The 71,615-nt window shown below is 47.7% G+C and overlaps 1 protein-coding gene and 1 pseudogene across 1 annotated transcript; both read left to right on the top strand.

The window, feature by feature from the left end:
* The first annotated feature begins 9,109 nt into the window (after positions 1-9,109).
* On the top strand, positions 9,110-10,172 carry LOC139042154 (olfactory receptor 6E1-like; annotated as a pseudogene).
* Positions 10,173-22,650: 12,478 nt separating this feature from the next.
* On the top strand, positions 22,651-53,821 carry NLRP12 (NLR family pyrin domain containing 12). Its single transcript, XM_014833328.3, has 10 exons — positions 22,651-23,071; positions 26,022-26,102; positions 30,962-32,663; positions 39,310-39,480; positions 41,906-42,076; positions 43,834-44,004; positions 44,777-44,947; positions 49,811-49,981; positions 51,995-52,165; positions 52,815-53,821. Exons 1-10 carry the CDS (start codon positions 22,783-22,785, stop codon positions 52,900-52,902), a joined length of 3,186 nt encoding a protein of 1,061 aa, XP_014688814.3. The 5' UTR covers positions 22,651-22,782; the 3' UTR covers positions 52,903-53,821.
* The last annotated feature ends 17,794 nt before the right edge of the window (positions 53,822-71,615 follow it).

Below are 71,615 nucleotides of genomic sequence, written 5' to 3'. Positions count from 1 at the left end.
AGGATAAACACTATGTCCTGGGGCTTTGTGGGGGAAAAAGAGGAAGATTAGAAACAGATGTTAGCTCAAGGTCAATCTTCCTCACCAAAAAACCACACTTAAAAAAAAATAAATAAACAAAATCCTTTAAAAAATAATAATTTGTTCTACTTTATTCAAAAGGAACAACAATTTCTTTAAGAAACATCCAATGCGCCCCCCTCCCCGCCTCACACACACGTGCATCAGCCCCTGGGCGGTTTCTCATCCAAGTTGGTTTTTTCCTCTCCACCTGTGCTGTAAATCTGCATCTCCATCCCTATGCTTCTTCCTGGATCTTTTAGCCCAATCTTCTTTCTCCGTCTGCTTGGTGCTTTCAATGGACACCCTCACGGTCTCTCCCACACTCCCACCTGGCTTTTTCTTCCCTCGAGGCAAACTTTTATACACAGCTGTGCAGTCCCGCACACAGCCGCTTTCTTCCTCCCCCATCAGGCTCTCTGTCTCATTTTGCGTTCTCTCTTTCTAGCCAGACCCTCTTTCTCCCACCACCTCTCCCCACTCCACCCTTGTTCCCCATCCCACTGCCACTTCTTTCCCTGTGCGTCCTTCGTCCTCGTACTAACTCTTTCTCCCCCCTCAATACTTTCCTTCTTCCCTTGCAGGCTTACTCTCTTCCCTATACTCCACACTTCCTCCTTGTGGACGCGTTATCCACTTACCCTCTTGGCCACTTTCTCTGCCCGCCCCCAGAACTCTCTCTGTCCTCCCCATCTTAGATATTGCCGCACTTGATGGCACATCTTCGTGTGCCGATTCCCAGTCCTTCCTCACAACCTGACCTTCCCTCTCCAGCTCTGGCTTCCCGTCCCCTCTGCCTCCATCTCTCCCCACTCGCGCAAGTCCCATTTTTCCCTCTAGCTGGGCTCTACACCCTGGCCCTGCCCTTTCCCAGCACAGTCCCTCTGAAACTGGGTCAGGAACTTGCAACCTTCAGACCTTTACTCTGCTTCAGACTCTGTACTGCATCCTAGGGAAAGTGGCTTCTCCAGGGAGACTGGGCACCGTCAGATGGATTTTCTATTGTCTATGGATTTTCTATTACATGCCATGGGGCATGTCTTAACTGGTGCTTAGGGCATGTATGATATGAACATTAATAAGACTTGACTTCACAGGGGCTGGCCTGGTGGGGCAGCAGTTAAGTTCACACATTTTGCTTCGGCGGCCTGGGGCTCACCGGTTCGGATCCCAGGCATGGACCTACGCACTGCTCATCAAGCCATGCTGTGGCAGGCATCCCACACATAAAGTAGAGGAAGATGGGCACAGATGTTAGCTCAGGGCCAGTCTTCCTCAGCAAAAAGAGGAGGATTAGTGGCAGACGTTACCTCAAGGCTAATCTTCCTCAAAAAAAAAAAAAAACACTTGACTTCACAGACAAGTCTTCCATAGGACTCCTTCTTCACTGTGCTTCTCCAGACACTGGACTGTAAATTCCCTCCCCTAAATCTCCTCATCCAGCTAAGAAGTGCAATAAACAAACAGCACGGCAGTTAAGTTCTCAGAGCACCTCTGACAACACACATACCTTCCTTTCAAGACTCTCATCAGATCCCATTGTGATGGAGGGTTTCTACTCATTTTAACCAAAGCTAATTCGTATTTTTAAGGTTTATATTAAAGGATTATCTTTTTTTAAATGTGAAGTCATGACACCCGTACAAATTCAAAAAGAAAATCTGTCGAAGATTTTATTTAACTTATTAATGAGGGAACTAGTAAAGTGCCATCATCAGTTCCAAGGAGTCTTTATCTATATCCACATCTATAAACGAATTTACAAATACATGCAAAACTGGTCTAACCACAGGAAAATAATCCCTTGCATTCTACCAACACAATTCATTTGCATTGATATGGGTAAAAATTACTCACGTTATTATTAGTTGCCTACGACGTAACAGAACTGTAAATAGCTCAAAGATAATGAAGGTTCCAGACATCTGTATGGTCAGACAACCGAAAAGGATGTGCTGGTTTTCCACTTAAGACACCCAGTCATATTTTTGGTCCATTTCAAAGTCTTTAATAATTTTTTCTTATGCTTATGATTTTGATTCCTTATCAGATACCATGTAGTGAGTTCTAAATGGGAGGTGAAGAAAGGAATATGGACAAATGTGATCCATGATGACTCACCAACCATGACCACATTCCAATCCGCAAGGTGGAGGAAGTAGAAAAAAAGGGAAGAGGAGTCTATCCCTTTAAGGGCTTGACCTGGAAGTAGTCATGTCACTGATGCCTTCATCCAATTAGCTAGAACCTGATCATGTGGCCATACTTATCTGCAAAGGGTGCTGGGAAATGTAGTCTTTATTCTGGTCAGCCATGTATCCACCTACTATAGAATGTTCTGGAAGAGGAGAATAGCTAGAGAAGGACAACCCACAGTCTCTGTCAAATATCGGTAAGAGTCAGTTCCCCAAAATGATGATTGATTGAGACGTTTTTAGGAAAAGAAGATGTGGCTTGACATATTTACGTATAACCACTAGAGTGGATATTTAATCAATGGTAATCATTCTGGTGATTATTACAGGACTAACACTTGGAGAGGAATAGATAATAACCAACTCTCCAAGTCCAGTGACTTTTTTTTTCTTTTTTTTTGCTGAGGAAGACTGGCCCTGAGCTAACATCCATGCCCATCTTCTTCCACTTTATATGTGAGATGCCTACCACAGCATGGCTTGACAAGTGGTGCCATGCCCTCACCTGGGATCTGAACTGGCGAACCCCAGCTGCTGAAACAGAATGTGAGAACTTAACTGCTGTGCCACCGGGCTGGCCCCCAAGTCTAGTGATTTTTTTTTTACTTTTGTCACTACTGAAAAGCAAGTAAGAGAATAGAAAATGAAGTGAATGGAGACTGGTCACATTTTTTTTTTCCTGCTTTTTCTCCCCAAATCCCCCCAGTACATAGCTGAGTAGTTTTTAGTTGTGGGTCCTTCTAGTTGTGGCACGTGGGACGCCGCCTCAGCATGGCCTGATGAGCGGTGCCATGTCCGTATCCAGGATCCGAACCTGTGAAACCCTGGGCCGCCAAACAGAGCACGTGAACTTAACCACTCGGCCACGGGGCCGGCCCCAATCACATTCTACTCTTGGGGAAAAGTAAACAAGAAACAAAAAGGAAATGGGCCCCGAAACTCTCACCCCCAAACAAGTTCTCTTGAGAAGAGTTTGAGGGAAGTTGAGTTAACCAGTCCCTTAAGGATGATTAGAAGTTTTCAAAGTTTTCTGGGTCCCTGTGGACTGACCCATCTCCCACTGGGAACCCAAGGGCAGGAGGTGTTGGGGGAGTAGAGAGGGGAAAGGATTCCCACCTTCCCATTTGGGGCGGACGTAATGTCTGGAATAACAGTGACCTCTGGCATGAGGAGAGCTGTTTTCTCCAAGGGTCTCAAAGACTTGTCCTCATCATTTTCTGTCTCTTTGTTTGCTCAGAGTCTCTCTTGAGTCTCCGACTTTCTCTCTTTCTGTCTTTCTTTCCCTGTTCTGTCTTCATCTTATTTTTCTCGCTGCCTTTCTCTCTCCTTCCCTGTCTGCTTCTTTCCCTTTGTCTCTAGCTCTCTGACTCTTTCTTGCTTTGTCTCTCTTCGTCTGCCTGTCCTCCCCACTCTGTACCTCTGCTCTCCCCCTGGTTCTTTCTTTCCATGTCTGTCTGTCTCTCTTCCTCCCAGTGCCTCTCCTCGTCTCTGTCACCCCTGTTGCTTTTGTTGATTACCTTCTCCTTTGTCTCTGTTTCATGCCATATGCCTCTCTGGGAAAAATCGAGAGTCAGAACCCTGACCTTCGGTGATGAAGAAGACCGTGTAAGTTCCAGGTAGAATGACTGCCATTACCCATTGCACGGGCACCACTCACGTCACCGTCTAGGACGGACAGAGCGGGAGGAGACGGCTGAAGAGGCAGAAGAAGGGGCCGAGTTTGGGGAGACCTCCCTGATGCTAATGGGACCGGAATGGGACTCGGGGTGGATGGATAGTGATTCCTTCCTTGTGCAGTTTTGAGGCCATGAGATTCCCTCAGCGGCCTGGCCTGAAGAGTCGGGAGAGGGCAGCCTGGTCACCTGCAGAGACGAGGTGGCATCTAAACCCCAGATCAGGTTCGGATGATGAATCTTTAGCTGGATAGAACCCGTGGAAGTGACACATGCTAACAGACGGAGGAGACACGATTCTTTTAATAACTCTCATGTTTGCATCACATGTTATAAGTATGAAATATTTTCATATCCATATTTGAGTCTCACAGAAAATCGATGGAAAAGGCAAGGCGGGTATTATCCCATTTTAGAGAGGGAAAAACAGACTCAGAAAGGTGAACCTACTTGCTCCCAACCACACACATGACAAATGGCAGAGCCAAGTTTCCAATTCAGCTTTGTCTAACCCTCCAGTTAAGAAGGATCCCTCAATTAACATTAACCAGGATGTCTCAATTACAATGTCATTGAATCACTGAGTCACCATTCATTCACATTCTCATTCACTCCCTATTCAGAGAACTCATCATCATTTACTTATGAACTGCAGCCCGCCAGACTCTGTGCTTAGTACTAGAGGCATCAAGACAACTCAGAGACGCCCTTAACCTGATGGGACAATCAGGCTTGACGGGATATATCTACATATCTATATCTATATTTATATCTACCTACCCATACATACACACACATACTTTTTTTTATTGTGGTAGAAAAACAACATAAAATTTACCATCTTAACCATTTTTTAGAGTACAGTTCAACAGTGTTAGGTACCTTCACACTGTTGTGTAACCAATCTCCAGAACTGTTTCATCTTTTTTTTTTTTTAAAGATTTTATTTTTTTCCTTTTTCTCCCAAAGCCCCCCAGTACATAGTTGTATATTCTTCGTTGTGGGTTCTTCCAGTTGTGGCATGTGGGACGCTGCCTCAGCGCGGTCTGATGAGCAGTGCCATGTCCGCGCCCAGGATTCGAACCAACGAAACACTGGGCCGCCTGCAGCGGAGCGCGCGAACTTAACCGCTCGGCCACGGGGCCAACCCCAGAACTGTTTCATCTTGTAAACTGAAACTTTGTCCCATCACACAGTAACTCACTTTTCTCCCCTCCCCCAACCCTTGATAACTGCCATTCTCCCTTCTATTTCTATGAATTTGACTATTTTAGATGCTTCATGTAAGTGAATCATTAAATATTTGTCTTTCTGTGACTGGCTTGTTTCACTCAGCATAATGTCCTCGTCCATGTTGTAGCATGTGACAGGATTTCCTTCCTTTTTAGAGTTGAATAATATTCCATTGTATGTAGACACCACATTTTGTTTATCTCTTCGTCCATCGATGGACACTTGGGTTGCTTCACAGGCGTACACTTTTAATACAAAGCGACATGAGATGACAGAAGAGTGTTCTGGGTACAGAACACAGAAGACAGGAACAATAATTCAATCTGAGAGAATTCAAGACAGACAACATTTTTTTGTTATCATAAGAAAAACAGTGCAAACAAAAAAACATACAAAACAGTCTGGGAAATATCCAGCATTTGTACTCGCTCCGGTCCCAAATCTTGGTCTCGTCACACTGACCTCTTTCCAGGGCTCCAGCTGCCCCTTGCCCCAGGACCCTCCTGCTCACAGTGTCTCACACTAGACTCTTTGTCATTGTCTCGATCTTGCTCCCTTCCTTTTCCCTGTCTTCATCGGGACCCCACCCAAAGGCAAGGACAGAAGGACAAACGTAAACTGGATTCCTCCCGATCCCTCATCCCCCCGACACGATCCTTGTGATTTGATTTCTGGGTACCTCTCACACCTGTATCCTCCTCTTCTTAATTTCTACCATTCATCACGTGTCGTCAGACTCCTCAAAGCCTGACCCCGTCTCTCAGCCTCCGTCCCTCTAGTTCCTTTCCCTCACTGGCCACCAATAATGTTCCAAAAGCTTATCTAATTCTGTCCTTTCCCTGAAGTCAAGACTTCTCCAGCTCAGTCCCCACAGTTACCTTTCTGAGCACCAGGATGACATGGAACACTTTGCTATCCCATCAACATCTGATGCCATTCGTGGCCTCTGGATCTTTGCGCAGGCTCTTCTCTCTGCTTGGAGAGCTCCCCTCTCTGTGAGGTATGCATTAATCCCCTAATAGAGATCATTTGCTCTCTTTTGAGGGACAGCTGTGCTTTGGACATTTTTCTCTTCCAGCGCACCCTTTGCCATTTTTCACATGCTTGCCTTTCTCTTCTACTTGACTATGAGTATGTTTTTCATTTTTTTTTTTGAGGAAGCTTGGCCCTGAGCATTATAACATCTTCCACCAATCCTCCTCTTTTTGCTGAGGAAGACTGGCCCTGAGCTCAGATCCGTGCCCATCTTCCTCTACTTTATATGTGGGACGCCTGCCGCAGCGTGGCTTGGCAAGTGGCACGTCGGTCCGCATCTGGGATCCAAACCAGCGAACCCTGGGCAGCAGAAGCAGAGTGCACGAACTTAACTGCTGCACCACCAGGCCGGCCCCTGTTTTTCATTTCTGTGCCTTCAGGATCTCTCCTACCAGAGAGATGCTCAATACTGATTGATGACTTTAATCAACAAATGCTAAACCATGCGCCATATGGAATGTGGATCTCAAATGCATGGCTAACAGTTCCTAAGTAGAAAGAGTGGTCCCAGCAGAAGGACAGTAAAGGCTTGGAATCACTTGTTCCGTCAGCTCTTGTATGGAAGTGAACGGGGGAGTTCTGGGAGCTGAGAAACTGGGGAAGAAAACACTCCCCTGGCGGGGAGGTGGGGAAGCTTGGAATTCAGATACTGTTGGTGACTCATACTAGCTTTACAACTTTTGTGAACGCAGGCAAATCGCTTTGCCTCTCAACCTATTTTCTCATCTGTAAAATGGGTAACAAGAGAGCCTACCTCACAGAATAGTAATGAAGTTTATAGCATGGAATGTACACAGAGAACTTGACTGAGTGGCTGTCCCCTAGCACACTAAATAATTAGCAGTGGTTTCACTACTCTTGCTATTGTTACAGTGGGGACTTTTCTCTCCTCCCTTAAGTCACTCAGAGCATCCAACCTTCAGTCCTGCGAGGGGTGTGTAGAGTTCCCCGCCTCCCCACTGTCTCCACTTGTTCAGGTTATGGCAGAGAATATGGGCTCTCACTCGCCATTGGCCAGCCTCAGCTGGTCCTCTATTGCTTTCTGGATTAAGTCCAGGATCTTTAGCTTGGTGATCAAGGATAGTGCCCACCAAGTCTTTTGTCTTCTTTCCTGTCCCCCTCCCACTAGTCTACTTCAATTATGCCCAAGTAGGTGATGCCTGAGTTGACATTTCTTGGCAGAGAAGTGGTGGAAACGAACTGTGTTTTAGACAGAGGGAAGTGCATGTGCAACATGAGGGAGGGTAGAGGGCTCAGGCGGGGTGGGTCGGCAATGAGTTTGTAGACGTCAGCTGGAGGCCCACCATGAAGGGCCTTGAATGCCAAGCTGAGGAGCTGGGACTTTATCCTGAGGGCAATGGGGAGCCATGGGAGAGTCCTGAGAGGAGAAGAAGTAGTGTCATCTCTGAGTGCTAGACGGATCTCTCTGAAGCTGAAACGGAAGATGGAATGGAGGGCACAAGAATGGCCACCGAATGACCAGGGCCTGGATAACGGTCTAGAACCACCACGTCTATCCAATATGGTAGCCGTGAGCCCCGCATGGCTATCGAGCACTTGAAATGTGGATGGTCTGCAATGAGATGTGCTGAAAGTGTGAAATACTCACCAGATTGAAGACTTAGTCCAAATAAAAGAACGTAAAGCAACTCATGTATAACTTTCATATTGATTACATGTTGAAATGACAATGTTTCGGATATACTGGGTTAGATAAAATGTTACTTTATGTTACTTTAGTATCACTTGTATCACTAGTATCACTTCCTTTTATGTCTTTTCATGAGATTACTAGAAAATTTGAAATCCCATATGTGGCTCGCATTTGTGGCTCACATTATATTTCTAGTTGGGTGATGATGACCTAGAGGAATGAGTATGGCATTTCAGACGAGGACAAGGGCGGCATTCGCTACCCATGTTCTGCAGAGCGAATTGACGTGGTAGAATAGACCACAGTAGCTCTGAATTTTCAAGAGTTCTTCTCCAGCTGGCAAACACCTCATCCGTCTCTCCTCTCTCCAAATCCTTCTGTCTGGTTTCCTCTGGGAGAGGGGTTGTGACTAGAGAGACATGGCGGGGCTGGTCGTACTCTGCCTTTTTTTTTTCTTTGAGGAAGATTAGCTCTGAGCGAACGTCCACCACCAATCCTCCCTCCTCCTTTTTCCTGAAGAAGATTGGCCCTGAGCTAACATCCATGCCCATTCTCTTCTATTTCATATGTGGGATGCCTGCCACAACATGGCTTGATAAGCAGTACATAGGTCGGCAACCAGGAGGGATCCAAACCCACCAAGCCTAGGCCATGGAAGCAGAGGAGCATGGGGAACTTAACCGCCACACCACTGGGCTGGCCCCCGTATTCTGCTTTTTGATCTGGGTGCTGGCTGCAGTTGGATGTTCTATTTGAGGAAATGGTACAGTAATGACATATGCACTTCTCCAAATGGGTACGATACTACCATTCAAAGATATAAGCAAACAGATAAATAAACAGTTGTACAAAGCAAAACCAAAATTCTCTATATTATCCCTTCTGGTCCCAAACTGTATGAACTCAGTCTGTATGAAGTAAAGCCCTGCGAGGAACAGGTCTCAGGGCAAAGCATTTACTCAGCAAATAGAGTTCCAAAGGGACAAGAGGCAAACTCTTCTGATGAAAGGAAATGATGCTTTTTCCCGTATTTACAGATAATAGGTAGCATCGGGGATGGTGTGCATTATGTGCCAAGCCCTGTTCTAGGCTGTCACTCATTTCATCTTCACAACCACCTATGGGGCGGGCACACATATTGTCCCCGCAGTATTGATGGAGCCACTGAGACCCGGAGAAGCTAAGAGACAGAGGCAGGATCAGGCGCAGGCGGCCTCCTCGGGCCGCGTCTCTAACCACCAGGCTCTCCTGCCTCACAGATGGGCGCCCCCGGGCCGGGCCGCGCAGCCAACCGCACCGAGGCGCTGGCCTTGGTGCTCCCGGGGGTCACCGACGTGCGCGCGCTGCGGCTGCTGCTCTTCGCCGCGCTCCTCCCCACTTAGTCGCGACCCTCCTCCCGGGGGACCTGCTCATCGTCACCTTGCCGGTGGCCGACCGCCGCCTCGCCGCCCCCGTGTACTACTTCCTGCGGCACTTCGCGCTGCTGGAGCTGGGCTTCCCCTCCGCCGTCCACCGCAGATGCCGGCCCACCTCCTCAAGGGACGCGGGACCATCCCCCGGGCCGGATGCTCCGCGCAGACGGGGCTCTCCTTCCTCCTGGGCCCGGCGGAGCCCCTGCTGCTGCGGTGACGGCCGCCCACCGCTCCCTGGCCGTCCGCCGCCCGCTGCGGCCCCCAGCCCTCGTGAGCACGCGCGTGTGCCCGCGCTCGAGCTGGCCTGCGGGGGGGCCGCCTGCTCTTCCTCACCGGGCCCGGCGTCTGGGTGCTCTCCGTCCCCTTCTGCGGCCCCGACGTCCTCCATCACTTCTTCCGCGACAGCGCGCCCTTGCTGGCGCTGGCCTGCGCCCACACCGGCCTCCTGCAGCCCGTGCGCTTCCTGGTGGCCGTGCGCACCCCGGCCAGCGCCGTGCTGGTGACCGGCCCGTCCCACGGCTGCTTGGTCGCCACCGCCCTGCACCTGCCTTCCTCGGGGGGTCGCAGCAAGGCCTTCTCCGCCTGCTCCTCCCACATCCTGGTGGTGTCCCTCACCTACGGGAGCTGCGCCGTCATGTACCTGAGCCCCACGCAGACCGGGCGGCTGCAGCTCAAGAAAGGACTTGCCTTCCTCAACACCACCGTGTGGCCCCTGCTGAACCCCTTCATCTCCTGCCTCGGGAATGAGCTGGTCCAGAAAGCTGGCCGGGGTGTGCTGTCCAAGGGGAGAGGGTGTTCTTCTGAGAAGCCCAGGGCAGAAGCTTTCCTGAGAGCTGCTTATCTGCTTCTTTTTAATTTTTTCAATGAATGCAATTATTTCCCGCTTGAGGAGGGAGGAAAAAAATGCTAGTTCCAAAGCTGATTGTGAGGGGCTGGCCTTTTGGCCAAGTGGTTAAGTTCCTGGGTTCTCCTTTGCTGGCTCAGGGTTTCCATGGTTTGGATCCTGGGTGCAGACCTGGCACCGCTCATCCAGCCACGTTGAGGCGGTGTCCCACATGCCCCAATGAGGAGGATCCACAACTAAAATATACAACTACGTACTGGGGGGCTTTGGGGAGAAGAAGGGGAAACAAGTTAAAAGCCGATTGTGGTTACGGTAGTGCATTCTAGGAAAATGGAATACGGAATGAACTGCTTTCTCCTTAGGAAACACAGCCTCTGGCAGTAACGGTGGACACCGCTGATCGCTCTGCTTTTCCAGTCTCCGTGTTAGCAATACAGCACCTTGAATTTATCTGGGCCGTGATGGCCAGTCGGAGACAACATTTCCCATCCTCCCTTGCAACTACCTTGGTCAGGTGACTAAGTTTTGGAGGATGGGGTATGAGGGAATGATCTGTGTGATTTATGGATCTTGGTTTTGTAAGAAACCTGCTTGCTCTCCATATTTATTTCTTCCATCTTCCTGCTGCCTGGGGTTTGGTGACGACTGTGGCGGCCACCTCAGGACAAGGTGTGGATGCCATCTGTAGAGGACAGGAGAGACATCCCGTCAGCCTGGGTCCCTGGGTGAGTTCGGGGAACAGAGCCACCTGCTGGCCTTGCGTCACCACAGACCTCTTTTGTGAGAGAGAAACACAGGTGTGTCTCGTCCAGCCACTGTGATTTGGGGGATCTTTGTCACACCTGCTGAGCACAGCTTTTCCCACTATTACAGCTGCAAGAGGAAATTCCCAGAGCATGGCCTGGAGGGGCGAAGTCAAGACAAAGGGTCAGAACTGCGGTGCAAGGTGTCCCCTCTGGGTGGAGAGGGTGTCCCAGTGCAAATGGGCTGGTTCCAGAGACAGCAGTTGTTTGGGGATCCCTGAAACTTGGGGAGGGGAGATGGGGGATCTCCATCCTCTCCATTGCCAGAGCCCCTGTCCCAACTCCAGCCTGTCCCTGGTTCTCCTGGAATGAGCCTGATTTTGTTAGCCTACAGGTTTGCTGCTGATGGTCATAGGCTAATTGGGCAAGGGCAACATATAATTCCATTCCATGCTAAATTCTGTGAAGGACAAGTCTGGGGTTCTAGGAGAGCTTGAAACAGGGCAACATGACCTGGTCTGAGATGTTAAGAACTTAACAAAATTTTTTTCTTTTGAGGAAGATTAGCCCTGAGCGAAGTACTGCCAATCTTCCTCTTTTTGCTGAGGAAGACTGGCCCTGAGCTAACATCTGGGCCCATCTTCCTCTATTTTATACGTGGGATGCCTACCACAGCATGGTGTGCCAAGCGGTGCCATGTCCGCACCCGGGATCCGAACTGTGAACCCTGGGCCGCCGAAGCGTAACGTGCGCACTTAACCGCTGCGCCACCCGGCCGACCGGAACTTAACAAATTTTAATGCCATACACTTGGCCCTCACACTATTATGTTTTTATGTTATATTATATCAAGTGACTGAGTCTTCCTCGTTGGTGAGGACAGAAACGGTGGGAGCGTGGAGGGCTAGGATGTATGTGGCTATCCCTAAAACCCAATGGGGGAGGGGCCAGCCAGGCTGGGAGCTTCCTGCCAGGGTCTGCGGTCAGAGAGAGTGAGGACACAGCGATGGAGGAAGTTTCACAATTCCTGTGCGCAGGTCCCAGTGAGGGCATGACTGTGACCATGCGACAGTGGGGCCCTGGGCAGTGGGAGTGGTGACTGGCTGTCGTTGGCAACTTTGGGATGCTATATAGTGGTCTGCTGGTGACTTCACTCTTTTTTCATTTTTTATTATTTTTTTGAGGTTGATTAGCCCTGAGCTAACATCTGTCATCAATCCTCCTCTTTTTGCTGAGGAAGACTGGCCCTGAGCTGACATTGGTGCCCCTCTTCCTCTGCTTTATATGTGCGATGCCTGCCACAGCATGGCTTGACATAGGTCCATGCCTGGGATCCGAACCAGTGAACCCCAGGTCACCAAAGCAGAGCATGCAAACTTAACCACTACGCCACTGGGCTGGCCCCTGGTGACTTCACTTCTTTGGGCCTCAGTTTACCCCTCTTTCAAGGGTGGGTCAGTAAGTGTCCTTCCAGCTGATAAGGGCATAAAAACTTGAACTTGGAGTCCGACAGACCTGAATTTGAAAGTCATCTCCATCATTTTCTAGCCCTGCTAGTAGGTTACACTCTCTGGGCCTCCGTCTCTGTCTCGGTTTCCCCATTGTCCGCTGGAATGATGATTTCCATTTTGTGGCCTCTTGTCTACCAGCTGTTGATGCTGGTGGTGATGGCAGTGGTGCGTGTCTTTGAAGGGGTAGCCCTTGGTAGCCTCTCCAAGACAACAAGGGTGTGTGTAAACCTCCGATGTGCCCTCCCATGGGGCAGCCGCTGTTCTTATCCAATGCCACCAAAGGATTCAGCATCTTGTCCCATCTCACGTGAAAGCAAATCCAGCTTGTGACATGTTTGTGAGTAACATAGATTATATTGATGATGGACGCAAACGGGGCAGAGACAGTTTCCGTGATACACCAGAGAGTAAACAATTAAAATTCCCATTGGTCACCTCCATAAACCGCCAAAAGTTCTCCCCAGGCACCTGACACCTCTTGTTTCTTTTCGCTCCGACTTTCCCCAGGTGCCTTCTAAAATTGCTTGTCGTCTTGAATGACTTAGCTGTGTCTGCTAACAAGCACGCCTCACACTGCAAAGTCTGCAGTGAACAGATGCCCAAGTGACTTTTCAAAGTGTGCCCTCCACAGAAACGGGTCTCTTCTGGGATGGGAAAAAGGGAATTCTGCTGCTAGAAAAATTAAAATTTCTCTGTGCCCTTACGGTATCAACATAGAGAAGCATTTCTCAGGAGAATCACTTGAAGAGTCTTTTGGGTTTTTGTTTTCGTTTTTGTTTTAAAGATTGGCACCTGAGCTAACCACGGTTGCCAATCTTCTTTTTTTTTTTTTCTGCTTTTTCTCCCCAAATCCCCCCAGGACATAGTTGTATACATATTCTTTTTAGTTGTGGGTCCTTCTGGTTGTGGCATGTGGGATGTTGCCTCAACGTGGCCTGATGAGCGGTGCCATGTCCGCGCCCAGGATCTGAACCCACGAAACCCTGGGCCGCTGAAGCGGAGCACGCGAACTTAACTGCTCAGCCATGGGCCAGCCCCCAAGGTAGGTATTTTTAACCTTAATGTTAGCTAGGTCCTTCCTTGACCCTGATGATCTAAGAAATTTCTCTTCCACCTCTGCCAATTGCATTGCTATCAAGATTTCTACAAACTGCTGAAGAAGTCTAATGACCTGTTCTAGGGCCTTCTTTGCCTCTTGGTGGCTTGATTTCCCATGTGCATTCCGTGTTTCCCCAAGACGAAATGCAAGGGAAATCCACTCACACAAAATATTCCCACAAACGGTAGATTTTACTGATTTCATGGAGAGACAGAGGAGAGATTTATATCGTAGAAATGACAAAGATATATAAAAAACAATAAGTTTTAAAAATTAAAAAAAATAATAGAGTTTGCAGAATATCCGTCGCTTCTTTTTTTTTTTTTTCCAGGAAGATTAGCCCTGAGCCAACTGCTGCCAATCCTTCTCCTTTTGCTGAGGAAGACTGGCCCTGAGCTAACATCTGTGCCCATCTTCCTCTCCTTTATATGTGGGTTGCCCACCACAGCATGGCATGCCAAGTGGCACCATTTCCACACCTGGGATCCAAACTGGGGAACCCCAGGCCAGTGAAGCAGAATGTGCGAACTTAACCTGTGCACCGCCAGTTGGGCCCCTATCCATCACTTTTAAAAATGTTTGCAAGATACCCCACCTCTAGGACTCTTCCGGTTGCCTCAACTTGCTCCAGCCTCCCCTTCTCTCTTTTCACTCTCCTTTCTATCGTGTGACATCTGCTCAGCATCTGTATCCTACTCTTTTGGTTACAGAAGTGTTCTTCTCTTGGGAAACGACCCCTCCCTTCTGTTTAGTCCACGTGCGCTGTGTGGAGTACAGCCTTCGGCGCCCGGCTTTGGCTGACCAATCAGAGTCACGGAAATGGGCACCTGACAGAAGCCGGCCAATGAGAGCTCTGGGAGGGTGGCGCTTTCCCTCTGGGAGGCTTAGCTCGTAAAGTTTAAATCTGGACATGCCAACGGCCTGGAGCTTCCATCAGGTGGGGAGAGTCTGTATGAAATGAAGCAAACGCAGAAGAAACCAGGGCAAAGAGACTCTGAACGGCGTAGGTTGTTTACCCAGATGAGCTGTGCCTGGAGCTAGGACAGTTTTCTTTTTCTCATACAGTTTTTTTCTATTGAGATGTAACTCACATACCATAAATTCAACCTTTTGAAATGTGCAATTCGTGAGCCAGTCCTGATGACCTAGGGTTAAAGTTCGTCATGCTCCATTTTGGCCACGGGGGTTCACTTCCTGGGCGTGAACCACACCACTCACCCGTCAGTAGCCATGCTGTGGCGGCAGCTCACGTAGAAGAGACAGAAGGACTTACAACTAAAATATACAACTAGGTACTGGGGCTTTGAGGAGGGGGAAAAAAAAAGGAGAGGAAGATTGTCAGCAGTTGTTAGCTCAGAGCAAATCTTTCCCAGCAAAAAAAAAAAAAAAAAAAGCACAGTTCAATTTGGTCTTTTTGTATATTTGCAAAGTTGTGTTACCATCACTACTATCTAATTCCAGAACATTTTCATCTCCCAAAAAGACATGGCATATTCATTACCTGTCGCTCTCCATTCACTCCCCCATCCTCCCAGACTAATCTATTTTCTGTCTTTATCGATTTGTCTATTACAGACATTTCACATAAATTGAATCATACAACATGTGGCCTTTTGTGTCTGGCTTCCTTCACTTAGCATAATGTTTTTAAGGTTCATCTATGTTGTGGCATGTGTCAGTAATTCATTCCTTTTTGTGGCTGAATAGTATCCCAGTGTGTGGATGTGCCACAGTTTGTTTATCCATTCATCCATTAATGGATATTGGGATTTTTTCTACTTTTTTGGATATTATGAATAATGCTGCTATGAACATTCATGTACAAGTTTTTGTGCGGATATATTTTTGTTTGTTTGGTTTTTTTTCTTTTTTTTGAGGAAGATTAGCCCTGAGCTAACATCTGCTGCCAATCCTCCTCTTTTTGCTGAGGAAGCCTGGCCCTGAGCTAACGTCCATACTCATCTTCCTCTACTTTATATGTGGGACGCCTGCCACAGCATGGCTTTTGCCAAGCAGTGCCATGCCTGCACCCGGGATCCGAACCAGCAAACCTTGGGCCGCAGAGAAGCAGAACATGCGAACTTAACCGCTGCGCCACCAGGCCAGCCCCTGGACATATGTTTTTAATTCTTTTGTGTATGTACCTAGGAATGGAAATGGATCAAATAGTAACTATGTTTAACTTTCTGAGGAACTGCCAAACTATTTTCCCACTGTATGGAAAGTCAGTGGTACATGATTTTGCATAATATCTAGATTCTTTAGATTGAGCTGAGTTTTATGTCTCAATAGTAAGAGCTTTTGACTAGTGTACTGTCACTTGCAGGAGCAAAATAACACATTATTTTTTACCCATATCATGAAGATCAACTTTCTCCCTCCTTATAATTCTTAATGCTCATCTTTCTCTTCCAACCTGCTCATCAAGATTCTCTTCCAGGGCCAGCCCAACGGCACAGCAGTTAAGTTCTCATGTTCCACTTCAGCGGCCTGGGGTTCGCCAGTTCGGATCCCGGGTGCGGACATGGCACCGCTTGGCAAGCCATGCTGTGGTAGGCGTCCCACGTATAAAGTAGAGGAAGATGGACACAGATGTTAGCTCAGGGCCAGTCTTCCTCAGCAGAAAGAGGAGGACTGGCAGCAGATGTTAGCGCAGGGCTAATCTTCCTCAAATAAATAAATAAAAATAAAAAGATTCTCGGGGCCGGCTCCGTGGCCGAGTGGTTAAGTTCGCACGCTCCGCTGCGGCGGCCCAGGGTTGGGATCCTGGGTGCGGACATGGCGCTGCTCGTCAGGCCACGTTGAGGAGGCGTCCCACATCCCACAACTAGAAGGACGTGCAACTAAGATATACAACTGTGTACAGGGGGGGTTTGGGGAGATAAAGCAGAAAAAAAAAATAGATTGGCAATGGTTGTTAGCCCAGGTGCCAATCTTTCAAAAAAAAAAAAAAGAAAAAGAAAAAGATTCTCTTCCAAACATACACAACTGCCCTTAACATAAATCCTGGTGCCAGTCATTGCAATAATAAAAATTCTTTGACTTCATTATATTTCCTTCCACTTATTAGCACACTAGAATATTTTACAATAAAGATATGGCATTTTTATAATCAGAAAATCATATTTCCTTGGTGAGAGAAAAAGGTCTTAGGAAACATTTTCAGTGTTTCTTGAATTGACTCTCATGAAAAATGGTCTCTCCTTGTCTTTAGATCTTGAGGCCCTTGAGGTCAGGGGCTGAGGTGGATTCACTGCTGTGTTTCCAGAAATGGTCCTGAGCTACAGAAGTCCCCAGAAATTGCCAAGTCTCTGTCTTTCCGTGAGAAAGAAGGGCTTTCACAAAAGGGGATGTAAGAAATAGACGGTTACTGACTCAGCGTCCCTCCACCCTCCCCTCTGAATTCCTAGAAATTTTTCTTTCTCCTCTTGTGAGACGAGTGTGGAAGGAGGTCAGACCATGAGTCATTGGGGAAGCTCAGATCTAACCCGTAAAGAACCCAGGTTAGCAGCATCTTCTTCCTCTCCCTCTGCTTTAGAACTTTTCCTGCTCACCTCATCTCCTGCAAACACATCCACTGCCCCCACTCAGACCCCTGAAGCATGACTTCAGCCTCCTCCTTGTTTTCTCAGACCCCATGCTTCCTCTCTTGGTTCACCCTCCACAAGGGCCCTGAGAGTTTTCCTTAATCTGAATCTGACTCCATCCTTCTCTTACCAAAACCACTCCATGCCATACAATGGAATATTATTCAGCCATGAAAAGGAAGGAAGTACTGATATGTGCCACAACGTGGATGAACCTTGAAAACATTATACTAAGTGAAATAAGCGAGACCTAGAAGGTCGCATCATATATGATTCCATTTGTATGAAATATCCAGAAGAAGGAAATTCATAGAGAGAGAAAGTAGATTGGTGGGTGCCAGGGGGAAGGGGAGGGGAAAATGGAAAGTGACTGCTTGATGGGTATGGGGTTTCCTTTTTTTTTTTTTGAGGAAGAATAGCCCTGAGCGAACATCTGCTGCCAATCCTCCTCTTTTTGCTGAGGAAGACTGGCCCTGAGCTAACATCCGTGCCCATCTTCCTCTGCTTTATATGTGGGACGGCTGGCATAGTATGGCTTGTCAAGCGGTGCCATGTCCCCACCCAGGATCTGAACCAGTGAACCCCAGGCCACTGAAGTGGAATGTGTGAACTTAACCGCTGTGCCACCAGGCCAGCCCCTGGCATTTCCTTTTGGGATGATGAAAAAGTTCTAGAAATTGGATAGTGGTGATGGTTGCACAACACAGCCAATATATTTAATCTCTCTGAATTTTACATTTTGAAATAGATAAAATAGGAGCTGGCCCCTGTGGCCGAGTGGTTAAGTTCATGTGCTCTGCTTCAGCAGCCCAGGGTTTCGCCGGTTCGGATCCCTGGCTCGGACATGGCACCGCTCATCAAGCCATGCTGAGGTGGCGTTCCACATGCCACAATTAGAAGGACCCACAACTAAAAATACACAACTGTGGGGCTGGCCCGGTGGCGCAGTGGTTAAGTGCGCACGTTCCGCTTCTCGGTGGCCTGGGGTTCGACAGTTCGGATCCCAGGTGCAGACACGGCACTGCTTGTCAAGCCATGCTGTGCCAGCTGTCCCACATAGAAAGTAGAGGAAGATGGGCATGGGTGTTAGCTCAGGGCCAGTCTTCCTCAGCAAATAAAGAGGAGGATTGGCAAGAGTTAGCTCAGGGCTAATCTTCCTCAAAAAGAAAAAAAAAGCACACAACTATGCCCCGGGGGTCTTTGGGGAGAAAAAGGAAAAATAAAATCTTTTAAATAAATAAATAAAAAATAAAATAGTTAAAATAGTAAATTTTATGTACTGTGTACTTTATCTTAATTTAAAAAAACACAAAACACTCCATGGCTCCCCATTGCCCTCGGGATAAAGTCCCAGCCTCACTCAAGGCATTTCTGACCTGTCTTCTGATCATCTCACCCACTTCATCTCCTGATATTTTCCTCTTCTCCCTCTACACCCTAGACCCTTCCAATCACTCAGCCATTTCTCACCTCCCCACCATGTCGGTCCATTCCCTCCACCTACAAAGGTGGATTCCCCTCCCCTCCTCTATTGAAACTCGCTCTTCCTTCAAGACCCACTTCACACATCGCGTCCTCTGGAAGTCCCCCCCACCTCTCCACCCCTTAAGTTTTTCTTTGCTTTGAAATACAGATGCTTCTGTATTTGTTTATGTGTGTCTGTCTGTTTTCTCCACTAGATCGTAAGTCCCACAAAGGCAGAGAATTTGTTTTATCTTTCACAGTTTGTTTCTTTCACAGCAGCACACAATGGATGCTTAATAAGTATATATATATTATTTTTTTTGCAGAGAAAGATTCACCCTGAGCCAACATCTGTTGCCAGTCTTCCTCTTTTTTTCCCCCTCTCCGAAGCCTCAGTGCATGGTTGTTTATCCCGGCTGTAAGTTGTGCTAGTTCTTCTATGTGAGCTGCCGCCACAGCATGGCTACTGACAGATGGGTGGTGTGGTTCCGTGACCAGGAAGCGAACCTGGGCTGCCGAGGCAGTGAGCACTGAACATTAACCACTAGGCCATCAGGGCTGGCTCCTAAATAATTTTTTAATTAATGTCACCCAGATAGCAGCTGGGGGCATCTTTGGCATCTATAACTCTCAACTCCAAGGCTTTGGAAAATCTGAAGTTATCTCATAAAATTTTTTTCCATTTATATAAGTGCTTTTTATTTATTTCTTCACATTTGCTCTATATTAAGCCCTTCTGAAGACAGCTTACAGAGGTTTGAATTTTACAGAAGTCTGGCTTCTTGCAAATGTGGTCTTGGACCAACAGCATTGGCACCAACTGGGAGCTTGTTAAAAATGTCCAATCTCAGACTCACTAAGTCAGAACCTTTATTTTAATCAGATCCCCAGGCGATTCGCGTGCACATTAAAGTTTGAGAAACACTAGGACATGCTTTTGAGATTGTCCCGAGAAATGGTCGCTAACCTCAATTCCGTTCCTTAAATAACCTCTAAAGCTATATTCTTTGTGTGTTCTGAATCCAGCTATATTCTGAATCCAGCTATATTGTGAGTCCAGGGAACATTATTGGCCCTCACAAATTCCTCCCCTTTCCTTGGAGTGTACAGTCATGCACCACATAACGACGTTTCGGTCAATGACAGACCACATCTAGGACAGTGGTCCCATAAGATTAGTACCATATAGCCTAGGTGCGTGGCAGGTGTACCATCTAGGTTTGTGTAAATACAGTCTATGAGGATCGCACAACAATGAATTCAACTAGCAACACACTTCTCAGAATGTATCCCCATCGTTAACCAAGGTGTGGCTGTATCTGTCCTGCCCCTGCTCCTAGTAGCAACAGCAGTTGAATAGGTACTTCCAGTAGCAATGGCAGTTGGATGTGTAAGAGGAAAGTGAGAGTAGGGAAATTCAAGGATATTACATTGGAGAGTCAGAGGCAAATACCTCCCCTTGGAGATTCCCATTTTGCGAAGGTCATGTAAGGACTGACCCCGTGTTCTATTTCTGCATTCCTTTGCCAAGCCTTTAGACACAGCGTGAAGGGGAGGTGACTTTTCCAGGGTCTCACAGCTAGTAAAGTGGTAAGGCATGGAGTGGGGACGAGAGGAGTGTGTAATGTCTGGAGGATCTCCATGTTGCACCATGCTGTCCCTGGAAAGAAGCAGAAACTCAGTCATTGCCCCCAAAATGCCTTCTTCCCATTGCTACAGCACTCAGAAACATTCATCGGGGGCTGGCCCAGTGGTGCTGTGGTTAAGTTTGTGTGTTCCACTTTGGCAGCCTGAGGTTCACAGGTTTGGATTGCAGGCAAGGACCTAACACCACTCATCAAGCCATGCTGTGGCGGCATCCCACATGAAATAGAGGCAGATTGGCACAGATGTTAGCTCAGGGCCAATCTTCCTCAGGAAGAAAACCCAACAAACATTCATCAACTCCCTGCTACCTATGGGAGTCTCCCGTTTTTATGAATTCTGGTGGAATAACATGTTCATGATTCCCTCTGTCTCCTGCTTAATGCCAATAGTTTTATACCCCTAATCAATCCAGACCAATAATAATAATAATAATCAATTCTTCACAACTTTTCATGAGACATTGTCCTACATCAAGCATTTCCTGACTTTCATATGAAAGTGGGAGATCGCATCCAGAGAAGGCATTATCGTCTCACAGAATCTCTCCACCACCTGCCCTTTCCCCCTCTCTTCCCAATTTTTCTCTGTGTTTCTTTGCTCATGCAAAATAATCAAGCCAGCACCACTCGTCCGTCGTTTAGACTAGATTTAAGACCTCGTTTTCCATGCCAAGTAGTTTAACAAAATATATATTTTTGCCCCAAACAAACACTGTGCTCTCTCCTAGATAATTTCTGGTAAATAAATTTTCTCCATCTTGGGGCACATAAAATGTTACTCGTATGTGTGATTCATTCATTACATAACTCATCAAACGAAATGAGGCACTCACGGTATGTGAGCCACTGTTCCACTTGCTGGGGAGAAAAATGTAATCAAAACTGTGATGGGCTGAATTGTACCCCCTTCCAACATCTTAACTCCCAACGCTGTCCTTTAGCCTGTTTTTGAACTTCATATAAATATAATTATACAGAATGCACTTTTTTATATCTGGCTTAACATTACGCTTATGAGATTTATCCCTATTGTTTCCTGTAGTTGTGGTTTATTTCTCATTCTTTTTTTTTTAAAAAAAGATTTTATTTTTCATTTTTCTCCCAAAGCCCCCCAGTACATAGTTGTGTGTTTTTAGTTGTGGGTCTTTCTAGTTGTGGCATGTGGCACGCCGCCTCAACATAGCCTGTTGAGCGGTGCCGTGTCCGCGCCCGGGATCTGAACCGGCAAAACCCTGGGCCGTGGAAGCGGAGCTCGCGAACTTAACCACTCGGCCATGGGGCTGGCCCCAATTTCTCCTTATTCTTGAAGGCATTAGAATTGGGATTGCTAATTCCAGCCAAAGCATCGTAAATGAGGCAATCCTGCCTTCACTGTTTTCCAGAAATCATTACATCATTGTATCAGCCCGTTTGGGCTGAGGTAAACCGCAGTAATAAACAATGCCTACATCTTAGCGACTTACTGCAACATTGTTTACACACAAGTTCATTGTGAGCCACTCAGCTATGGCTCCATCTGTATTCTTTTCATTCCTGGTCCAACGCTGAGAAGAGAGCCTGCATCCGTTTCTTATTGCTGCTCTATCAAATTACCATCACACACATTTATGATGTTACAGTTTGGGAGGTCAGAAGTTCAAAACGGGGCTAAAATCAAGGTGCCCCCAGGCTGTTCCTCTTGGAGGCTCTAGGCAAGAATCTATTTCCTTGCCATTTCCAGATTCTAGAAGCTTCCCTCATTTCTTGGATTGTGGCCCCCTGCCAGCAATCACATCACTCCTACCTCTGCTCCCATCATCAGACCGCCTTCTCCAACTCTAGTCTTCCTGTCTCCCTTTTATAAGGATCCTTGTGATTACATCGAGCCCACCTGGATAGTCCAGGGTAATCTCCTCATCTCAAGAGCCTTCAATCTAATCACATCCGCAAAGTCTCTTTTGCTATTTAAGATAACATATCGCAGGTTGTAGGGAATGGCACATGGACGTCTTTGGGGGACCATTATTCTGCCCACCACAGAGTCCCTATCTAGGATATCACAATCTTGTGGCTGAGAGAAAAGAGAAAATAGCAGACCTATGCAAAGTCCTTAATGCTTCTACCTGGAAGAGAAATTTGCTCACGTTTATCCACATTTCACAGTCACATTGGCTCATAATCCATCAGCCAATGCAAGTGACACGTCTGAGTCTGATATCCACAGAAAAGATGTCTAATCCTCCCACAAGAAGGGGCGGTCGTTATTTTGATAATAATCCCGTCGACCAGAAACACTAGTAGGCGACGGAAACAGCAGGAAGGAAAGGGGAAAGAGAGTGACTGGTCACGGGAGCCAGGAAGAGGGAGCAGAAGCGAAAGTCTTTCTCATGCGTCAAATGGCTCCCGCGATTTTGTAATCTCTCCCAACTTCCCCTTCTTCAACGTGGACACCGGTTGGAGATTGGGGCAGGGCGGGCGAGAACTGAAGAGTGAGGAAGCACCATTTCAACAGAAGGACTTTCCTCTCTTTCATTCCTACAGCCTCTGCCCGACAATGAGCAGGTGGGGGGCATGTCGGCAGCCCTCGTCCTGTGTATAGAAACATCCTAGTCTCCGACTTCTCTCTTTGGGGGTTCACGACGCCCCGATGCCCCGAATCCCGGTCAGGGATGGCCTCTGTCGCCTCTCCGCCTACCTGGAAGAGCTTGAGGCCGTGGAGCTGAAGAAGTTCAAGTTATACCTGGGGACCGCGACAGAGCCGGGCGAGGCCAAGATCCCCAGGGGGCGTATGGAGCAGGCTGGTCCTCTGGAAATGGCTCAGCTGCTCGTGGCACATTGCGGGATGCAGGAGGCCTGGCTGCTGGCTCTGAGCATCTTTGAGCGGATCAACAGGAAGGACCTGTGGGAGCGAGGACGGAGAGAGGACCTGGTGAGGGGTAAGGCAGCGATGGGACCGGCAAGGCTGCAACCCAGTTCCCTTCTCCTTCGTGACAACCGCTGGGCTCACAAGACCGGGGTTCTCTTTTATCCCCTTGGCCTTTGTTCATGCTGTGTTCTCCCTGGAACACCCTCCATCTTCTCTGTCTGGAAAAATCTTATTTATCCATCAGAATCTTGGAGGAACTACTTTCTCTGAATTTTTTACTCCTCTTCTCTCTCACTCTCAGCCACCTTGGTGGCTTCAAAACCCCACTTTTATGCTTCCTTAGCTCTCAGATTTCTTTTATTATATCCTCTGTCTGAGAAAATAATCACCATGGTACTAAGACTGATCGATTCCGTCCTATAAAAAGGCATCCACTGTGCATAATAATACATCCACTCATCAGCACATCCGATGCTTAAAATGATGTGTGACAGATATTATTGTTACATCTATTGTATAGTTGAGAAAACTGAGACTCTGAAAAAAATGATTTGTCCCCAGACAAAAGTTTGTGAGATAATATATGCAAAGTGCTTATCACAATATCCAGCAGATGGTAACTGCTCAGCAAATACCAGCTATGGTTGGAAGTGGCAGACATGGCATTTGAATTCTGGTTTTTCGTGTAATTTCTCACCTGTCTCCATTAATGGGACACGGGGACTCCTGACTCCTCTGGGTGACTCTCTGTGATTCCAGTGTCTGGCTATGGCCAGGAACAGAGTAAGTCTTGGTGAACGTTTGTTGAGTGACTAATCAAGTTCTGCTGTACACAGTCGCTTGTGTGAGGCTTCATGTCTCAAAGCTAAGGAGCAGTGATGGCAGTGGTGTGCCAGTCAGTGTTTAACATCTCCGAAAAAACAAAGTCTTTAATAACTCTGAACAAACAAAGGCCCTGGTTTGCAGCATTTTCTTTTTCTTTTTTTAAAGATTTTATTTTCCCTTTTCTCCCCAAAGCCCCCCGGTACATAGTTGTGTAGTTTTAGTTGTGGGTCCTTCTAGTTGTGGCATGTGGGATGCCACCTCAGCGTGGCCTGATGAGCGGTGCCATGTCTGCACCCAGGATGGTGAAAACCTGGGCTGCCGAAGTGGAGCACAAGAACTTAACCACTCGGCCCCAGGGCCGGCCCCTCTGTTTTTAATTTTTGAGGGAACTTCCTTACTCTCTTCCATAGTGGCTGCACCATTTTACATTCCCACCAACAGCACACAGGGTTCCAATTGTCTCCCATCCTCATAGCACTTCTTATCTTTGTTTTTTTAAATTTTAGTTATCCTAATGAGCATGATGTCTGATTCCTATCACTTATTTATTTATTTATTTATTTTTGATTACTTTTACTCGGGCATCAACCTCGAGTCCTTCTTTCCCAGAAACTCACACATCCAATCTATTGGCAAATCTCAATATATTCCAACTCCACGCGTTCTTCTCGTTGCTGTCACCCAGTCAAATCTACCACCAACATTCTCTGCTATGGTCACCAGCTCCTTACAGGTTATGCTCAACTCATCAGGCAGAGTGATCTTTAAAATTATTAATTAAGTCATTTCCCTCTCCTGTTTAAATTCTTCCACTGGCTTCCTGCTGTGGATGGAATGTGGTCCAAACTCCTTAATATGCTCCTACATGCGCTCCAGACTCACTCCCTAACACTTACCCTGAAGCTCATTCCGCTCCGACTTCATCTCCTCTATTGTGTCAAGATTGTTTCTTCCCCAGGACCTTTGCACTTGCTGTTTTTTTTTGTTTAGAATGCCTCTGCTCACATATCTAGCCCATTGCCATTCAGTTCTCAGATTAAAGGTCTCATCCTCTGTTCCAGTCACCTCCTATTCACCCCATCAGTGAAAGAGGGATCTCCCACCATAATTAGTACTAGACAGCTGAACACAGGCCACGCGACACTGGACAGATGAGACTGACAACAGTCTATTAGTCTCACGGACTCGCAGCCCAGGGCAGGGGACCGCACACACCATGCAGGGTCCCACAGGGTTGCACTCAGCAATGCAGGGACCCAGGGGGCGCTGTGGGAGGCAGGCTTTGTAGTGACAAGAGGGTGGGGCGCTTTATGGCTCCTGCAAGAAGATGTGATTGGCTTGTTTGAATAATTTCATGGACCAGCAGGGAGGGGACACTTGTTAGATCAAGGAGCAAGTGAGATGCAGTTGGTCGTCTAGGAGACACGGCGACCAGGTCGGGTGCAGTTGGTCTAGTTCTGATCAGAGGACTAGCTGAGGGGGGAGCCTTTCCCGTGAGGTGGGGGGCACGTCTCATAAGAGCACAAGGACTCACACTTAGACCTCTGGACTCCCAGGAGGCTCAAAGATGTCGAGGAAACACTTGAAATTTTAGGTCTTACGCTGCATCCACAGAAAAGCTTTTCCTGGCCACCCAAACTCAAATAGTACTTTGATCACTCTGTTGTATCACCTTGGTTAATTTCAGACACAAAGTTTATCGTGATCGGAAGTTATATTTGGTGTTTGTTTTTTACTTGCTGAACTCCCAGCACCATTGGAATGTCAGGTCCACGGAGAAAGAACCTCGTGTCTTGGTTATTGCTGTGTATCCAATGCCTAGAAAAATGCCTGGACAACGTTGGTGCCCAATATCTGTATATTTGCTGGATGGATGAATGGATGGTTGATGGGTGAGACATGGTTGAGAGCTGAAGGGGAGGAAGGGATCCAAACTGACTCAGAACTCCCTGGCTGAGGGGGTGAATCGGATGGATGGAGATGTCAATCATCATGATGGGTACCCAGGGAGGAGAGTGGGTTATGCAGAACAAGTGTTTTCAACAATAGTGCGTGTGAGGTGAGGTCACTGCTAAACCTGCTGGGATGTGGATAGGCGGGGAGTTATCACGTAGACAGTTTGGCGTGAGAGTAGCTAATATTATTGAGTGCTAGCCAGATACGTGCCAGCTGATCTCACAAAATGTCTCCTCCAGATACTCCACCTGGTGGCCTGTCCTCGCTGGGGAGCCAGTCGGCATGTTCTCTGGAAGTCTTTCCTGGAACTCCAAGAAAAGGTGAGCCATGAGCCATGTATCCATTAGAATGCATGAGGCTACCTGTATCCGACTATCCACCTGGGAGTAGGTCAACCAAAAAGGACATGTATGTAATGTTTGCATATACCAAGAAGTCTTGGGCTGGGTGGGTGCAGAATTCATGCAGTGGACTAATGACACCACTGAAGCCCCACTTCTCCCTGTGTTTCATTTGTCCTAAGATGTGTCACCTCATGATTGCAAGATGGTGGCCCAACCATTTTATACAAGAGAATTCTAAGCAATGACCAAAAGGGAGACAAAAGCCTTTCTTCCTCAAGAGACTATTATTTTATCCAGGAATACAATTCTCTCTTTTCGAGGAAGACTAGCCCTGAGCTAACTACTGCCAGTCCTCCTCTTTTTTGCTAAGGAAGACTGGCCCTGAGCTAACATCGTGCCCATCTTCCTCTACTTTGTACATGGGACACCTACCACAGCATGGTGTGCCAAGTGGTGCCATGTCCGCACCCGGGATCTGAACCGGCAAGCCCTGGGCCACCGAGAAGCGGAACATGCGAACTTAACCACTGCGCCACTGGGCCAGCCCCTAGGAATACAATTCTTTTAATAAGCTTCCTCCCCTTGAGTGGTCATACCTGTGTAATTCATCGGTCAGGACTGGGCACATACCCCTTCTCAGACCAGCCACTGGTAAAGGAGAATGAGATTGCTCATGGCTGGTTCAGCAGAACCATAATTCATCCCTGGGGCTTGTGAAGGGATAACACTCGCAGGACCCAAGGATGGACACACCCTACTTGAATAGAATCAGGATTGTTGGCAAGGACACAAAGGATTCTGGACTCTCTTCCAAGGGCATCTTCAACGCATTGGATCTAAGATCCATCCCCATGGATCCCTGCCCTACCACAGACTCATAGCCTGTTCTTAGACAAGTCATTACCCCCGGGTCTGGGTCTCAGTTTCCCCATTTGTAAAATGTACCTTCTCTGCCTGCCTGCTTCTCTGAGTCCGGAAGCATCAAACACAATAATGATTTGGGAAGCTGTAAAGCAGCGCTGTCCAACAGAAACATGGTGTGAGCCACATATAGGCTTTGAAATGTTCTAGTAAAACAAGTAAAAAGAAGTGAGTGAAGTTAATTTTTTTTAAAGATTGGCACCTGAGCTAACAACTGTTGCCAATCTTCTTTTTTTTTTTCTTTCTGCTTTTTCTCCCCAAACCCCCCAGTACGTAGTTGTATATTCTAGTTGTGGGTCCTTCTAGTTGTGGCATGTGGGATGCCACCTCAGTGTGGCCCGATGAGCAGTGCCATGTCTGCGCCCAGGATCCGAACCAGCGAAACCCTGAGCCACCGGAGTGGAGCGTGTGAACTTAATCACTCAGCGACAGGGCCGGTCCCTGAAGTTAATTTTAATAAAATATTTCATTTAACCCAATATATCCAAAATATTATCATTTCACCAAGTGATCCACATACAGCATTATTAGTTAGATATTTTGTATTCTTTTTTTTTTTGCACTAAGTCTTCAAAGTGAGGTGTGTGTTCATTTTGAATTCTAAATTTTCACTGGAAATACTTGATCAATATTTAGATTTCACAAAAATCACAGTTGAAAAGTAGATTCATGGGCTGGCCCGGTGGCACAGCGGTTAAGTGCGTGCATTCTGCTTCGGTGGCCCTGGGTTTGCTGGTTCAGATCCCGGGTGCGGACATGGCACCACTTGGCAAGCCATGCTGTGGTAGGCATCCCACATATAAAATAGAGGAAGTTGGGCACGGATGTTAGCTCAGGGCTAATCTTCCTCAAAAAAGAAAAGAAAAGAAAAGAAAAGTAGGTTCACTATATGTTGTTCGAATGTGCTTGCAAGTTTTTCAATCACTGAATCAAGTATTGGTTTTTAAATGTAGATACACATTAATTGAAATTAACGAAAATGAAAATTTTAAATCCAGTTCTTCAGGCGCATCAGGCACATTTCAAGTACTTAGTGGCCGCATGGGGCCGGTGGCTACCGTATTGGCCAGCTCAGGGCTGAAGTCGGGGCAGGGATTCATGGTCTGGCGTTAGGAGCTCTGTAGCCAGAGCACCAAGTTTGGGCTTTTATTTCCACCACCTACCGCTCCAGCCAGGCAGCCTCGGACAAGTCAAGCCCACTTTCGGAGCCTCAGTTTTCTCCCCTGCTTGTTTGCAAAGTGTCTGTTTCCTCTCTCCTCCGCTTCACAGCTGTCCTTACTCTAACACAGTCAGAGCAGTCATTCTCATGGGGCGGATTTTCGTCCTCACGGGGGACACTTGGAGCGAGGGACCGAGAAAGATCTGGGCTGGTTGGGACTGTGGTGTCAGGGCGCTGGGGAACTCCCAGCCTGCGATGGAAGGAAGGTGGGGCAGAGGCCGCGAGGGCTCTGGAGAGCATGGATGAAGAGCTTAGACTCTCATCATGAGGCCAAAGGGGAGCAGGAAGGGTTTTGAACAGGAGAGGAACAGGGTCAAATGGGGTCGGAAAAGTCTTCCTCTGGGGTTGGTGGGGACGCTGGACTCAGGGGAAGGGGCTGGGACAGGGCGTTTAGAGGAGGTGAGAGGGGAGGCCCAGCTGGGGCAGGTGGCCATGTGGACGGAGGGGAGAGGAAGGGAGTGGACAGAGAGACTCAGGAAAGACAAGGGCAGGGCTTGTAGACCGATGGCTAGAGAGAAAGGAGTGCCAGGAACCTGCCAGGAGCCCCTCTGTGAGACTGCAAGGTTACCAGTAAGAGGGAGAGTGCTGGGTGTGGGGAGGACGAGAGTTCGGTGGTGAGTGAGGCTCTTCCTTGGGGTGCAAATTATAAGAGGGTGCCAAAAAAGCTCAGCCACCAAGAGAAATATTTCAATGCAGTATTTTCTAAAAGTCAAAATAATTGCCCAAAAAATCCACGATGAACAAAATATCAACATTTTAATTAAAAGCACGATCAATTTTATTGATTTTTCCTTTGGCCTCAGGCTCCAATAGGGGTCAGCACAGTGCCGAAAGTGATCCAGTCTTTAAGATTTTCTTTTCTTTTTGTTATCTTTTTTTTTCTTGAGGAAGATTAGCCCTGAGCTAACATCTGCTGCCAATCCTCCTCTTTTTTTTTTAAAGAGTTTATTTTTTTCCTTTTTCTCCCCAAAGCCCCCCAGTACATCGTTGTGTATTCTTTGTTGTGGGTCCTTCTAGTTGTGGCATGTGGGACGCTGCCTCAGCATGGTCTGATGAGCAGTGCCATGTCCGCGCCCAGGATTTGAATCAATGAAACACTGGGCCGTCTGCAGCGGAGCGAGAGAACTTAACCACTTGGCCACAAGGCCAGCCCCTAATCCAATCCTCCTCTTTTTGCTGAGGAAGACTGGCCCTGAGCTAGCATCCATGCCCATCTTCCTCTACTTTACATGTGGGACGCCTACCACAGCATGGCTTGCCAAGTGGTGCCATGTCTACACCCGGGATGCCCTGGCTGGCCCCGGAAGTGATTTTTTAAAAAAATCAATACATGAATGGATGAACTATACACACACACACAAGAATAATAGCCTTACTTGCTGCAATATGGATGAACTTTGAAAATATTATGCTAAGTGAAATAAGCCAAACATGAAATGACAAATATTGCATGACTCCACTTATATGAAGTAGCTAAAGTCATCAAATTCATAGAGACAGAAAGTAGGACGGTGGCTGCCAGGGGCCGTGGAGGAGGGAAGAAATGGCGAGTGAGTGTCCACTGGGTGCAGAGTTTCTGCTGAGGATGACGAAAAAGCTCTGGAAATGGACGGTGGTGATGGTTGCACAACACTGTGAATCCGCTTAATACCGCTGAGCTGTACACTTAAAAAAAATGTTAAAACGGTAAAGTTTATGTTATGGTCTATTTTACCACAATTAAAAATAAAAGAGTACGTGTATTTGTTTTGAGAGAGTCCTGGGATCGAATTCAGATCTTTTTCACCTTCTCTTGGGTGGATATTATGGGCCTCTGGTGACATCCAAATACCAAGGGACACATTTTTGTCCAGATTAGGGTTTCTCCACCTTCCCACTGTTGACATTTTGGGGCTGAATAGCTCTTTGTCGTGGGGGCTGTGCTGTGTTGTAGGACGTTCAGCAGCATCCCTGACCTCCGCCCACCAGACAGCAGTAGCACGCCCAGTAGTGACAACCCAAACGTCCTCCAGACCTTGCCAAAGGTCCCCAAGGAGGACCCAGTCTCCCCATGAGAACCGCTATTCTAGATTACTCCCAGACATCTATACCAGCAGGTGTTCCCAAAGAGCCTTTAAGCAAAGGGGTTATAGAACGGATAAGTTCTCCTTCAGTGCCATACGCATCTACCTTGTTTCAAAGGGGACCCAAAAAACTTTGCAGCCCTGCTTTCTCCAGCTTTAACGGGGGTGCAAACCATGCAGTGATCTTGTTAGAAAGGTAGGTTCTGATTCAGTTGTAGGGAAGCAGGGTTCAAGATTTCACATTGCCAACCAGCTCCCCGGTGGGCCCACATGGGATTAAGTGTTCTTTGCCAGGAGAGGCTGAGGATGGGGTTGACTGACACATGCTTCTCGGCCGCATTGCGGTCATCCCTCAGCCGGAATGGTGATGCCCATGCTGCTGGCACAGGGACCACCATTTGAGCAGCAAGGATAGCGCACTGTGCATGAGAGGTTTCCATGTTAACGCCTCTACTTCCCATGCAAACCTGAGATCTTCACAGGGAGGTACCAAGATTCTCAGACTCCACCTAGAAAACCGTTCCAAGGATATCACAGAACAAGTAGGCACTAGACTGTGGTTTGTTTTAACTCAGGAATTCATTAAATGTTGCTGACGAGTCTTCCACGGATCCTCCCTTCCTCTCCATCAGATCCCCGGGAATCCTACAGGAACCACGTGCGCCGGAAATTCCGCCTAATGGAAGACCGCAACGCCCGGCTGGGGGAATGCGTCAACCTCAGCCAGCGCTACACCCGGCTCCTCCTGGTGAAGGAGCACTCAAATCCCACGTGGGCCCAGCAGAAGCTTTTGGACACGGGCCGGGGACACGCGAGAACCGTAGGACGGCAGGCCAGCCTCATCCAGATGGAGACCCTCTTTGAGCCAGATGAGGAGCGCCCCGAGCCGCCGCGCACCGTGGTCCTGCAGGGGGCAGCAGGGATGGGCAAATCCATGCTGGCCCACAAGGTGATGCTGGACTGGGCCGACGGAAGGCTCTTCCAAGACAGGTTTGATTACGTCTTCTACATCCACTGCAGGGAGATGAACCAGAGCGCCTCTGAGCGGAGCGCGCAAGACCTCATCTCCAGCTGCTGGCCTGAGCCCGGCGCGCCCCTCCAGGAGCTCCTGCGAGCTCCTGAGCGCCTCCTTTTCATCCTTGACGGCTTTGATGAGCTCAAGCCCTCTTTCCACGACCCTCAGGGCCCCTGGTGCCTCTGCTGGGAGGAGAAACGGCCCACCGAGCTCCTGCTTAGCAGCCTGATTCGGAAGAAGCTGCTGCCGGAGCTGTCTTTGCTCATCACCACCAGGCCCACGGCTTTGGAGAAGCTCCAACGCTTGCTGGAGCATCCCCGGCACGTGGAGATCCTCGGCTTCTCCGAGGCGGAAAGGAAGGAGTACTTTTACAAGTATTTCCACAACGCCGAGCAGGCCGGCCGAGTCTTCCATTTCGTGAGGGACAACGAGCCCCTCTTCACTCTGTGCTTTGTCCCTATGGTGTGCTGGGTCATTTGCACTTGCCTCAAGCAGCAGTTGGAGGGTGGAAGGCTTTTGGGGCAGACATCCAGGACCACGACGGCAGTGTACACGCTCTACCTCCTGAGTCTCATGCAACCCAAGCCAGGGACCCCGACCCTCCGGACCCCACCCAACCAGAGAGGGCTCTGCTCTTTGGCTGCAGATGGCCTCTGGAATCAGAAAATCCTTTTTGAGGAACAGGACCTCCGGAAGCACGGCCTGGATGGAGTGGATGTGTCTTCCTTCCTCAATATGAACATCTTCCAGAAGGACATCAACTGTGAAAGGTTCTACAGCTTCATCCACTTGAGTTTCCAGGAGTTTTTCGCAGCCATGCACTATATCCTGGAGGATGGGGAGAGCAGACCCGGCCCAGACCAGAACGTGGCAAGGCTGTTGGCTGAGTGCGGGTTTTCAGAAAGGAGCTTCTTGGCGCTCACCGTCCGTTTCCTGTTTGGACTCCTCAACGAGCAGACGAGAAGCTACTTGGAGAAAAGTCTTTGCTGGAAGGTCTCGCCTCGCGTCAAGGCGGAGCTGTTGGAGTGGATCGAGAGCAAAGCGCAGAGCGAGGGCTCCATGCTCCAGCAGGGCTGCTTGGAGCTCTTCAGCTGTCTCTATGAGATCCAGGAGGAGGAGTTCATCCAGCAGGCCCTGAGCCACTTCCAAGTGGTCGTGGTCAGCAACATCGCCACCAGGATGGAGCACATGGTTTCCTGCTTTTGTGTGAAGAACTGCAGGAACGTCGTGGTGCTGCACTTGTGCGGGGCCGCCTACAGCGCGGACGAAGAAGACGGGCTGAGGGGGGCTTTGGGGCCCCAGGCGCCACTGGCACAGCCGTAAGTACTCGCTGGGGCTCTCTCTCCAAGTTCACGCTCTTAACCGAATTCGTGTCCTCAACTGGGGGTGGTTCCACCCCCACCCTGGGAGATGGTTGGCAATATCTGGGGAAATAGACGGTTGTCACAGCTAGGGGAGACGGGAGGGGTGCTACTGGCTTCCAGTGGGTAGAGGCCAAGGATGCTGCAAAAACATCCTAGCCCCCCACAGCAGAGAATGACCTGGCTCCCAGATCACAGTCGACAGTGTCCTGCTCTTAAACAATACTCTTTAGGACCAAATTGGGGCCCATGTCAAGGAGAATGTATTCAATCTACAAATATTATCAAGAGCACTTTTCTTTAGACTGAAAACAGTGTGAATAAGCTGGCCAGTGCCCCTGCCAGAGCAAACATCCTCAAGAGAGGCAGATAGATAAAGAAAGGGAGGGGCTGGCCCAGTGGCACAGCAGTTAAGTGTGCACGTTATGCTTTGGCGGCCCGGGGTTTGCCAGTGCAGACGTGGTACCGCTTGGCACGCTATGCTCTGGTAGGCATCCCACATATAAAGTAGGGGAAGATGGGCAGGGATGTGAGCTCAGGGCCAGTCTTCCTCAAAAAAAAAAAAAAAAAAAAAAGAATAGTGAAGGGACAGGCCCCATGACTGAGTGGTTAAGTTCATGCACTCCACTTCGGTGGCTCAGTGTTCGCCAGTTCAGATCCTGGGCGTGGACCTGGCACCGTTCATCAGGCCATGCCATGACGGCATCCCACATAGAAGAGCTAGAATGACATACACCTAGGATATACAACTATGTTCTGTGACTTTGGGGAGAAAAAAAAAGAAGATGATTGGCAACAGATGTTAGCTCAGAGTCAATCTTAAAAAGAAAAGAATAGTAAGCAAATAAATACGCAAACAAGAAAACAAATGAAATTGATGATTAAGGTAGTTTCAGATGGCGATAACTATTGTGAGAAAAATAAACCAGGGTAATGTAATAGACAATGACTTGGACTGAGGTGGGCAACATAAAAGGGGATAGTCAAGGAAAGAAGCTCTGAGGAAGTGATATTTTGGGGTTTTTTGAGAAAGATTAGCCAGATCTAACTCCTGCCAATCCTCCTCTTTTTGCTGAAGAAGACTGGCCCAGCTAACATCCATGCCCATCTTCCTCTACTTTATACGTGGGACGCCTACCACAGCATGGCTTTTGCAAAGCGGTGCCATGTCCACACCCGGGGTCCGAACCAGTGAACCCTGGGTGGCCGAGAAGTGGAACGTTTGCACTTAACTGCTGTGCCACCGGGCTGGCCCTGGAAGTGATTTTTTAAAAGAATCTTTTGGCTAAAACTGTGTGAGGTTTGAGTTCCCCAAGAAGTAATCTTAGAAACAAGGATTTCAATGTTAGTAGGGTAGTAGAGGAAAAACATTCTTTTTCCTTCTAACCTCTTAGGTTCCTGACTGGAGGCCTGTAAATTAGGCTGACAAAAAACAGATCAGTGAGAGAAAAACCAACAGAAGTTTATTAGCACGTTCATCTGCGCTTACACGCAGGAGTACCCAGAGACGTGTAGCTCAGAGTGATGGTTAGAACTTGGGGTTCTATAGTATCTTAACAAAAGAACAATACATTTTTAGACAAGTGACAAGAACAAAGGAAAAGAACTTTGAGGTTCTGGGGTGGCAAATTGTGGGGTGGAAAATATATGCAGAAAACTCATGGAGTAAGGTTTGTTTGTGTAGGTCCATCATGGAACTGTAGGGGGAGAAAAATTCTCCTCTTCTCTCTTTGGGTCTCTGGCCGGACCTAAGAATTAAACTGACATAAGATAGATTAAAAGGAGAAAAGCATACAGATTTTTTTGAATTTTTACACGTACACGGGAGCCTTCACAAGAGAATGAAGAGTCAAGGAAGCGCACAGAGCACAAAGCTTTTATACCTTTTAGACAAAGAAACGGTAAATCTGTGAAGAATTGACGAGACAGAGGGATTTGCGCTTGGGGTCGTAAGTGGTAAGGAAGTAACGAGGTTTGTTTGACACCCTCCTTGGCTCTAAGCCCCCTGTTTCTGGCAATACGGCTGTCTTCCTTCCTCCTGGTGCAGGAGGGCACCTTGCACAGGAGAGGTTGATCTCCTGCTTTTAAGGAAGAAGTTGGGGGCGAGGGTCAGAGTGACGCTTCTCCCTCCTTCTTTCTCAAACCCCTTCAGCTCAAGACGTTCAGTATGCTGAGGTCCCACATCTTGGGGTCGCGTGTCCTGAACCCCTTTGGTACCAACATTCCATCTTCTTTTTTTTTTTTTGATTGGCACCTGAGCTAACAACTGTTGCCAATCTTCTTTTTTTTTTCTTCTCCCCAAAGCCCCCCAGTACATAGTCGTAGATTCTAGTTGTGAGCGCCTCTGGTTATGCTATTTGGGACGCCGTCTTATGTCCACGCCTGGGATCGAACCAGTGAAACCCTGGGCCGCCACAGTGAACTTCACTTGGCCACGGGGCCGGCCCCTCCATCTTCTTTGTGGCCATAAAACTTCCCCAGGAGACGGAGATTTATGGAAGTGCTCAGTTTTCAGAAATTTCTTCTCTTGGTCGGATAAGGGCAGCTCTGGGCCTTCTTTCTGCATCTCATTTGCCTTCAACTCAAAATAACCGTTACGCCAAAGCAGGGTGTTCTGGTTCCCTATGGTAGTTTCTTTGGGAGATCGTCCCAGAAAGCGGAGAAGACAAGGGAAGACAGCCAACAAAGGGAACATGGTCAAGCCAGTCCCTCAGGGGCAACTAGAGGCCAATGCTACTTTCCACTTCTCAGAAGTGTCCCCACCCATACTGAGGGGCAGGGGGCTGGGGTCCTGATGCGCTAGTTCCGTGGGAATCATTGAATACGTCCTGCTGAGGGTGGGCTCCAGATCCTCCGCGCCTCCCCATCAGCTCAGATAACGACTGCTGCTGGCCTCAGTGATGAGATGGAGCAGTGATGTGAAAATTTAGGAAGGAGGGGTGTTCTGGGAAGAGGGAAAAGTCAGTCCAAAGACCCTGGAGATGCAGTTAAGAGGGACTGATGTGTCAACGTCCGCTCCGATTGGGGCTTGTTTCCAGTTATCAGACTCTGCCTGGCTCCTCATGACTCTTCATCTCGCTGGAGTTATAATTCTGGCAACCAGGCTCCTCATTGATCTAAATGCTGTAAAGGCGTACTGCGTGTGTTTATGGAGGGTGTGTGCTCAGGACTTTAAATTACTGTACTAGAGGATACAAGAAGGGGTGCTGGTGAATAGAGAGCCCGGAATTTGGAATCTAACACACATGGGTTAGAATCCCAACTCTGCCACCCGCTAGCTGTGGGACCTTTCTTCTCATTGAGTCTCAGTTTTTCTGTGTGGAAAGTGGCTTTTTTTTTTTTTTTGAGGAAGATTAGCTCTGAGCTAACATCTGCCGCCAATCCTCTTTTTGCTGAGGAAGCCTGGCCCTGAGCTGACATCCGTGCCCATCTTCCTCTACTTTATATGTGGGACACCTGCCATAGCATGGTGTGCCAAGCGGTGTCATGTCTGCACCTGGGATCCGAACCAGCAAACCCTGGGCCGCAGAAGCGGAGCATGTGCACTTAACCGCTGCGCCACCGGGCCAGCCCCGAAAATGGGAATTTTAATTCCTACCTCTTAAGGCTGGTTGTAAAGGCTTCACACTGGGTTGCGTACAAGGTCAGAACTCAATAAAATTTAGACATCACTCTTTTCACCATCACCACCGTAGGTGACAGTGTCGACACTCTGAGTAGATGATTTGATTAAATCTACCAGAACACATTGCCATATTGTAGTTAAGGCCTCTAGGGTATGGCGGGTCACATAAACTAGACTTTATGTGTATTATTATATGCATAATTATATATAATTAAAATATGTAAGTAATGTGTGTCGTTATACCTTATACCATAAGTCATAAGACAGACCATATCACGAGAAGTAAATTAGGAGATTTTATTGGCTGCCTATTGTACCCTGTGCTATGTGACTCAGGCCAGTTCTTGACCCCAGCCTGATTCAGAGAAAGGTCATCAAGATTTTAGAAGGTCCAAAATTACAGCATCTTCTGAAAGTCTCCTTGCACCCAATCCACACCCCTTTCCGCAGCCAGGCAGGAAATGTCCTACTCTTTGCCCTCTGACCTGTGAGATCATATCTTGTCTTACTCACATCCCTGTAGGTCTGGACCAAGTGTGTTGGCGCTCCATGCCAAACCTCAAAAGATGGAACGTCAGATTGTTTATCCAGACAGAGAGATGAGGCATCCTTCACCTCCATCACTGCCTTTTTTACAAGGGGGGGGGTGACTGGCTCTGAAGTCTGGAGGGGCAACTAGGAAAACTCACTTCTCCTCTTTTGTCCTCTTTCCTGTCACACCACTACCACACTCACGACGCTTCTGACACCAGATGTGGGGAGCTTTCTCCACACCAAGCAATTCTCTGTGACACCAACTGGGTGTCCCACGTAATTATCTCAATTCTGACAGTAACTACCTGGAGATAATGTCAGATCCCTCAGGCTAAGGGCTCAGTCCCACAAGACTGCTCTCACCCCACGTCAGACGCCAATCACGAGTAGTAGGTCCCCGGGTTACCCATAACGGCTGTCTAGGTTGGCTACACATCAGAGGTTCCCATGGCCTCCTTCCCCTTGGATTCTGTTATTTGCTGAAACTGCTCAGAATGCAGGAAAACAGTTTGCTTACTGTCTACCAGCTTATTACAAAGGATATGATAAAAGATACAGATGAACATCCAGATGCCGGAGATGCACAGGGCAAGGCATGGGGAAGGGGCTCAGAGCACCATGTTCTCTGTGGACACGGCACGCTCCCAGCACCTCCACGTGTTCAGAAGCCCAGAAGCTCTCTGAATCCCGTACTTTTGCGATCTTTATGGAGGCCTCATCACGGAGGCATGATTGATCATTAACTCTGTTCCCAGCCCCTCTCTCCTCCCTGGAGGATGAAGACTGGGGCTGAAAATTCCAAGCTTCTGATCGTGGCTTGGTCTTTCTGTTGAGTGGTCCCCATCCAGGAGCCCACCCGAGTCGCCTCATTAGAACAAAGGACACTCCTATCATCCAGGAAATCACAAGAGTTTCAGGAGCCCTGTGCCAGGAGACCAATATATATATTTTCTCTTATCTCACAAGTAGGAATTATAAATTCAAATGCTCACCAAGGCCAGTGTATTGGGCGCAATAATGGCTCCCCCACAAAGATGCCCAGGTCCTAATGCTGGAATCTGTGAATATATGACCTTATACGGCAAGAGAGACTTTGCAGATTTGATTTAGGTAAGGATCTTGAGATGGAGAGATGATCCTGGGCTATGGAGCCCAAAGGAATCATAAGGGATGGAGGGAGGCAGGAGAAGGAGACGCGATATGTGGTGAGTTCAGAGGGATGATTCGTGAAAGGGGGCCACGAGCCAAGGGATGCAGGTGGCCTCTGGAAGCTGGAAAAGGCGCAGGAGTGGATCCTTCTCTGGGGGCTCCAGAGGGAACACAATCCAGGTGACATCTTGATTTTAACCCAGCAAGACTCCTTTCAGACCTCTGAGCTCCAAAACTGTAAGATGACCAACTTGGGTTGTTTTAAGCTGCTGTGTTTGTGGTCATTGTTACAGCAGCCAGAGGAAACGATACAGCCAGATGGTCATGGAAATGGGGGAGGCAGGCCAGGGGGGCTGGTGACCAGGAGTGTCCAGGTCCCGCTGACAAGGGTAGTCACATACCTGGTTATGGAAGCCGACTGTTGCCTCATCAGGTCCCTGTGTAGCCAGAATTGCTACAGAATCTGTATTTTCATGTGCAATCTCCTGATTTGTGAATTATTGGACACTCATTGATGGAACTCAGCTCCCAGGCCACAAATTTGTAATTTCTGGCTCTGGTTCTTCAGCAGAGATATTTTACTTTCATCAGCTGTGAAGAAAGGGAGTGAAGAAACCATTGGGTGCATCCGTGGTTCTGAAGTGTGAGCAGAATCACCTGGAAGGCTGTTTAAAACACAGATTTCTGATCAAGCAGGGCTGTGTTGGAGGCTGAGGACTTTTATTTCTAGCAAGTTCTCAGGTGATGCTGATGCTGCTGGACTGGGGACCACACTTTGAAGACCATGGGTGTAGATGAAAGGCCACCTGTGAATGTTCTGGCTTCCAAGGGCTTCTTCCAGTCTCTCAGAGTGCACATGTGAGATGAAAGCCATTTTCCACCCCTAGTCCAAGGGTTTACGTCTGGTTTCTCCTACCTAGTAGCTGTGTGACCTTGGGCAAGTAATGCAGGGTCATTCAGAAGATAAATTAAAATAAAGATGACAAAATGCTTCATAAATGATGAAGTGACGGGCCAGCTCGCTGGCATAGTGGTTAAGTTTGTGCACTCCACTTCAGCAACCTGGGCTTCATGGCTTTGGATTCCAGGCACGGACCTACACACTGCTCATCAAGCCATGCTGTGGTGGCATCCCACATACAAAACAGAGGAAGACTGGCATAGATGTTAGCTCAGGGCCAATCTTCCTCAGCAAAAAAAGAAAAAGAAAAAAAAAATGAAGTGACATGCAATTGTACTTAATCATTCTAAAGTGACCAGTAGAACTAGACTGTGGCCTGTCTTTCCTTCATGCAGACCTGAGAGGAACATCCTGCCAGATGCCTACAGCGAACAGCTTGCTTCTGCTCTAAGCACCAATCCGAACCTGATAGAGCTGGTTTTGTACCGCAACGCCCTAGGAAGTCGGGGGGTGAAGCTGCTGTGTCAAGGACTCAGACACCCCAACTGCAAACTTCAGAACCTGAGGTGAGTCAAGGTGGGTCTGTGCGCTTCTCAGGGTCCTACCGCTGCCTCTCATGGGGCTCAGTGAGAAAGGACATTAGGGGGGCTGGCCCGGTGGCATGGTGATTAAGTAGCCCAGGGTTCATGGGTTCAGATCCTGGGTACAGACCTACACATTGCTCGTCAAGCCATGCTCTGGTGGCATCCCACATACAAAATAGAGGAAGATGGGCATAGATGTTAGCTCAGGGTGAATCTTCCTCAAGCAAAAGAAAGGAAGATTGGCAATGGATGTTAGCTCAGGGCCAATATTCCTGACCAAAAAAAAAAAAAGGAAGGAAGGAAGGAAGAAAAGACATTAGGGTGGTGGATGATGTGTTCGTCTGCTAAGGGCCGCCATGACAAAATACAATGGAATGGGTGACTTAATCAACAGACATTTATTTTCCTTCAGTTCTGGAGGCTGCAAGTCTGAGATCAAGGAATCAGCCGGGTTGGTTTCTTCTGAGTCTTGTAGACGACCATCTTCTCCCTGTGTCCTCACATGGCCGTTCCTCTGCATGTCATTGTCCTAATCTCCTCTCGTAAGGACACCAGTCATATTGGACTAGGGCCCACTCTAACGACCTCATTTTAACCTAGTCACCTCTTTAAAAACCTTATCTGCAAATGCAGCCACACCCTGAGGGACGGGGGGTTAGGACTTCAGTGTGTGAATTTTGTGGGGGACACGACTCAGCCCACAACAGATGGGGATCAGTAGAAGTTCAGGCGTCATCATCTCTCACTTTTCTTATTTTTATCTCCTCCTTTTCAGGCTTCCTAACTCCAGTCACACTTCCTGATTTGAAACTATATTACAAAGCTACAATAATTAAAATAGTATGGTGGGTTGGCCCGGTGGTGCAGTGGTTAAGTGCGCACGTTCCGCTTCTCAGCGGCCCAGGGTTCTCTGGTTCGGATCCTGGGTGCGGACATGACACTGCTTGGCAAAAAGCCATGCTGTGGTAGGCGTCCCACATATAAAGTAGAGGAATATGGGCATGGATGTTAGCTCAGGGCCAGTCTTCCTCAGCAAAAAGAGGAGGATTGGCAGTAGTTAGCTCAGGGCTAATCTTCCTCAAAAAAAAGATAAAAAACAATACAAATTAAGTCTATGTATCATCTATCTATCTATCATCATCATCATCTTCTATCCATCAAGAGTGCATGTTATTATCGATCATGGTGATATCAAGGCATAGCTTAGAGGAACTGGAATGACACTTGACTAAGAGAACCAAGCATATCTGAATCCTGACCCACACTGTGCCTCTGCTCCCTTGAAGTGTCATAAAAGAAAGATACTCACAGGGATCGAGGCATGGGAAAGCCAAGTACCATTTTGTGAGCAGGACATGGGCCAAGTCCCAAGGAGAGCATAATAATAACAATAATACCATAATTTGTTGAGCATTTGCTATGTGCAAGGAACCATGCTAAGTACTGATGTTGAGTAAGTCACCAAATTCTTTCACCCACTCACTAAGGTCCATACCATCAGCCCCATCTCCACGCAGATTAGAGAGAGGTGAAGTGACTGGAACGAGGCTCTGTATCTGCTACTCCGTGGCATAGTTGGTTTTCAACTCCCAATTTCTCTGAGTCTGAAGGCCGTGTGTGCCTCATTTTCCACTGGAAATGACACCACCATAAGATACGTTAGTGAGGTAGGTCAGAGCAACGGGCCAAGACTAGAGACCCATGGGCCTCCTCTCCTCAGCAATCCCCAATTCCCACATTCTGTCCCATCCAACTGGTTGGAAGGAAGTCACAGAGAGGAAAAGAAAAGTCACTCGCCCCCCAGATGCCTGGAGGGAAGAAGAAGAATAAAGATACTTCCACCGTTGGCGGTGAGCTTTTAAACCATGCTGGCCTTGCCAACCAGCAGCTGTGGCCCCGCGAGCACCATGATGCCGACTCAGGATGTGGTACCTTCTTCTTCTCCTAGTGATGGAGAAAAGAAGATGTGGAGAAGAGTGAACATGACGGGTCCTGAATTCCTCTCTTAACGGCAACCTCTGTGGAGGCGTTTCCAAGACTGCAAAGCACCAAAACATTTTATATTATTTTTGTTCCTTTTATTATTTTTCTTATTGAGATATAATTCACATACTGGAAAACTCAGTGTTCTTTTTTTTTTAGTATGTTCACAAGATGGGGCAAACATCACCAGTACCTAATTCCAGAGTATTTTCATGACACCAGAAAGGAGCACATACCCATTAGCAGTCACTCTCATCCTCCATCCCTTGGCTCCCGGCAACCACTAATCCCCTTTCTTTTATTTTAGAAAAAGAGAAAAATGGGTATAGACGAAAAGAAGGAGGGCGAGAAAGGATAAGGGGGAAAATCCAGAAAGCGACCACAAAGGTAATGACCTGGCTCTTTCTCCTTCATTCCATCACAGGCTGAAGAGGTGCCGACTTTCTGGCCCTGCCTGCTGGGACCTCGCCGCAGCGCTGATAGCCAATAAGAATTTAATAAGGATGGACCTGAGCGGCAATGGCCTGGGGCTGCCGGGCATCAGACTGCTTTGTGAGGGGCTCCGACACCCCCGATGCAGGCTGCAGATGATTCAGTGAGTTGCTGTCCCCCAGAACAAGTTCTTAATCTGCGTGATCTCCCCAGGGCAAGCTTGTTGTCTCCAACGGCTTGAAATAGTGAGGGCCGCCCTTAGACCCATGACCTCAGGCACCTGCCCTGGACTCTTTGCACTTTAGAGAGCCTCTTGGTGGCCTCCTCTGACCCCACCCACTTCTACGTGGTGAGGGGTCCCTGGAGCCACCTGCCCACCCAGAATCCACACCCCACTTATTGACCACATCTTGGGAAGTCAGAACCCCAGAGCTCCCCTGTGCAAAGGTCCTTCAGCTGTGCAGTGCCCTTTTCCTGCAATGCCCCTGTTTTCAAGAAAACCACCCAGTTTCCCACCTGTGTGACTAGTTGACTACTCACGCAGAGCACTACACTTCTGACACTTTTGGTCACCAAACGTGTGGGCGAGTGCCCCACACCAAGCAAGTCTCTGACACCAGCTGGGTGTCCTACAATTTATCTCAATTCTAACATTATCTACCTAGAGGTAGTGTCAAATGCCACAGGTTAATGGCTCAGACCCAGGAGACTGCTCTCTGCCCACTTCAGACGCTTGTCACAAGTCCAGGTTGTCACCTGTGCTTCTGACCAGCTGGCTATAAATCAGAGGTTCCAACGACCCCTGCTTTGGGTTCAATGAATTTGCTAGATCAGCTCCCAGAACTCAGAGAAACACTGACTTATGTTTACCAGTTTATTAAAGGATATGGTAAAGGATACAGATGAACAGCCAGATGAAGAGACACACAGGGGGAGGTCTGGGAGGGTCCCGAGCCCAGGAGCTCCTGTCCGTGCAGAGTTGGGGTGCGTCACCCTCCCAGTGTGCATGTGTTCACCCTCCTGCAAGCTCTCTGAACCCGCTACTATCGGCATTTTATGGAGGCTTCCTCATGTAACCGTGATCAATTATCAACTCCATTTCCAGCCCTCTCCCCTCTCTAGAGAACGGGGGGTGAGGCTGAAAATTCCCAGCTCCTAATCATGGCTTAGTCTTTCTGTTGACCAGACCCCATGCAGGACCCCACCCGGAGTCGCCTCATTAAAAGAGAAGACGTTCCTAGTGCTCTTATCACTTAGGAAATAAGGGTTTTAGGAGCTCTGTGCCAGGAACCCGGGGCAGACACCCACCACATCTCATCCTCTTCCTCCGCGCAAACTTCTACTGAACCTTCGGGAACGAGCTCAAATTCTCCCCTAACTGTCCTCCACTTGCCGAAGCTGAGCTAGGTGGCCCGTCCACGATGATGGTTTTAATAAACACTAGCTCACTTGAGCACTCTCCGTGTGCCAGGCCTGGTTCCACCCCCTCAGCCTTTAGTAAATTAGTAATCCTCACAGCACCCCTGTGAGGTGGGCACTATTGTTCTCCTTAGGGTCGGTGAGCCTGAGATTCTGTGGCACGTGAAACCTACAACTGAGGCCTCATGGAAACTTGCTTGAGGTCACAGGGTTAGCGGGTGGTGGAGATGGATGCAAACAAAGGTTGTTGAGTTCTACAGACGCCACTCTCAAGTATCATGCCCTACTACCTCAAAGGTACCAACGCACATTGGATCGGAATTGCTGACCCAATTGTCTTATTAGACAGGATGCTCCTTGCTGGAAATAGAGATCTTGTTTATCTCCGTAGCTTTCGTGACACGTGTAGGTTGGTGTTGGGTGATAAATAGGCCAGAGGATGAGCCATCAGGATCCAGAAAAGCAAGATGGCGCCCTCCTCAACGTCTCTTTCCTCCCGAGGTTGAGGAAGTGTCAGCTGGAGGCCGGGGCTTGCCGGGAGATCGCCTCCGTGCTCAGCACCAATCGACATCTGGTGGAGTTGGACCTGACGGGAAATGCGCTGGAGGATTTGGGTGCAAGGTTGCTGTGTGAAGGCTTGAGCAACCCGGTCTGTAGGCTGCGGATCTTGTGGTGAGTCCTACTTTACGTCTTTGTGAATCTGACTGCTGTACGTACCTCATTCACGTGGAGTCACAAAGTGGTTGTCTTTTTGAGACTGGCTTATTTCACCTAGTATGATGTTTTCAAGGTTCATCCATGACGTAGCATGTCTTAGAATTTCCTTCCTTCCTAAGACTGAATAACATTCCAGTGCACATATACATTGCATTATGTTTATCCATTCATTCATCCATTCCTGGACACTTGGGTTGCTTCCACCTTTGGGCTATTTTGCATAATGCTATGAACATGAAAGTACAAATATTTCTTTGAGCCCCTACTCTCAATTCCTTTGGTTATACAACCAGAAGTGGAATGGATGGATCATATGGTCACTTTTAATTTTTGGCTGAACTGCCGTATTGTTTTCCACAGCGGCTGCACCATTTTACATTTCCACCAACAGTGCATAAAGTTTCCAGTTTCTCCGCATCCTCACCCACACTTGTTATTTTCTGTTTTGTTTTGTTTTATAGTAGCCATCCTAATGTGCGTAAGGTGGTATCCCATTGTGGTTTTGATTTTCATTTACCTAGTGACTAGTGAAATTAAGCGTCTTTTCCTGCGATTTGTGGCCATTGTATATCTTCTTTGGAGAAATGACTACTCAAGTCTTTGACCATTTTTTTAAATGAACTGTTTGTTTGGAAATGCATTGCTTTTAAGATTGTGGGTAGGGAGGGTGAAATTAGCAACGTGTAGAAAACCCTCCATAATATGTGTTGAGTTGGATTTCCTGCAGGTTGAAGATTTGCCACCTCACCGCTGCTGCCTGTGAAGACCTGGCCTCCACCCTCAGTGTGAACCAGAGCCTGGTGGAGCTGGACCTAAGTCTGAATGACCTGGGGGACGCCGGGGTGCTGCTGCTGTGTGAGGGCCTCAGGCATCCCCAGTGCAAACTTCAGACCCTCCGGTGAGTAGCACATTGCTCACCATCCTAAGAGTCCAAACTCACAATCCTTGCCCTCCTGTCTGGGCTCCCTGGGGCCATGCTCCTTCCCCTCTTCTCTTAAACTCTGGCTGCATCACCCTCCTTTCAAAGGTTTTTCTGCCCCAGGGCCTTTGCACAAGCAGCTCTTTCTTCCTGGAATGCTCTTCTGCTCTGCTGTCCCCTTTTTTACCCTGATAACATCTGTTTTATCTGTTAGAACTCAGAACAAATGTTTCTTCCCTGTGGATGCCTTTCCTAACCCCTAGATAAGGTCTGGGTTCCTAGTTTTAAGATCTTATTTGACCTTATACTTCTCCTCAGCATCATTTAGCAACATTTGTAATTTGTCTGTATGTGTGTGGCATTTCAAAAGTGCAGGAGCCATATCAACTGTATATTCCAATGGCGAGTAGAAGACCTACGTGGCCTAGAGGTGCTTAGAAATACACGTACTTTATGGGGCCAGCCTGGTGGCGCAGTGGTTAAATTCGCACCTTCCGCTTTGGTGGCCCAGGGTTCACTGGTTCAGATCCCAGGTGCGGACGTGGCACTACTTGGCACGCCATGCTGTGGTAGGCATCCCACGTATAAAGTGGAGGAAGGTGGGCACGGATGTTAGCTCAGGGTCAGTCTTCCTCAGCAAAAAGAGGAGGATTGGCAGTAGTTATCTCAGGGCTAATCTTCCTCAAAAAAAAAAAACAAAAAAAAACGTGTACTTTTAAAGGAGTGAGCAGATGAATAAATGAATAAACCAAAGAAAATGCAGCAAGGCTGTCAGTTTTCAGAAAACTCTTTCCTTGTAGTCCCAAAGGAGAGTCTATTTTTTTTGTCTTACAGAAGCACCATCAATTATCTGATGTCATTCACTGTGGAATTTTTTTTGTTTTGGGATGTTCAGCCATGGTGTGACTTGTATTGCTTTTTTCCCCCCATATTTTGAATTGAATGTAATTATTTTACTTTATTTTATTTATTTTTTAAGATTGGCCCTGAGCTAACATCTGTTGCCAATCTTCTTTCTTTTCTTCTTCTTCTTCTCCCCAAAGCCCCCCAGTACATAGTTGTATATTCTAGTTGTGAGTGCTTCTGGCTGTGCTATGTGGGACGCCGCCTCGGCGTGGCCTGATGAGCCGTGCCATGTCTGCGCCCAGGATCCGAACCAGCGAAACCCTGAGCCTCTGAAGCGGAGCAAGTGAACTTAACCACTCGGCCATGGGGCCAGCTCTATTGCATTTTTTTTTTTTGAGGAAGATCAGCCCTGAGCTAACTGCTGCCAATCCTCCCCTTTTCGCTGAGGAAGGCTGGCCCTGAGCTAACATCCATGCCCATCTTCCTCTACTTTATATATGGGACGCCTACCACAGCATGGCGTGCCAAGCGGTGCCATGTCCACACCCGGGATCCGAACCGGTGAAACCTGGGCCACCAAAGTGGAACTGCGAACTTAACTGCTGTGCCATGGGGCCAGCCCCGATTGCTTTTTTTATGTTTAGAAAATTAGGATAAATCTGTGCCCCATTTTTTCACCGTCTTCTCCCTACTGCACCCTCGAAACATTTTCTTTTGGGGCTGTACATACACATAGTTAGAGTGTTCCTAATTCTCAGTTGGTACCACAATGTCCCTGTGGACCCACACATGCCTGTTTCATTTTTGTCTCCTCCGTTGCCCTCCCCATCTCCCACCCGTGGGGCCTCATGTCTTTATTTTACATAAATGATACATCTCATCAACCTCTCTTTGTTTTTCACTTACCTTTATACATTCAGGGTCTGTTCATGCTGGTATAAACATATCTAATTCATTCCTTTAAACCAACCTGTATTCCATAACTTGCACGTACCAAATGTTATCAATCCATCTCGTCATTCAGACATTGGGTTGTCCCCAGCTCTTTGCTGTCATGTACAGTGTTGCGATGTACATTCTGGAACTTATCTCTTTCTGAACCCTTTTAAGATCCCCCCAAAGGATAGAATTGCAGGATCAGACTGAGTCTGCATACCGGATATCCCAAAATAACTCCAGAAAGATGCAGCTGTTTACACTTCCACCAGCAATTTAGGAAAGCTCCTTTTTCTCCCATATCTTTATGGTCATTCCACTTTCTATTTTTAAAATTCTTGTGGGTGCAAGATGTTCTTAAATTGTATTTTTCTGATAATGAGTGAGATTGAGCATCTCTTCCTGTGCTTACTAGCTTTTTGCATTTCCCCATTCTGCGAATTGCTTATTCATGTAATTTATAGTCACATGCAGCATAATGACTTTTCGGTCACCGATGGACCGCTTGTATGACGGTGGTCCCATCAGATTAGCACCATAGAGCCTAGGTGTGAAGTAGGCTGTACCATCTAGGTTTGTCTAAGTGCACGCTGTGATGTTTGCACAAAGATGAAATCACCTAACAATGCATTTCTCAGAACGTATGTCCGTCGTTAAGCGACTCATGACTGTATTTATTTCTTTAAGATGTGTTCTATGTCTGTCTTGCCGATTTACAGATGTTCCCTAAATATTTTAGATATTAATCCTGTGTTGACAGCATACTTTGGAAATGTCTTCTCCGCAGGTCATCAATCTGTCAAATTGCCCATGGATTCTTTTTTCAAACAGAAATCTTTATGTTTTGAGGTCAAATCCGGACGTGCTTCTATGGTTTATATTTTTGTGACATGTCTAAGAAATTCCTTGCCAATACGATGTCAAAGATATACTCAATTTCTTCCTTATGTTTATGTGTGTCGGCAGGTGGGGTTCAATTTATTTTTCTCCGATTTTTGTGGCACCCTTTAATAAAGAACCCATGCTTTCCTTGCTGATTTGTAAGCCCAACTCTATTGTAAGCCACTTTCCCACTTTGTCTTTGACTCTCTCTTTTCCGTTTGTCTCCATTCCTTTTCCAGTTTTCCGCTGTTGTGATTGCTGTAGTTTGTAATATGCCCTACTGTTAGGAAGATTCTGTCTTTTGCATTTTTTTTTTGCAAATTTTCATAGTTATTCATACACATTTATTCTTCCGTGCAAATGTGAGAATGCGTTGGTCCAGGTCCCCCAACGTGGCTCTCGTTGGCTGAGACTGAGTCCTTTCGTTTTGTCCTGTGGCAGCAGGTCTGCCAGATCTTCAGGTTTACATAGAACCTGCTTGTCACCAGAGGACACCGACACACTTAAGGAAAAGGAGTTCAGGTTTTCACGTAGGGGCAGCTATATCTAGGGACACAAAGGAATCTCTGAAAATCAGAAAAAAAAAATACTATTTAATAGAATAGCACTTTTGACTCTCTTAAGCTCCCAAATGCTCTTCCAGTTGCAATGGCAGCCACATTAACTGCATGGACGGTGGTTAAGCAAGACACACATCAAGGACATACACCAGGGGCTGGCCCAGTGGTGTTCACTGGTTTGGATCCTGGGCACAGACCTACACATGACGGATCAAGCCATGCTTTGGCAGGTGTCCCACATATAAAATAGAGGAAGATGGGCACAGATGTTAGCTCAGGGCCAATCTTCCTCAAAGAAAAAAAAAAAAAAACCCCAGACCAGGTGGCTTAAACCACATAACCTCATATGCTCACAGTTCTGGAGGCTAGAAGTCCAAGATCTAGGTGTCAGCAGGGTTGTCTCCTGAGGCCTCTCTCCTTGGCTTGAGGAGGCTGCCTTCTCGCTGTTCCCTCACATGGGCTTTCCTCTGCACACACATCTTGTGTCTCTTTGTGCCTCCAGATTTCCTCTTCCTATAAGGATACCAGTCAAATCGGATTAGGGAGTGCCGTAACAGCCTCATTTTAACTTAATGCCCTCTTTCAAGGCCCTGTCTCCAAACACACTCATAGTCCATATTCTGAAGTCCTGGAAGGTGGGGCTTTAACATATGAATTTGGAGAGGGCACAGTTCAGCCCATCACAGGGTCGTGGCAGATGTCATTAGTCCAGATGAGGTCATCCCGGAGTAGGGTGGGCCCCTAAGCCAAGATGACTGGCGTCCTCATAAGGAAATTTGGACACACACACACAGACACACACACACACATTGAGAATGCCATGTGACGATGAAGGCAGAGATTAAGATGATGCTCCTAGGGGCTGGCCCGGTGGCATAGTGGTTGAGTTTGCGCACTCTGCTTTGGCGGCTCAGGGTTCACTGGTTCGGATCCAAGGCAGGGACCTACACACTGCTTTTCAGGCCATACTGTGGCAGATGTCCCACATATTAAATATAAGAAGATGGACATGAATATTAGCTCAGTGACAATCACCCTCAAGCAAAAAAAGAGGAAGATTGGCAACAGATGTTATCTCAGGGCCTATCTTCCTCACCAAAAAAAAAAAAAAAAAAATTGCTTCTGCAAGCCAGAGAATGCCAAAGACTGCCAGCAAACCACCAGAGGAGAGGCAGGGAACAGAATTTCCCTCATAGCCCTCCCAGGGAACCAACCTGCAACACCCTGATCTCAGACATCCAGCCTCCAGAGGTGCAAGACAACACATTTCTGTTGTTGAAGCCCCCAGCATGTGGTAGTTGTTACAGCAGCTGCAGGAAACTAATATACTTGGCTTGGACCAAGTGCCCAATAGAGAGTAAATATTATTTTTTATTCTTTCTTTGTACTCTTCTTCCTGTTTCTTCCTTTTACCCCTGTTTCCTTGTTACTTCTCTCTTCCTTCCTTCTTCCTATCTGCCCGATCCTTTCTTCTTCCTCCTCTTTTTCTCTCTCCCAGGTGAAGATGGGGTCTGACAATGTCTCTCTGCGCCCAGCCCAGGCCTGGCACGTGAGCCTTGCCTGGCGGTGTCTGCAGGAGGAGTGCGTCAGCTCTGCTCTGTGCATCCTGTCTTTCCAGGTTGGGCATTTGCCAGCTCAGCTCCGCAGCCTGTGAGGGTCTCTCTGCCGTCCTCCAGGTCAACCCCCACCTCCGGGAGCTGGATCTGAGTTTCAATGACCTGGGAGACCGGGGCATGTGGTTGCTGTGTGAGGGGCTGCGGCACCCCACCTGCAGACTCCAGAAACTCTGGTGAGTCTGGGCGTCAGGCCTGGTGGCGATGGAAGTCCCTGGGGGCGGGGGAGCATCTTCTTGTCCTTGTTCTTTTCCCTTTGAAGGGTTATCTCTCCATCACTTTGGAGGGTACCAGGAGCCTAGATGTGGAAAGAAGCACTGTGCAAACAAGTCGTAGGATAATTCCTGCTCTGTGGGAATACAAACACAGAAGGCTTCATTTTTCCTCACTCGCTGCCTCTGAACGTTTTCTGTAACGCTCCCCTTTTCCCTTGGCGTTTGCCTGGGCAGATTCATAGCTTCTCGGCAACGTGTATATAATAAAAATTCAGTCTAGCCCAGTGTAAATGCCAGTCAAACATGAATTATTACTTCCTCCTTCTCCTTTCTCCCAGTACCAGCCTGGCCCCCCACCTGATCGACTTAGAATGAGGTGAGGCACATCTCATATATCGTCTTCCATTTCTGAGTCTTTTGCTTATCTGGGAATTCAGCTGGGGGCTTAGGGGCAGCATCTCTCCCTTAATTGGTGTTGCCAGGGTCCCTCTGGGATGTAAATACCCCCTTATCTGGGAGACATCAAAATGCTACCTTCGGGGCTGTCCCGGTGCCATAGTGGTTGAGTTTGCATGTTCGGCTTTAGCAGCCTGGGGTTTGCCGGTTCAAATTCTGGGCGCAGACCTAAACACCACTCATCAAGCCATGCATGCTGGGGTGGCATCCCACATAGAGAAACTAAAAGGACTTACAGCTAGGATAAACAACTATGCACTGGGGCTTTGGGGAGGAAAAAACTCCAGAAGGATTGGCAACAGATGTTAGATCAGGGTCAATCTTCCTCACCAAAAAAAAAAAAAGCCACCTCACTCAGGAGCATATATGTGAGTTCTTATGGGGACCCCATGGGAGGTGCCTCCAGTGCCTAGTCTCCAGATGTGGAATAATTAACCTGGGTCAACCTCCTTGCACAACCCCCTCCCCATCTCTCACCATCAGTTTTGACTCCTGACCATTCTGTCCTGAGATGTGGGTAGTTGTATGTCACCAAGCGGGTTTTTTCCCTCTCTTCTCAAGTCCTGAACTATTGTCTTGGACCTCATATTAGAAGCTGGCATTTATTGCCTTGCAGCCTCAGCCAGACTACGATTACGATATTTCCATTGAACATCCCAGCTACGATAGGACTTATTTCCAAAGGTTGCTGTGAGGCATAAATGAGAAAGTCAGCACAAAGCCCTTAGCAAGGTGCTTGGCACACAGTCGGTACTCAATAAATGCTACTTCTTATTTTTCTTGTAACAGCCGAGAATATAGGAAAGAAACATGACTGGAGACAGAATAGAAATCAGAGAGAATCAGGTGGGATACTGTCAAGGCAGGTGGCAGCCCAGTTGCTATTGGCTTCTGCAACAAAGGATTGATTGAGTTGTGCAAGTAAAAAGGCATGCTTCAGGCATGGCTTGATCCAGGCATTTGGATTCTTGATCTCCATTATCTTGTATACTTACTGCTGCTGTGGCTCCATTCTCAATGAAGGTGAGCCTTGACCCTGCTTGGTGGCAAAATGTCTGCAGTTCTTCCCAGGCCCAAGTCCTGAAAGAAAATGCTCCAGGAAAAGTCTGGTTCTGATTCATGGCTTTGGGTGGCTCCTGTGCCCAATTGGAACCATTGATGGTGGCTGGGGATGTGCAAACCGACCAACTTAGGCCTTCGGGACAACCTTAACTCCAGATGGACTGAGACTGGGGTCTCAGGGAGAAATTGCAGTGGAATTCCCAGAAGGGGCAAGAGAGAATTGGCTGCCAAATCAGCAGGGATCCCCCAGAGATGGAGCTGTGAACCGAGGAGCGTCTGGAAACGCCTCTCTTCCGTGCTTCCCATCCCCATGTGGCCCTGAGCCCGGACTGGTTTGGTTCTACTCTGCTTTCTCTTCAGCGGGTCCCCTGAAAACGTCCCCCCGACTCCCTACGAAGATGAGACCTTCCCCAAGCAGCCCCCGCTGTGGCTTCAACCAGACTTTCTCTTCCACAGGCTGGACAGCTGTGGCCTCGCCGCCAAAGCCTGTGAGGCCCTTTCTTGCAGCTTGGGGGTCAACCGGACCCTGAGGGAGCTGTACCTGACCCACAACGCCCTGGGCGACGCCGGTGTCAGGCTGCTCTGCAAGAGGCTGAGTCATGCCGGCTGCCCACTGCGAGTCCTCTGGTGAGAGACGGTCCCTGGTCCTGGAGGAGGCGGGACGAGGGGCTCGCACTTGGGAGTGGAGGTCAATGATTGAGACACCCCCCGTGCCCCCAGTTGGAACAGGCAAATAATCTATAAGATTTGGGGGTATTTCATTCGTCCACACTCACGGACACAATCGGTGCGGAAGACACAGGAGGCCTGACTTTACCCCTTGAGAGATACCGATCCCACCTACCGGCCGTGTCACCCGGATCATTTCCTGTCTGTTTCCTACCCTGTCCAAAGGGGCCATCCTAGCTTAGTGAGAACCTAGGGTTCCTCTGCCTGGGCTCGACTTCCAATCCCATCCCTCATCAACCCTGGGATACATTTTTGCAGGTTATTCGACCTCATGGTGCCTCAGTATCCCTATCTGTAAAATGAGGAAAATAGTCACTTCTTCATAAGACTGTTAAAAACTGAAAATTCAATGAGTTGACACAGGCGAGGCACTGAAAATTGCGCTGAGAGTGGCTTAGAGTAAACTCATTTCCCGTCGGGGTTTGGTTTCCGATGGAGAACTCGATAGTGGGATAGTTTTAACAGGCGAGCCACACGGTGGGGCTGACACGTCCGCTGAGGGCCACGATAGTGGCCTGGAATGAGATTTCCCACTCTGTGTCCCCAGGTTGTTTGGAATGGCCCTGAATCCAATGACCCACAGAAGACTAGCAGCGCTTCGCGTCGCCAAACCTTCCTTGGACCTTGGCTGCTGAGTGGTCCTGTCTGCTGGTCCTTCTCTGGAAGTCGGGGCGCAGGAAGGTCACCCCAGAGCCTGCCGGTCGACACCACGCTCAGGCTCTTGATCTCCCGAAGAGACAAACTCATGAGCGGAATGAAGGCTTTCTGCTTGGGGGTCTCTGGGATCAACGTGCAGTGGAGCGGGCAGCTGGAGTTTGGGGAATGTTGGGGCCGTGCAGGAAACTTAGGCCGGTGTCCTGGGTGCTTCTAGAGCAGGGGTTCCCAACCGAGGGTGAGTTTGTGTCCCCACCCCCAACCCCCGGCCCAGGGCACACTCAGCAATGTCAGGAGACACGGAAGCGGGTGCTACCGGCATCTGGCAGAGACCAGGGGTCCCCCCAGACATCCTACAATGCACAGGAGAGCCCCACAACAAAGTCTTTAGCTGAAAACGTCAATCGTGCCAAAGTGGAGAAACTCTGTTCTCAGAGATTAATCGTGCAATACGGTTTGGGAGGCTGGGGGACCTTAGGGTGCTTGCTGTGCCAACGAGCCTTGCCATCTTGTTTTGTGCCGTGAACCTGTCTCCTGGCCGGAGCCAGTCAGACCACGGCTGGACCCCTGCCATGGTTAGCCAACTGTGGGCTGGCCAGTCATCTACAGCTATCACGCTTTGGGTGAAGACAGGAACCCAAGCAGAATTTGATCCCTGGGGGTTTGAACTAGGAAAGTGACAGCTGGGAAACTTCCCAAGAAGGCCGCGAGCACGTCCTGCCGACGCCGTCAATGGAGAGGTCTGGAAAGACCAGAATTTCCTAGGAAGCAGAGGAAATGGTCAAGATGAGAAATGAGGGTGACCTTGTAACCCAGGAAAGGAAGGACAAGGAAAGAACTCCAATTCTGAAGACATCATTCCTGTGGACATCAATAAATGTTCCACGAATAATCAATCACATTAACCTTTTCTTCCTTGAAATCCAGTCCTTTACTGAATCCTCTTGCCTTACCCGCCCTCCAAGCCCCATTTCTCAGCTGCTCCTGAATGAACCCACCCACCTCAGGAGCCCTATTGATCGTGACCAGGCCCTTTGAAGCTGACTGAACAGGGACCAAGGTGACCCCCTGTTATCTAAGCCTCGGCTGCCTCGTTAAGACGAGTGCCAATCAAATCTGGGGGCACATTTTAGGAGTGTGAATGCTGGTACAGGGCGCGTGGGGAAACAGGGTGGAGCCGCCGGGTGGGTCCAGGACCAGGGATGTCTGTTCCAGGAAGAGGGAGGGGATTCCTGTGTTGATGGCTTCAGGGTGAAAGGAGCAAGACGTAACTCCCTGACTGTGCTGGCTCCTTCCTGTTCCTGTTCACTGAAGGCTCAGGAGCTGCCATGGTTTGGGGAGGCCCACTGGGCACAGCCCTCCAGGACCCATGGGACATGGTGAGCGCCGTGTCTTCCTGGTTGAAACTGACATGAAATCTCCCGGCCGCTCCCAAGGGTACTCCAAGGCCCAGCAGCCAGGAGCTTCCATGGATTTCTTCCAAGGGATCCCCTTGCCCTTCAATTGGCCAAGGTGACGGAAATACAGTGTGAGCAAATAGTGATGGAAGACGGCCCAATCTAGGGCCCGCCCCGTGGCCGCATGGTTTCCGCTTGGGCGGCCCAGGGTTTCCACCGGTTGGGATCCTGGGTGTGCACATGGCACTGCTCGTCAAGCCACGCCAAGGTGGTGTCTGCCAGCCACAATTAGAGGGCCCCAGAACTATTAGATCCAACTATGTGCTGGGGGGATTCGGGAAGAAAAACCAGCAAGAAAGGCTAATTCTTAAAGATCTTATTTTTTTTCCCTTTTCCTCCCCAAACGCCGCCCCCCGCCCCGGTACATAGTTGTGTTAGTTGTGGCATGCGGAACGCCGCCTCAGTGTTGCCTGATGAGCAGTGCCATGTCGGCGCCCAGGATCCGAACAGGTGAAAGCCTGGAACGCTGAAGCGGAGCACGCCAACTTGGCCACTCGGCCCCAGGACCGGCCTGCGAAGAGGCTCTCACCACTGATGACATCACCTCCTCCCCTTTCAGAATCTTGACCCTCCCACATGGAAATCATCCACGGCCTTCTGTTCCCAGTCTCAGTATTGAGATGGGTGGAGCATGCAAATCTCCCTCTTGAAGATCTTTATCTGCACAAGTGAAAGCAAAAGCCCCATTTCCCAGGACACGGGAAAAATACCCTTCAAACGTTGGGTTCAAATTGGGAGTGTGGAGAATATTCCTAGGACCCCGAAGCAGGTTGGGTTAGGGCCAGCCATTACTTTTCTCAGCCCAAATTAGTCCCAGGAGGATGCCGTCTGCGAACCCTCATCAGGCGAAATACTCTGGGAAGGGAACGTCTCTGCCCCGCTTGAGTAACAGAAAGCAGGGACTAGGATATCCGTGACGCTCAGGAGCCAGCCCAGTCCTTCCCTCGCCGCAGTCTGTAGGCAACCCTGAACTCCCAGGAACCCTCCACTTTCATCCACTGGCCTCATGTAGCCCAGTCACTCCCAAATGCACATGCAAGCATGACACGGGAACGCAATTTCCATGGTTTATTTTGCAAACTGGTACTTTAAATTCCCTCAATTGAAATGCTCGAGTACACGCTGGCCTTATGGCCGGATTTTGGAAACCCGTGCTATGGTATATCTTGTAGAATCTGAGACTCTTAAGGGAAGTCAAGAGTGGTCCCTACACATTTCCGTTTGGTGGCACGGGAAATGCAAAGGACCGAAGGACACGGCCTCTTGGACTCTACAGGAGGAAAAAACTCAGCTCAGGGCTGAACTGAGATCCTTGGTCACTGACCATCTATCTCCCCTGGATGGTACAAAGTCCCTATCAGGGCAAACTAGAGACAGGGGAGATGAGATGTTCGTCACCTCAGATGAGGGCACGCTGGAGCCTGGAGATGCACTGGAAGCTGCGGCTCCAGTCCGGCATCTGTGGATGAAAAGTGCGGAACAGTGGAGCCGAACTGTTATTGTAGCTCTCAAAACTCCTCGTTTCCCAAACCAGCTCCTGAGATGCTCTCCTCAAACGGGGACACACAAAATGAAAGCACTTTCCTGTCACGAACACGGCAAGCGCCCCCATTTTGAGTCTCACAGCCTGAGCGCTTGGAACCGGTTCCTGGTTGTAGAAGGAGCTGAAGACCTTTGAACCCTCACGAGGTGAGAGTTCCACTCAAGAGTCGCATTCTAGAAATTGCTATAGAGTTACTCATGCCAACAAGTAGAAATCATGAGACTATCGACCCAGGGCCACAGAAACCTTTCTAAAGACAGGGAAGGAAAGCACGTCAGTTGCACGGTATTGTGCAAACGGCTCTGTGGTTCGAGCTGGTACCGACCTTCCATTCCCCATTTCAGAGTCTCTCCCCATCAGCAAGCACTTCGGCTGTGTGACTGCGGTGGCGAGTCCAGGCATCCCTCAAGCACACGAGCCTTTTGCAGCGTTACCTGGAGTCTCCAGCCAGCCTTCCGGCATCTTATAGGACAACATCCATGCTGAACAAACCATTTTCTGTTCCTGACAAATTTCCCCATGGCTATCAGGATGCCAGAGATTGATAACCCCTGACAAAGTCACCACAGCAGGGTAGTGACGTTCTAGAACAGCTTGGGTTCCGTGGAGGGTGCCCACCGGCGACACTCAAATGTCGCAGCACTTTCCATCCCGATGTTCGAAGAGTGCTTCCACATTTGAGTCCCGCAGGCTGAGCAGCTGACCCGGGAACCTTTGCCCAGAGGAAGCCTGGACTGGACACGGCCAGATCCAAGCCCTGTCCTCGCTACCCCAAGGCTTGGCAAGGACCATTTAGCATCTGCCAACTGGAAGCTACTTTCTCAACCGGTAACACTCAAAAAATGGCGGCACTTCCCTACTTAGCACAGAAAGTGCCCCCACAGTTTGAGTAGCACAAGTTGAGTAATTCCACACAAGGGACTCCCCATCGCCGACTGAAGGACTTACCAGACAAAGGAACGCTTGCAAATGATTACAGTAAGTCTGCCTTAATCCTAAAATAGGGAGACTGGAAAAAGTTAAAAGAAAATTCGATCATGGAAATTAGGCTCACATCCATCACCACCATAGGTAACAGAAAAGACTTTCCAGCGGATAATGAGATTTCAGTGCATATACCCACATCACCAAACTAAGGACTTAAATTACCCCTTTGGTTTGGTGACCTGGAGCCTATCACGTGACTCCGTTTGGCGCCTGTTTTGTTTCGACGTCCCAAACCAGAGAAAAATGGCTGACTCAAAAGACGTACCTCGTTATTACCCCACGAAGGACGTAGGAAGACTAAGGGTTCCTTCGCCCCTCAAGGTATCCTTGGAAAGAGAACCCGACGCCACCCAGGAGCTTCTGGATGCAGGAAGCCGAGACAGCGGTGCAGAGAGCCGTTTGCATATAGGACTTTGTGACCACACGTTAGATGACGGGAATTCAGGGTGAAATGAGGTGTGAGGGAGGAAAGCATTGAATGAAATTTCAGAAGCCAGAAAGCGCAAGGAAACCTCCTAAGGATGGAGGTAAAGGAGATACCCTGCACACGATACTTACGCAGTGCGCAGAGGGAAAAAGTTCGGGTCCCACCGCGTCTCTTTCCTGGCAAGGAAGAAATGGGCGCTGCTGGGCTCTTATATAAGCTGAAGACCCATTCACCCCAGACTCAGGGCAAGACCACTCCCCTCTATTTCGTCTCCGCCCAGACCCACCCTGCTTCCTTTGATCGTCTTGGACACACCCTCACATAGTTTCTAAACTCTTGACTCTTTCATTGTTTTTATCCCCAGAACAAAATAATTTTGATCAATCAACCGGGAAAATCCAGAGATGTGCCCAGAAGAAAGTAATCTCATCTCCTGGAGGTTCCATTATTCATTCAACAACCATTGACATAGAGTATTTTTTTATTACATCTATTGAGCGAATAAGGCCCACCAGGCACTTCGCTAGTTCCTGGGGCTAGAGGGGTGAATAAGATCGTGGATTTTATAGTCTAGAACAGTGGTGGGTTTTTTTCCTCTCCCAGGGGATAGTTGGTAATGTCTGGAGAACTTTTCGCTCGTCCCAAGTGCCATGGAGGAGAGGATTGCTGCCAGCCTTCAGTGGAGAGAGGCCAGGGCTGCTGTAAACATCCTACAGTGTGGGACAGCCCCTGCTCATAAATAGTCCCGGCCCCAAATGTGGATACTGCCGGAGCTGAGGGATCCTGGCCTAGCGGCAGGGTGACAGGGAGGGGAAACACACACACACACATATATGTATAATTGCTGCTCATATTATTTAATCACAATCTCTTTACATATTCATATAAACATTTATGTTGAGAACACGCTTCTGTGTTCTTTAAAGTCAATAGTCTATTAAAAAGTATTTAAAATGTGTTTTAACAACCATAAATATTAGAATACCATTTCTCAACCTGCTTTTGGTATCTTTTGAAAAGGTGCACAGTTTTACTTAATTTGTGCATATTTTCGCGGTCTGAGGCCTTGCTGTAACTCTCCCTATGACAAACCGTTGAGAAGTAACTGGAGTTCATGAGATTTAGTAAAAATGGTTAGATAAATTTGGGAAACTGTGTCAATAAAATAGAAAAGTCTGGAAATAAAGTGTGTTTTCATGGTTGAATGGCAATGCAGAGTATGCTTTTACGTAATTTCATGAACCCCCTTCCCGTGAGACGTTTTCCATTTCTATAAATTTAGGGTGTTTTTTTTCATAGTGCTGCAATGAACATTTTTAGAGCAACTGTGGTCAGAGTGGAGGCGTTTATTTCTCATGTCATCTATAAATCCATATTAACCCTCCAAATATTATCGGCATCCGACAGATGAAAGAACTGAGGTGAAGTCATTTGCCCAAGGAAACATGGCCAGAAGCAATGAGTGGATGGAACCCGGGTCTGGAAGTTCAGGCTCCAAATTCTTTCCGTGGTCCTTCTCAGGGTTGCTGGAGGGCAGGGCTGCTGACCTGGCACTTGCTTGGCCGCTCAGATGCAAATCTGCCCTGTCTGCTCCTCTCCCTCTGCACCTGGATCCTCTGAGAGTACCCGCACTCAGCACCTCCTTCCCATCACTGTCTTTCTTTCTCGGCCCGTGGCAGCGCTCTCTTCCTGCCCTTTGCCCCCGTGTAGTACATTCACGGCTGGTTCCTACCTGTCTTGCCTCTCTTATGTCAACCTCCAAAACGAGAAACCAGCATAAGAGGCAAAGCATTTATTCGGGATAGCAGAATTGCAATGTGGGAAGCATGGATTCAGGAAAGCTAAATAGTGTCCCAGTTACAGGAGAGGGGCTTAGGGTTTTTGTGAGAAAAAGGGAGGAAGATGAGGTAAGTTGTATGAAAGGAGCGTTCATTGAGTTCGTTGGTGCTACATGAGTAAGGCTCGGTTTGTACTTCACAGATTGGCCCGAGATTCAGTCATCGGGCAAAAGGCTAGACTTGTAGGTCATTGATTGGTTAGCAATCCAGACATCAGCAAAGCCCAGTTCCGTCACTTCTTACAGACGGGATATTCTTGTCGACACTGACTTCTTGGAATGTTGGAGGTTTGGTCCAGTCTGGAAGATAAAAAAACAAGAAGTGCAGGCAATTCCTCTGGAATACTGCTCTGGCTCTATTTTAATATGGCTGCACTCATGTCATCTTTCACACACGCTAAAGGTCACCTTCTCTAGGTGGGCCCCCTCAAACCTCCAGGTTAGGTCCTTAATAGCATCCTGCATCCATTTTTGATTGCACACTTCATGTGCTTAGCCGTTCTCTGTTTATTTCACTAATAACTTGCTTATCAGTTCTCAATTATTTGTCACAGTTGTTTTTGTTTGTTTTAACCCATTTATTTTATAGATGACACTCAGTCACAGAGGTGTTAACTGAGACATCTAGGGTGAGAATCAGGTCTCGCGCTCCCTTCCCCCACCTTTATTGAGGGATAATTTCTTTGTCATACTTTTTTGATTTTTCTGTTACTTGTCTCTCGAGCTCAGCTCCTGAGGGGACAATGGCTTGTCTGTCTTGTTCACCTTGTCCCCCACCCCCAAAACCAGTCTTGGACCTGGCACATAGCAAAGAGGCAAAGAGCGTGTTGTTTAAGTGTGGAAAACTTAATGAATACAATTGAATTTAAGCAACTTTAAACAAAGACTATATTCAAAGATGACTTTAAGTAAATTGAAAGTAAAAGACCCACTTTGGTATTTTTTCACTAATTCCTAACATTTGTGGAATGACGGTGTAAGATGATGAGCACCTGAAACTTTCATTCCTGAGTTGACAACAAGGTGCTTGGTCTAGTTTTTGCTATTTTGGACATTAAACATGCCTATTTAAAGTCTCAGGTTAATATCTCTATTAACTATTTTTTCCCCAATATTTTGCTTTCTTTTTTCCAGCTTTATTGAGGTATAGTTGTATAATTAATTTATTAACTGTTAATTAACATTCAAGTCTTAAGTTAATATCTTTGCTGTTTAATGAGGTTTTTTTTTTTTTTTTGGATTCATGATGGAAAAGTCAGAAATCCCAAAGATTTAAGAAATGAGATTCGTTAGCCTGAGGTGGTTGGGGGAGGTGGGGAATAGACGGAAGAAGCTTTGCCTGGTCAGGAATTCTTCCTGTAGCATTGAAAGGTCTTCATTTGCAAATCACCCGATCTTGTTGTCATTATAATCATCCTGGCCTCTCCACCATCCCCACCCAATCCTTACCATTATCTGGATGCTCTCCATACCAATGGGAATAGTTTCATTTGCAAAGATCCCGACAGTTTTTGAAATCCTTTTAGGTACAGTATTCAATCCTCTAATTCCATCATTGTATCGTCCACATTTATCTACAGCCTGGGGGTGAGTGGGTGATAATCTTCTTTATGACATTAAGGGAATCCTGCCATTTTATCTAAATTTACTGTTTGGGGATGAGGTTAAAGTGAAAAAGTGGGGGAAGGATTCTTTCCAGACTGGATGAAATGCTTCTCAAGGGCACTTGGGTGTCAGGGGTGTCTGTGTGCCGGACACCTCCAAGACGTAATACACATCATTTAATATGTACTGAACACCTAAATTGTGCTGTCCTCAGTCCAAATCCTCAGTCTTAAGTGCTGGGGATAAAATGATGTATAAGAAAGATGGAAAGAAAACCCTGAGCTGTGTGGAGCTCACATTCTAGCGGGGAAGAGAGTTGACGATAAGCATAATGAACCAATAAAGAACGCAGTTAGGTTAGAACGTGACAGGCAATGTCAAAGGACTAGAGCAGGATTTTGAGAGGGATGGGACGATGCTCACACAATCTGTAGAGGGTCTACTGGTCTGGGATTTTCCAGCCACGTAACAGCTCAACTCCCTGACTTCAGGCAAGTCTGGGTCAAACCATGCCTCCTCATGGACGCTTCCTCCCACCAGCTTTTCTAAAATAGCAGTTGCTGATGCTCTCCTCCCCGCTGGGTCTTTAATATTTAACAGGTATCACTGGCGGACATTGTATTACAAACTCACTTGCTTATTTTTTTTTTAAATTTTTCCTTTTTCTCCCCAAAGCCCCCCGGTACGTAGTTGTGTATTTTTAGTTGTGGGTCCTTCTAGTTGAGGCATGTGGGACGCCGCCTCAGTTTCTAGCCTAGGGAAAGATGCTTATCCTTAAGGAAATGCCAACGTGGGGGGAAGCTGCCCCTTTATCTTAAGGGCATCTGTTCTTGCCATAGGAAATGTTTAAAGCAGATATACAATGGATGCTCCACAGCCATGTCAGGCCCTTTTGGAAAAAACAGAGTCAGGTCGAATTAGGTTTACACCAAATGGCTTCCTCATATACTCCAATATATCCTATTGCCTGCCATTTCTATTTGTCACCAGCAAGGGTCTGGCTTCCAAGGTCACTCAAGGTCCCTAGTGTTCTCTTGGATTCATCTGCTGAAAGCTGGTGGTGCTTCGCTGCCGGGGGTGGCGAGGTCTGCACAGACTTTTCTGTGAATCTCCAGGCCCCTTCTCTTCGCTTGCTGGGCTCCAGCCTCAATGACTTATGCACTTTCCCATCCTTCAAACCTCCTCTGAAACATCCCTAATTAGAACTTCCATGACCTCAAGGTCCTAGCACGCCCCCCCATCACCTTACGCTGCTTCATTTTTCCCAATAAGCCTCATCATCATCTGACATGTTATACATTTTGTCTGTCTTTGCCAATGTTGGGCTTTACTTGAGTCCTGAAACCAAGGATGGTGAAGAAATCTCCCTCCCCTTTTTTGCCTTCCAGGAAAGGGCTTACTGCAACCAATACCCCCTCCACGTGTCCAGGTGACTCTCCTGTTTACCTGTGACAAGGCCAGACGCTGACCTTTGCCCTTTTTACTGGAACCTGCAGACAAGAGCCTCAGACTCTCCGGTCTTTGTCTCCAAAATGCTTATCGGAAATCAGAATCCTGAAACTAGAGAGAGAAACCGTCCTGAGCAGAGACCTCCCTGATTTGCAAGGATCCCAGCTGTTATCACCTCCTCTGTCTGCTTCTCCCTAAAGTGTTCTAAGCAAAGCCAGTCGGCCCAGACGCTCTGATCTTTGTTCAGATCTGGGCTGTTCTCTCTGTTGCGAAAGCCTGAAAAAAAACAATTTTCTTACTTGTTTGGCTTTTGACCTTTGACCATTTTCTTGTTGACTTTCTCCCCCGCCAACAATGAAAAGGAAAAAGTCGTGAAAATAAGAGCTGTTCTCTTTGCTCTGGGTGTAGAACACGGTAGCAGCTCCAAGTATTTATGAATTTGTTGATTGCCTCACTGAATGAATGAGAGGATGTGGGGTGGAAGCTTCTAAAAAAGGACGTGGGTTAGGGCAGGTCTTAAATCTTCTCTGGGGGCTGGCCCTGTGGCTCAGTGGCCCCGTGGCTTCGGCTGCCCGGGGTTCACAAGTTCGGATCCCGGGTGCGGACGCGGCACTGCTTGCCACGCCATGCTGTGGCAGGCGTCCCACGTATAAAGTAGAGGAAGATGGGCATGGATGTTAGCTCAGGGCCAGGCTTCCTCAGCAAAAAAGAGGAGGACTGGCAGTAGTTAGCTCAGGGCTAATCCTCCTCAAAAAAAGAAAAAATGGCAAGGAGACCTTGTTCAAGATTATCGCATTAGGCCTTGCAGAGGAGACAAATTTTTGCCTTTATGCTCTCAGGGCTGTTTTCACTGTGCTGGAGAATTAAATTGACATCAGACAGATCAGCAGGAGGAAAGCATACATATTTCTTTAAGACAAGTTTTTTTTTAATTTAAAAAAATTTTTCCTTTGTCTCCCCAAAGCCCCCTGGTGCATAGTTGTGTATTTTTAGTTGTGGGTCCTTCTAGTTGTGGCATGTGGGATGCTGTCTTAGCATGGCCTGATGAGAGGTGCCATGTTGGCACCCTGGATCCAAACTGGTGAAACCCTGGGCCACCGAAGTGGAGCACGCAAACTTAACCACTCGGCCATGGGGCCGGCCCCTTAAGACAAGTTTTATGTGACATGGGAATCTTCATAAGGAATGAAGACCCAAAGGAATGGTGAAGCCTACTTGCTTTTATATTCGGTTACTCAAAGATTGTGGAAAAATGACCAAACCATGTGGGGAGGCTAAGGGAAGATAGTTATTTCAAGATCTGTTTGGACCTTCTTAAATGCTTCGGAATTCTCTGTCTTAGCTTTTAGTCCTTGATGACAAGAATGTGGCTTTCCTTCTGGATAGGAAAGACATTTTTCATATGGGAATTTCATCTCCTGCTTTTAAGGCAAAGAAGGAAGGTCATAGAGTGTTTTTCTTGTATTTTCTGTGTTTTCAATGCCTTTAACTCAAAATAGTCAATATGCCAGAACAGCACAGTTTGGGGGGGCATTTCCGAATGCCTTCAGGGTCAAGTTGATCTCAGTAGAGGAGACAGATTGAGCTCAACTCCAAATACAACAAGGAGAAATGGGAATTTACAGCCACGGAGCAGAGGGAGGGGTCAGCGGATGGGAAAGTACAAGAGGAGATGCCAGGGGTGAGGAATTCTTACTAAACCGGCCTCGCAGGATTCCTGCTAAAGGCAGTTGGAGGACTTGGACATTAAACTGTGTGGGATGAGAAATTTGATCAGATACAGGGTGGTGAGTATCAAAGGTGGAGGGGTGGCTTAGCAGGATTCTTAGCTAAGACAGGTCTGGGCGGGCCACAGGCGGGTCGAGGGCCAAGGTCGAGGTTCCCACTTCCACGATTACAAATGCCATCTGTGGGAGGGATGGAAAGGCTGAGGGGCCAGCATGGAGGGAGTTGACATGAAAGCAAATGGTAATCGGGGTGGAGGGTGGAGGGTGGGGATGATGAAAAAGGAAAACAGGATTTTGAGGCAAGAATTCCTCCCTCCACAGGACTCGGGAAAGACATTCAGACCCTCACTGAGTGCAAAGAATGAGATTGGATGAGCTGTTTAGAGAAAATTTTGAATATCACAGAACACAAAGACTAGGCATATGTGCGTTAATAATGGTAGATTCAGTCCCTTTGACTATGGACGTCCTATGGGTGGGGATGGGCAATGGGATGCACTCCCATTCACTGGATTTCTAAGAATTTACCAAGCTAGAACTTTTTTTTTTTAAATAACCTTTCACTTTTAGAACAATTTGAGATTTACAGAAAAACTGGAAAGATAGTACAGTTTCCATTGTACCCCGGGCCCAGTTTCCCCTATTATTAATATCTTACATTAGTATGGTACATTTGTTGCAATTAATGAACCAATATTTTTATTATTATTATTAGCCGTAGTCCATAGTTTATTTAGATTTCCTTAATTTTTTTTCTTTTTTATCCTACTGTCCTCTTTCTGTTCCGGAGTCCCATCAGGAGATCACATTCCATCCTCATGTCCCCTTAGGCTCCACTTGGCTCAGATTTCTTCTTTGTGATGACCTTGACAGTTTCGAGGCACACTGGTCAGGTATTTTTTAGAATGTGCTTTCAATGGATTTGTCTGTCTTTCTCTTGCTTAGACTGGGATCGTGGGTTTGGAAAGAAAGATCATAGACGTAAATGCCATTTCCATCACATGTCAAAGGAACCTGCTGACAAAGACTGTCTTTTTGACCAAATTTCACTCAGGCTCCCATGAGCTCTCTTAAGTTAGATCTTGACTTTGGCCCCTGATCTGCCGTAGGGGTCCCCAGCCCAGTCTTAGCAAGGAATCCTGCTAGGTCACCCCCTACCCTGACCCTTGACACCTGACCACGCCCCATAGCTGATAAAGTTCCTCATTCTACACCTTTGCTAAGTCCTTGGCCTGCCTTTAGCAAGAAACAGTTGAGTAAGAATACCTCTACCCATGGGATCTCCTTTTAGGAATTTTCCACCCATTGACGCCCTCACTCTGCTTGTCGCCTGTGACCCCCCTGGCTTCTTCACGTATCTGGAGTTGAGCCCAATATACCTCCCCCATTGCAGTGGTCATGACCCTGTAGGGGTTCAGAATATGTCACCCTCAAATACACCTCTTTGGCACATTGATCATTTTGAATTAAAGGCACGTGGGAAACAACCAGTACAAGGACTCTCTGACCTCTGAGGACATAAATCCCTCATGTGAAAGGTCGCCTCTGTAGGGGAGGAGGACATTTCCTCTCCCCAAATGTGGGTTCGTCTGGCCGGAGAACGAATTAAATTCACCTGAGACAGAATAGCAAGAGAAAATTAAACAAAGCTTTATGAGGAACCATGGCCCGGGGCCTTTCTTCCCGAAGGAAGAAAGGGCACCGAAGAAGTGGGGTGCACATAGTGGTTATATACCCCAAAACGGGGTGTTTCACATGTGACTGAAACGTCCCTCCCACAGTAGTCACAAGATTGCCCTGTCGGCACAGCGCTTGATGGACACAGCAGGTAGTGGGTCTGCTATCTCAGTGGGCATAGCAGGAGGCAAGTCTATTGTCTCGAGCTGGGTGGTCACAGGTGAGCGCAGCAGCAATCAGTTCCTAGCCTAAGGAAAGATGCTTAATCCTTAAGGAATGCCAACATTGGGAGGGGGAGGGAAGTCAGTTACAGGAGGTTACCAGACTAGCACAATAAAATGCAGATTTTAAGTCCTTGCCTTTGGTATTGATTAAGAGTTTTTAGAGAGAAGGTCATCTCCTTTCTTCTTCCTGGTACAGAGAGGGAGGCACCTTTTACAGATAGAGATTTACCTTACAAATGTAAACGTGTCCTAACAAAGGGCAAGTTCCATTCCTCAGAGCCTCCTTCCCTGTCCCAGTTTATCAAAAGCAATCAGCCTCAAATAATCCTGATGCCAAAGAGACATATCTTGGGGTGGCCATTTCCAGGTCCCCACACCTCCCGGTACCAGGAGGGTGGAAGGCATCTTTGTCACCCGAGACAGGGAATCTGGGGCCAAGAAGGCTGTGTAAGCAAACCTTGTTACCTCACCATTTTACCGTTCCTAGCCCAAACCCCTAGGTGCTGGCAATTCTTCACAAAGTTAGTATTTCTTTTTCCAAAAGTTGTCCAAGCTCCCTGCTCTGGCCACTTCTTTGAGTCTTATATTGTTGTGGGGTCTCGTGCTTAAGTACATCATTAAGTTTGTTTTTCTTGTTAATCTGTCTTTTTATTACAGGAAGCTCTCAGCCAAGAACCTAGAAGACTAGAGGGAAATTTACATTTCCTCCCCTTCAACCCCTAGTCATTTGTCTTGACGGAAGTCCTCCTTACTGTCTTTAACTCGTGTCCAGTGGATAATTTTTTCTTTGACACTCGTTTCAGAGCCAGCACTGTTGAGTACTGATGGGGTACCTGTTACAAAAGTTAGACGGTACCTGCCAAAGGGGTGAAAAGATGACCATGAGCCATGAAGGACTTCTCTGGTGAGCACTGGGAAACCCACATCCCAGTGATCTGGGTCCAGACAATTGTCCACCTTCTGGACTCTTTTCACCATCGACACTGCTTGATCCGATCCGATGGCTGTCAGCCACATGTAGCTTTTGATACTTAAATTAATTAAAATTAAATAAAATTAAGAATTCAGCTCCTCCATGTAGAGTTGCCAGGCAAAATGCAGGATGCCCAGTTAAATCTGAAGCTCACATGAACAATGAGTCATTTTTGGTATAATTGTTTAGTATAAGTGTGTCGCGAAGAGCACGTGTATATCCTTAATGCACATTTAACTGGATGTCCTGTATTTTTTCATCCTAAATCTGGCAACCCTCCATCAGCCCCAGCAGCCACATTTCGAGCGCTCAGTAGACACTAGTGGCTGGCGGCTACCACGCTGGACACACGGATGATGAATATTTGCACCCTCACGGAAAGTTTCATTGGACGGTGCTGATCTATAACATGGCTTCTGTGGGAAGAGTCCCAGAGTCTGGGAGATGGAGATGGGTGCTGAGGGAGGGGAAACGGCCGTGAGGGCGGGTAGAGGGGGAGGTCTCCGCACTGTGATTAGATTCCAAGGCATGCCTCACACAGTTTGCAGCTTCTAGAAAAGAGATTTCAGGTGTGGTCACTTCCAAGAATAGGTTCTGATGAGCTTGAGGCAGAAAGATTGCTCTGTTAACAACAGGGAAAGAGGATTGGGGTGGGGCACGATCTCATCTTCTCTATCTGCTGAGGATTTACTAGGCGGCATTGTTTTTCTAAGTTTCCCAATACACTTACCAGACATTCCTGAAGATTCTTTTTTTTAAAGTTTTTAAAAAAAGTATTTTATTGAGGTCATAATGGTTTTAACATTGTGTAATTTCAGGTGTAAATTCTTATTTATTAGTTTCCATGTAGACTGCGTCTTGCTCACCACCAAGAGTCTAATTTTTATCTGTCACCATGCATATGCGCCCCTTCAGCCCTTTCACACACATCCCGCCCCACCCCCTTCCTCTCTGGGAACCACGGATCTGTTCTCTTTGTCCGTGTGTTTGTTTATCTTCCACATATGAGTGTAACCATGCAGGATTTGTTTTTCTCTGTCTGGCTTATTTTGCTTAATGTCATACCCTCAAGTTTCATCCATGCTGTTGCAAAGGGCACGATTGTTAGACATTCCTAAAGATTCCTGTGACGAATTTAGCTGTTCAGTAAGTATTAGTTGAATTCTCCTATTTTCCTGGTGCTAATTCAACAGTAACAAAGGGAGGCATAATTCCTTAGTACCTGGAGCCCTCAGTCAAGAGCTCAGAACCTGAAAAGGCTGAGAAGGACGGCAGTTGGGGGGAGGGGTCCAGGACGGGGGCAACCCCGGCCGTTTGGAAGTCATGCAAGGCATTCTGAAGACCGTGCTGGGAGGACAACTCGTTCCTCTTCCAACCTGGGTCCAGTAGCTGGGGGCCTGAAAATTGACTGACAATAGACAGATTAACAGGAGAAAAGATGAGGTGTATTTACATGTGCATGAGGGACCTCCCAGGAAGGGGAAGCTGTGGAATAGCCTGAAATAAAGGTTTAGATCTATCAATTTAAAAAAAGGCAGAGTGTTAGGGCCTCCAAGGGAGAGTATGGAAAACCAGTTCTCTGGGGCTTTCTGACACTAAGGGAAGCGGGCCGTGGGCCTTGGCCGCTGACTCCACAGGAAGCTCCCTCGGAGCTGGGTAAACAGCTGCTGTTTTTTCGAGAAGCAGATGAGGAAAGTTCACCTAAGATTTCTTTCTGCATCTTCTGTAGCTCAGATGTTTTCACTTTGGAATAAAGACAAAATAACCTTTATCCAGCTCTGGGGGTCCACCTGGGTCCCCACTTCAAAGAGCGGTAAGACAGCCAGGCCTACCAGGGGTGGAGAACGTGCAGAAATATGCTGCCAGAACTTGCATCAGTGGGATAAAGGTTTTGACCTGAAAGGCTCTTGGAATGCTTCTGCGAGGAGCCCTTAAGGAGGCTGGAGGGGGAGATAGGGGGCCCATGAGGATGGAAGCCTCATAACTAGTCAGGAACTTATCTCTGAAACAGAAGCTCCATGAGAACAGAGAACAGATCTGAATGAATCAACGGTAGCTTTTCAGGAAAGCTGCATCTGTGCTCAATATTTGATTCAGCTGTGAATGTTCTTGAGACACGCGACCTTTATCACGAGCAATTGAGAGTCCATGAAATGTTTCTGTAATTAGACTGCCGCTGTGCCCATTTCACAGAGGGGCACACTGAGATCCCCGAGTCTGAACCCCCGGCTGTCCACTCCCCTAACTGGATGGGGAAGCACATTTTGGGTGAACGTGGAGAGGGAAGGAGAGGAGCTGAGTAGACTAGAAATCAACTACGGAGGAGGGTTAAGTCCTCAGGAAGACGAATGTCTGCAGTTATCCAGCTCCTTCTGGAGTGACGACTTATATTTAGTAGGTGAGATCCGTGACTCGCCACATCAGCTCTACTGCCTGGGCCGCCCTGGGCTGTGGATGCCTCCTCTGTCGGACTGGGAGTGGCTCTGAGGGCAAAGCATGAGCCAGACCCATCTCTGGTATCATTTGCTGAGGTGCTGGCCTGCAGAAAGCTGGATGGATGGACAGATGGATGGATGGATGGATGGATGGATGGACGGACAGACGGATGGACGGATGGATGAATGGGTAGATGGATGGATGGACGGATGGATGGGTGGACGGATGGACGGATGGATGGATGGATGGACGGATGGATGGGTGGACGGATGGATGGATGGATGGGTAGATGGATGGATGAATGGATGGATGGACGGACGGACGGACGGACGGACGGATGAATGGATGGATGGATGAGTAAATCAACAAGTCCAGGTCTGGGGGAGGAGCCCTGAGCCATAAAGAGAACACTACTAGGTAGCTCAATTATGGCTCCATTTACTGTTTGCAAACTGGCTTTCCAAGTGCGTATGAGCACGCTTTCCTTTATCCTGGAGAGGACGCGCAATGGCTACTGCAGTTCTCACTGTACACTGAGAATCCAAGATGTCAAGCCACTTGCTCAAGGTCACAGAGCTGGTAGGGGCCAGCATTCACACCCAGGCATTCTGATTGTTGTTATCTGAGCGTTGTTGTCATCTCATTTGTATTCTTAGCCCCATGTAATGGGAGCCGCCTATAATTCTCAATCAAGGGCATGCCCTGTATCCCACTGTGGTAAAAAAAAGTCCAGGAAAAGCTCCTTTCCTGAGAGAATCAGAGTTTAGGGCAATAGTGTGTTTGCTTGGGGAATTGTTCAGTGAGAGAAGGCAGGCCGTGTAGGGGAGTGGTTATAGTGGAGTCCTGGAAGGCCTGTAAGCCTGGGATTCAAATAATAGTAGCAATATTATTATAAATAATAACAAAAGCAATGGTGAAAACAATAGTAATACTTATAATATTTATAAGTAATAATAGTAATTCTTATAGATACTTACAAAAATAGTGATAATAGTGGTAATACTTATTACTCATGATAGTAATAATAACTAACATTTATCACTGTAATATAGTAATCCTATATTATCTCTCAATTAATGAGAACTTATCACAAGTAAGACATGATGTCAATCACTTCACATAAGTGACTTTCCCCCACGCCCAGCCTTATGCTGTTCATCTCTTAAATGAGGATATTAAAAATCCTGATTTCAGGACATTCTATGAAGGTGAATGAGTGAAGTAAGATAAGGGGTGCCAGAGTCTTTGGAGTCAGTGTCCTGTGAACAGACTCGATGGAGGTGAAGCCCGAAAGAGAGGATCAAGTATCTTTGGAAATCCATGTCCCCAAATGGGCAAAGGATTTGAACAAATATGCCACGGAAATAAACTCACTGTTGGAAAACCAGTGGAGAAACAGAATTGCTCAGACATTGACGCTGTCACACAAAATGGCAAGAGCCTATGCGGGCCAAGCGACAATTAAAATCACAAAAGTGTTTGTCTTTTTACTTTTTCTTGCTAATTATCCTACTGAGGTAACTGCAAAGTTATTCACTGCCGCATCGTGTGTAACAGCGAAATATTGGAAACAATACGTCAGTAAGGGACTAAATAAATAATTCTGATCCATTCCCGCACACTGGAAGGGTATGTAACTATAAAAAAGTAAGGAAGCTCTTTTTGATTTGGAAAAATCTCCAGGGTACACTGTTGAATAAAAAAAAAAAGATAAGGTGCAGGAGAATGCATATAGTATGGGAGAAAATACTTTAAAAATCCAAGTAACACAGGACACGAAGCAGTATCTGCAGGGCCTCCATCTGTATGCGTCAGGGGGAAACAAGACTGGGCACAAGAGAAACGGGCTGGGAGTGACACCTGTCAGTTTGTATCTTAAAAATTATTATTATTATTATTTTTAGGAAGATCAGCCTTGAGCTAACACATGCTGCCAATCCTCGTCTTTTTGCTGAGCAAGACTGGCCCTGAGCTAACATGCGTGCCCATCTTCCTCTACTTTATATGCGGGACGCCTACCACAGCATGGCGTGCCAAGTGGTGCCATGTCCGCACCTGGGATCCGAACCTGTGAACCTGGGCCACCAAAGCAGAACGTGAGCACTTAACCACTGAGCCACCAGGCTGGCCCGAAAAATTATTTTTAAAATTTGCAACCAGGTAAACTTAATCAAATATATCCTCTTATTTATTTATTTATTTATTTATTTATTTATTTATTTACTTATTTATTTTCTCCCCAAATCCCCCCAGTACATAGTTGTATATTCTTAGTTGTGGGTCCTTCTAGTTGTGGCATGTGGGACACCGCCTCAACCTGGCCTAATGAGCCGTGTCACATCGTCGCCCAGG

Source organism: Equus asinus, chromosome 26, assembly GCF_041296235.1.
Source record: "Equus asinus isolate D_3611 breed Donkey chromosome 26, EquAss-T2T_v2, whole genome shotgun sequence".
Taxonomy (NCBI): domain Eukaryota; kingdom Metazoa; phylum Chordata; class Mammalia; order Perissodactyla; family Equidae; genus Equus; species Equus asinus.
This window is presented reverse-complemented; position numbering and strand designations above follow the sequence as displayed.

Excerpts from the sequence above, each read along its gene's own strand:
- NLRP12 (XM_014833328.3), top strand. The coding sequence starts at position 22,783 with ATGCCCCGAATCCCGGTCAGGGATGGCCTCTGTCGCCTCTCCGCCTAC. Across the intron at positions 23,072-26,021 it reads GAGAGAGGACCTGGTGAGGG|ATACTCCACCTGGTGGCCTG; the intron begins GTAAGGCAGCGA and ends TGTCTCCTCCAG. Across the intron at positions 32,664-39,309 it reads CAGGCGCCACTGGCACAGCC|ACCTGAGAGGAACATCCTGC; the intron begins GTAAGTACTCGC and ends TCCTTCATGCAG.